Below are 72,089 nucleotides of genomic sequence, written 5' to 3'. Positions count from 1 at the left end.
GGAATGATGGTGTGATGACTTGGGAGCAGTTTAAGACCTATTTCTTTGCTCGGTTCTTTGGCCAGGCCCATCGCCACCGGTTGCAACAGGAATTTTTGAGCTTGAGTAAGGGTGACCAAGAGAGTGTGATAGAGTTTGAATTGAGGTTTACTACTATGGCCTATCATCTTCCCCACCTGTTTCAAGACGAGGCAAGCAAGATTGCGATGTTCATTGAGGGACTGGGGGAAGTTTATGCTGATAGGATGACCGGTAATGTGTATCTTACTTTTCTTCAGGCAGTGACTGCAGCTATGAATATTGAGACTAGGTTGGCTTCAGGTGGTAGACCTCGTGAGTATGGCGGTCCTAGCCAGGGTCCTTCTAAGAGGGCTACATCCTCATCAGGTTTAGGGTCCTCGGTGGGGAGTGGTGGTAGTTCTGGTTCCACAGCCCGACCCCGGGGGAGAGGTCAGAGGTGGTTGGTTAGTGGGCTATCAGGTAGATGCTCTTTTAGTCAGTCCCGGAACATTGCGGGAGGATATGGTGGAAATGGTGGATTGTCAGCCAGGCGATCTTTCAGCGACTCTCAGAATAGTGGGGGAGGATTTTTTGGTAATAGTGGGAGTCAGTCCTTCCAGTCAGGACAGTTTCAGTCCACCGGTTGCTATAAGTGTGGGCAGCAGGACCATTTCAAAAGGGATTTCCCGCAGTTGTCTCGAGGGATGACACCTCCTCAACAGTCTTTCTGTCAGATGTCAGGTGGTGCATCTAGCAGTGGTGCTCGAGCCAATTCTGCTACCAGGGGTGGCGCACAGCAGGGTCAGGGCCAGAGAGGGCGCCCTATGACTCATGCCAGACTACACGCTATGACTAAGCGTGACGGTCGCACTTCACCCGATGTCATCCTTGGTACGTTATTTATTTTTGGTCAGCCTGTTATTGCTTTAATTGACCCTGGTGCTACACATTCATTTATGTCTAGTAGATTTGCACTCCACGCTAATGTTCGTCCTCACCACTTCTGGGTGAATAGTATGTGGCTTTACCCTCTGGTGAGATGATGAAGATTCAGTGGGTGTTTAAGGGTTGTGGGGTGTGGATAAGTGAACATTGTATACTAGCGGATCTTATTCCATTAGAAATTATGGAGTTTGATGTAATCCTGGGGATGGATTTCTTGGAAGCCCATAGAGCGGTGGTAGATTGCTTTCGTAAGTTGGTGGTGTTCAATAGCCCTGGATTGTCTGAAATCTCCTTTCATGGGGAAATGAGTGATATCCCGCATTGTATAATCTCGGCAATTACAGCCAGAAAACTATTGGACAAGGGATGTCAGACATTTTTAGCACATGTTGTGAATACTGAGGTACAAACCCTGGAGATAGGGGATATTCCCGTAGTGAGCGAATTTGTTGATGTTTTCCCGGATGAGTTACCTGGTTTGCCTCCTGTAAGAGATATAGACTTCAGAATTGAGCTTCTTCCAGGAACGGCTCCTATTTCCCAAGCACCTTACAGGATGGCTCCTGTAGAATTAAGGGAATTAAAGACTCAACTACATGAATTAGTAGATAAGGGATTCATCCAACCAGGTTCGTCTCCATAGGGTGCCCCGGTGTTGTTTGTTAAGAAGAAGTATGGCACTTTGAGGCTATGTATTGATTATCGGAAGTTGAATCAAGTGACGGTAAAAAATAGGTATCCTTTGCCACGTATTGATGATATGTTAGACCAGTTGAGGGGAGCTACAATGTTCTCTAAAATAGACGTTTTGGAAATAAGTGTGAGAAATATATATAATGCCTTATTTGATTTATTTGGAAGTTGTGGATTTTTATCCGGGAACGGGATTCTCAGAAATTGTTGATTATATTTGAGATTTATATGTACTTTGGAGAACTGTACTCGTTCTATCTATTCTTAATCTGGTATCCTCTCCTTTGATTATTTAAAGGGGGCACGATCAACGGATAAGAATGATTTTCTATTTTATTCCGGTATCCTCTCCTTTAATATTATAAAAGGGGCACGATCAACGGAATCATATTCCATTCTTTCCGGTATCCTCTCCTTTAAGCATATAAAGGAGGTATGATCAACGGACAAGAATGTTGTCCATTTTCTGTGGTTTCGCTCATTTATTATCTTGTGATTAGCGGGGCTAGTTCACTTAGTTATTTTTCTGTGGCCATACTTTTGAGATGATTATGCTAGCATAAGAATTCACTCTTCCGCATGAGAGGCGATGCCGCCTGAGAGGCGATGCTGCCCGGGGAGGCGAGGTTATTTAGCCGGCACAGATATGACGACTCAATACCCTCTCCGTGAACGTGACGTGACGGTATTCAGAATTCGAGATTTGATAAATATATATATATATATATATATTATGGCCCGAGGGGCATATGGTATGGTATTCCTTATTTCATGTTGACTAGCGGGGCTAGTCTATTCCTTTATTTGTTTTGGCATCCTTTATTTGACTAGCAGTGTCTAGTCCAATTTTTATAAGAATATTTCTATTTATGAAAGCTTTTTAATTAAAATGTGCATGCATTGGATTTTCTTGGTATAAAAGGAAAATAGGGAAGTATAAAATATATCGTTATTTATTGATACTTGATTTTGTCCACTCACTCTAACATTAAATGCTTTCCTCTGGGCCCTTCGTTTTAAATGCCCAGTTCGCATGCTTACATACGTCCTATAGCTACCGAGAGGCAGCGTTCTCTTCCGCCGACTGCCAGACTGTAGGTTACCTGTTTAGCCTACAAGTCGTTTGATTTCCTTTATGTCGTTTAGTTGCTCTGATACTCTGAATTTATTTGGATGATTTTCTGATGTATAAGAGGTTGGATTTAAGTTGTGTAACTAAGTTTGAATTATTTGTTGTGGAAGTTGGATATGGTGGGATGTTGTTAGAAGTGCAATTTTTCTTGCAGGTTGGGTTGGCTACTCCCAAAGGAGGCTATGCTAATTTTTGGATAGGCCCCCATTTGTCAGTAGTCCCTGCACGACTTATCCTAGATTTAGGTTAATATTTGGGGTGGGTTGTGTCAGTCCATGGAACATAATGGAGTATGATAATTAGTTAAACCTGATCTTAAACAGAAACCTATAGGTTCTAAGTGGGTGTTTAAAACCAAAAGAGATGCACAAGGAAAAATAGAGACATAAAGCTAGATTGGTGGCAAAAGGGTTTACACAGAAGGATGGAATTGACTACACTGAGACATTCTCACTTGTTTCTACAAAGGATTCATTTAGGATCATCATGGCACTTGTTGCACAGTTTGACATGGAGCTGCAACAAATGGACGTGAAGACAACATTTTTGAATGGAGAACTAGATTAAGTTATCTACATGAAGCAACCAGAAGGTTTTGTTGAAGCTGGAAAAGAAGATTTAGTTTGCAAGTTGAAGAAGTCAATTTATGGTCTTAAACAAACTTCAAGGTAGTGGTATAAGAAATTTGATTATGTGGTCTCGTCTTTTGGATTCGCATAAAATTTAGTAGATGAATGTGTGTATCTCAAAACTGTTGGAAGTCAGTTTATTTTTCTAGTGTTATATGTTTATGACATTTTACTGGCTAGCAGTAACATATTTCCAGAGTGTTGAAGAGATTTAATATAGAGACTTGTGCTGGAGGAGAGGTTCCAATGTCAAAAGGTGACAAGCTCAAAAAGAGTCAGAGTCCAAAGAGTGAGAAAGTTGAAATGGAGGGTAAGCCTTATGCTAAGCTTGTTGGTAGTCTCATGTATGTTCAAGTTTGCACTAGGCCAGATTTATCTTTTGCAGTTGGCATTTTATCTATATATCAATCTAATCTAGGTCATGAAAATTGGGTAGCTGGCAAGAAAGTGCTTAGATATTTGCAGAGAACTAAAGGTCACATGTTAGTATATAAAGTCAAGGAATTGAAGCTTGTTGATTCAGATTTCGCAGGAAACTATCCAAGTTCTAAGACATCGACATTTGGATATGTTTTCATGCTTGCAGGTGGTGCATTTGCTTGGAAAACCATGAAGCAAGGCTTGATAACTACAATGCAGGCTGAATTTATAGCAGTTTATGAAGGAAAGTGTTAGGCCTTATGGATTAGAAATTTCTTGATGCAGACTGATATCTTGAGTTAAATAGTTTTAGATGCACTTGAGATTTTTTGGGATAATGAAGCAGTTGTGTTCTTTAGCAAGAACAGTAAGAGATCAAATAATTCAAAATATATTGATCTTAAGTACTATAGTGTGAGACAAAGGGTGAAACGTGGAGAGGTTAAAGTTTTAGGCATCAACACAGAATTGTAGCTTGCAGGCCCTTTTACCAAGGCATTAGCAGTAGCAGTAGCAATTTTTAGGTAGCATGCCAAGAACATGGGAATTTGGTCAAGTTTGAGTGCTTAAGTTCAGTGGGAGCCTATTTAATTAAAGAGCAAAATAAATTTTTAAGTCTGTGTTTTTCTGAATTCTTATGTTTTTGTTCATGTAGTTCTTAAAACTTCTATATTGTTATTAAACTAGAATTATTAATAAATTCCGAGATAATTCATTGAGATTGTTTTTGTTACCATATCTTGTATGTTTGTTTTATCTTGAAATCAGATGATCTTGTGAAATTACAGTTCAACATATTATTTCAGTTCAAGCATTAAAGATCATCAGTGTTTTTAGTTTTGCTTGATGTTTATTGGGAACATTCAGTTGGACCAATCTGTATATGATCTTCTTGTAATACACATTGTTCATATACTGAATTATTTGATTAAACAGTATATGTAGAATGCGTGGGCTTATGTTGTGGTATGGAAGTGCTGCATTTTATTTAATATGTATGTTTTTCTTGCTCTGTTGTATTTTGACCATGTTGAATGGATTTAAGATGTTTTTCTTTTCTGGTGGACACTTCAGTTAGTTGTAAATTGTTTACACAATTTTAGTGATGATTTTCCTTGATAACAAGTGATAGTCCAAGTGGGAGATTGTAAGACTAAAACTGGACAATCACATAGTAACTAGGAATCATCCAATGCCGAGTCAATTACAACATGGATCAGGAAAACTATATTCCTAGATATTCGATACAAAAGTGTATTTACTATTGAATTAGGAATCCATTGTTATAACAACAAGAATGTCCAAATTTATAATGTATTAGGAATATTTATTATAGTTCTAATTCTATAAGGAATAGACTTTATGGGAGGCATCCTTATAACTATAACTAATATAAATAGAGGTTTAGAGTCTCTGTTATCACCACGATTTACAAGCAATTTATTCTGCCCATTCAGAAGCTTAAGTTTGGTGATCAGCAGAAGACAACAACCTAGATTTATCCTCAACTACTCGCAGGAGCAATGGCAACTTCAATGGATGTCAATGATATGTTTCTGTAACTCTAATTATCTGTGTAAAGAGCATAACAAATGTATTTTTAGTCTACAAATAAAAACCAAATGGTTGTGATGTTGGAATCAGAACCTTGGTATAGTGATCCCCAGGATATCCAAACAAAAGGGTTTCGTGGAGATCTTCAACCATTTCACCTAATTACATACTCATTGGTCCAAATTGTACGTCAGTCATCAACCTCGTCTTCCATTTGATCTCCTCCTCCGTCCTCAACATCGAGTTTGTCGCCATCGCCTTCATGCAAATCTAACTGTGGCGGAGTTCAAAGCTCGCGTTGGTCTCTCCTTGAGCAAGGTAGGGGTGCCCATTGACGGGTCCAACTCGTTCCACCACGCGCTTGCTCGTCGATCAGTTCAAGTCGGACGTCGACTTGTTTGGCGGTGAGGTGGCGGTGTCGTCGCCGGCATTGAGTGAAAAATAAGAGAGAGAGAGAGAGAGAGAGAGAGATGAGATGAATGATAAGTGAGATTGTGAGATTGGCAAAGGAGATGAGAAGTTTATTAAATGATAAAATACTGGTCACTCCTCACAGTTTTACAAACTCGACAGTTACTCCTTCAACTTACAATTTCACTTGATCACTCCTTATACTTTTCAAATTCAAGCAATCTGGTCATTCCGTCATCTTTCCATCCAATATGGGTGTTAAGTCCATCCAATTTCTGTTTGCCCAAAAAATAACTTAACACTCAAATTAGATAGAAAGATGACGGAATGACTAGATTACTCGAATTTGGAAAGTATAAGAAGTGATCAGTCGAAATTGAAATTTGAATAAGTAAATTGTCGAGTTTATGATAGTTTGAGGAGTGACTAATATTTTGTTCTTAATTAAAATAAGGGCGTAATTGAATTTTTCCTCAATTTCATTGAAATAGGCATATAAATTTGAATTGGGCAAGTTTTAGGATTTTTTGTGCAAATGCTCAAAAGCCCTTCCTAATAATAAGTAAACGTATGTGTTTAGAATTTTGAATGAACCACCTTCCTTATGTTCCCTCTAGCCAGGAAATATTTCCTTTCCTCAAATACAGTGAGTAATTATGTATATATAATAATTTCTCCAAATGGAGGACTTTGGAACATTTTTTTTTCTTCTGATTATCACTTTCCGAAACTAGGTCGCATAAATAGAATTTCTCCATTTTGTCCAATTCTTTCCACCAAAACCATTTCCTCAAAAACTAAGTATCTATATCTATACTATTAATAAAGCAAACAAGTTTTGTCAACTAAAACGCATGTGAAAATACGTTATTACCCTAGACTATAGGTTAATTTAAATTAGTTTTAATATATGAAGGATGACAGTAATTAATAAAATAATAAATGTAAATAAAAATAGTGGGTAGGAGTTATCTGCAATAACTTCCATATCCCACACTTCATATCCTTACTACTTTCATACTTCTAATTAATAAAACGATGTGTGTAGGTGAGTCATGAGCGCTAGTAGTACTTAAGACAATGCAGTCTAGGCCCGGGACTTTAGACCCGAGAACCGTTTAGAACCATCGGAACCACATCGAAATGATCGATTTCATTCGATTCTAAAATAAATAAATTGTTAACTCTAGAGAAACCGCACCGAAACAAGCGGTTCGATTCGATTCCGGTTTTTTTTTAAATAATTTTGGAACCGAGTCTTCACAATTATATAAGAAAAAACCCTTAAAACCGTCTTTTATCGCCGCTCCCTCATCACTTTCTTTTTTCTATCTCTTAGACTCTCACTAATCACTATTTAAATAAAAACCCTATTTGTTTTGTCTTACACCCTCACTTCCTCACTTTCTCTACCTCACTTCCTCTATTATTATATTACTCCCTAAAATCCAAATTATCAGGTTCTCTCTCTCTCTATGTTCTTTTTTAAATAATTGAGTATGTTAATTGTTGATCATTGAGTAATTGTATTAGAGAGGTTGTTGACGTTCTATATTTACATTTTGAAGTTGGTTTATTATATGGTTATTGTTTATGGCTTGGAGTAAACAGATATTACAGTGAACTTTTAGAATTGTAAAAACCCGAAAACCGATCCGATATTTGTCGGTTCCAATTCCTTCCGAATCTAGAAAAAATGGTGCTAAATCCAAATCGCTTTTTCTTATCTGATTCCAGTTCTGGTTTCAGAAAAAAAAAATCATTATTTTAGAACCGATCTCAAGCCAATGAAGCATGTTCGGTTGGAGGTGGAAGACCAATTGTACATTGGGTGACCTAATGGTTGGTTAAAGCTATTGCTGAAATTCTCATACGCACAGCCGTGTTAGTACACAATATAATCCTAGCCATTTAAAATACTTTATACATAAAAAGAGGAGTGTAAATTTCAACTCCCTTTAAAATTGCAGTTTATCACTAAATTCGCCAGTTGGGGATAAACACACTCCAACCGGTGAGATTCTCACTCCAACCGATGAAATTCTCACTCCAACCGGTGAAATTCTACCCAGCATTTACCATGGGCTTTGGTGTGCCCTTCTAGGTCCTCTCAATGCTCTCATGCCTACACCGGATGTGAAGATATTCAAAGACCATGTGGGGTGTATTTGCCAAGAAAAAAAAAAGATCAGGTAGGTGTGGCCGGATAACCATTGGGTGATATCAAAATCTTTTTCACCGTGCCTGAACTTGTGATGGACACCATTTCAACTGCATCATCGACCAAATAGAATGATCAGAATTATGTTTACGAGACAAAATTCAACTGCATCATCTCCAAATCTGAATTCAAAGGTAGTTCAGCACAACTCAACTCAGAGAGAAATCAAATGAGTACCTAAACATATTGACCTAGCCCTACCCTTTGGTCTAGTGTCAAGCCAATATAGTTTGAGAGGATATATTCAGTTCTGCTTTTGTTTTATACAATGAACAAATCGACTTGGGGCAAATTTCTGTCTAGTCTTGTTAGATTACACGTACTGTTCGAGCAACTCTATCAGCCTAGGAACGTTTTCAAGAACCAGAGTCAAAACTGCGCCGAGTACAAAAATTAAAATGAAAGCTAACAGTATCTTTCCAATGTACATAAAATTGATTGCTTGATTTGGTACCCTCTTTTTAGCAAGCAAGTTGTCAGAGCTCTGCAAAAGAAAAAGACCTGATTTAATATTAAGCTGAAGACAACACATTATAATAGCTTGATCATTTAAACGGTCAAGCTACACCCATGAGGGCTACAGTAGATAATTAAATCATTGCAAGTCCATAGATAATGTTCAAAAAATTATGCATTGCAAGTTACTTTCTTTGTTTGAAAGTTTCGAAAAAGGATTAGACCATAAAATCAAGATTCAGCTCAGCATAAACTGTTTATGTTTGCCACCAAATAAACAAGACCATATTTACCACACACACACACACACACAAAATAACAATGCCACAAAAATTATTAAATAGTGTTGTCCAAAAAGGCCCTTAACAGCTACGCTTTCAGGCTATAGGGGAAAGCCTCTACAAGTCTACAGATGGTTTACCAACATGAGGATCCCAAATTCCACGAGCAATAGCTCTTACATGTAAATTATGTACCTATGCCCCAAAAAATTCCAATGAATCTGTGTGGCTTGGTTAGGTAAGATCACTTAAACACAAAAATTTGATTTTGAGCCCTCACAATATTACTATATTAGAACAAAATGTTGTAAATAATTGTGAACTATATAGCAAGCTATCAGAAGTATAACATTAAAGCAAGAGATAGAATGTATGACAAGTAGTTGAGATGTCAGGAATTTCTCACTCGAAGTGTCAGGTTCAAATTATCAATTCTCTATCTCTAAAGTCCAAACAAAGTTATACATCTTGTTATTTATATCTGAATGTATATTGAAAGCTGTACTGTTTTATAACAAAAAGTAGCTGCTACTAAATCTGGTTTTTATATTTTAGAAAACAAAATCTTATCAGGGTGATGTTATATTAGCCTCTTTCTTCCCGAACTTGTTTCCAGTCAATTATCAGGCGTCCTGAATTGTCGATATCAAGTCCACACAAAATTAACCAGCTGATTTATGCATAGTGCATACTGAAGCCTCTGTGTCACATGTCTTCGAGACTATGAGTAATTTAGTGAACCAAAACTTGAAAACATAATAAGTTCCTAGAAGTGCATGTGAATATGTTTTCCGATATACATCTTCAATTTAGTTTGGAGTTGTGTCTTTTAGTTTTCAGTATGATGGTATTTGTATGAAAAACTAAAACCGCAAATAAAACTCTTAATTAACCAATTAAAATTCTTCCTCTCCACTATAGAGAAGTCACAATGACTTAATATCAAAGTTCATCGACTCAAACAACCTTCAGTCATACTCAGAACTACCAAAACTTTAGCCAATCATCTTCTACTACGCCAGTCACCACTAGGACCAACTCCACTATTTATTGAAATACTTGTACTATAATCCTGTAGAATTCTTAAGCCTGATTAAGTGAGGTTGTTGTCATAATCAAACGGATATAAGTTGAACTGATACAAAATCTAAAGGAAAACACCCTACAAAAATTGCCCAAATAAACATGTCACATCCTACCAACAATTCCCCAAGCTTTGAAAAAGAAGATATCACAGATCTCTGTCTGACCTTAGGATGGATTGACAGTAACAGTCACTTAGGAATTTAGGATTTCGAACTTTGTAGTTTTAACACGAAGTTTATGCTCAGTGAATTGACACAAGTCCAAACCCTTAAACAGAAAGATATGGAACTGCATAAATGATCCATGTTCTTGTGGAGATGTTTGATGAGCTTATTCTAAATAAAGATAATTTCTGTAGTGGCCTTTGAGGATATCTAGAATTTAATGAATGGTTTAAGAGTACTGACAGCACTAGGAATAAGAACTCAGCCGTATGTTAAATATAAATATCTCTTGCTTAAAATCACATTACAGAAAAGCTACTGTACTACAATTTTCTAGATCATGCCTTAGCTAGGAAGGGATCTTTTAGACAGTGCACGAAGCTTCTTGATTTGGAAAGACTGTTCCTACTAAAATGCAAGTTTCTACTAGGTTGAGTTTCCTACTTGTGACGCAACAAAAATTATAGAACACACTGAAGACCTTCTAAGGGAAATAATATAGCTTTTAAAAAGTGGGGTGAATGGTATGGCAACAAGAAATAATGCGACATGCAACAAAAAATGATGCAGGGACACATAGGGGCATTGTTTCTGAACTTTGCCATTCTAAGACCTTCTAAAGAATTCTTCATGTGATGTCAAGTATGCAATATGGGTGATTCTTATATGTTGTTGGTTTAGAGGCCTGACTTTTTAGGAAAAGGGAGAATATATGGAATCACACCATATGCATACTTGACATGTCAAGAAATATTACTTGGAATGACACCAAGACATCTCACGAACAGACAAACCACTCGAGAGGAATCTGGTTATCACAAAACACAATTAATTTGATCTGTACAAATACCTTTGGCCCTCATATAGAACAGATACTAGAACAAACAACCATTTAATGACTCTCATTAAAGACTTTAGGACCTAAAAGTCTAAATATTTATGACTGACAGTTAATGCCTTAGGAACACTTACATGAGCTAAGAGAAAGAACACGCAATCTACACTATAATACTATATAAAGAAAGATGAAACACTATAAGTACAGCTAGAGGACTCCAGAAAATCCACAAAAGTTTCAATGGTTCCTTTTATCATTCTTATTATTGTCAACAGGTCCAGAGACCAAAAGTCCACCTCTGTTCCTTACTAGTAGGTCATGCTAATGTGAGAGATGCTGTAAGGTTCTCCTTTTATAATTAAATTGTTCTGAGGACGGAAAAAGCCATGAGTAAACGTGTGTTTGGTGTAGCAACAGGAAAGCGGAAGAAACTTGGAATTAAAGTCATCCAGCGGTCACATATTTCAAACTAATTCTTAATCCAACCAAGTTTTAGGTCAATTGTTACGACTTAATTTCCCATCATATATGGCAAGGAATCTTCCTTCAATGCACAGTTTGTTGTTCTCCGGATATAAAATACACGCTTATGAATAAGATGTTCCATGTTCCTAATGAAAGCATTCAGTTGTTGCTGTTTCACTGTCAAAATTTCACATGGAATTATATGAATTATTTACATTATATCATCTTGTACTGGCACTTGAGGTAAAACACAGAATCTCTGGTCAAATCTGATATTGTATGCTAGCGATTTCCAAACCAATATCCAGTTTGAACTCATCTAAACGAAATAGTTAAGGAGCAGAAAACACATACAAGATGATTAAGCACATACCATTACATGAGGAACTTGCTTTGGCTTAGGCCTAACAACACCTTCTTCACCTATAGTTGAACCAAATGAAAACATTAAACAAAACAAATCTGGACAAAACCAAACATAAGAAAACGATGAATAATTACCAGAAAATACGAGTTGGGTAACAGTGTGCAATGTCCAACCGTGGCCGTAGTCGACGAGAAGTGAGTTGGGTCCGAAAGTGATGGGCTCCTCACCATCCTTGACGGCTTCAATGTACACAGAGTCAACTGAACCCAATTTGTCGTTGATGACAGACACTGCGAAACCAGCTTCCGTGCCAATTGCGAAGCGCCTTCTCATACCTGAGATCTCGCACTTCACCTCCACATACGGAGGACGATCAGTCGGAGCTTCTGCTTCCTCCATCACCCCACACTCTATGCTGCCTCGATTATTCTCTACACTGTTTTCGAGTTTCCTTCAAAAAGTCAATTCCTTGCTTACTTTTTATTTTATTTTGTATAGTTATTTGAACAATTTGTTATATGATTTATAAAAATGGATAATTTAGTATTTTAAATTCTTATTTTTAAATTAATTTGTTACTTCTATCAATTTTAACCATTTCTTTTTAAAACGCAATAATATTGTCATTGATATAGAACTCAAGAATAAGATAAAGATACAACAACCTAATTCACCCCCTTGGGGGCATAAACTGGAATTCAGTAAAGAACCATAACAAGGAAAATCCTAACTAAGGAATTGAGTGCACCCAACCCTAGCATGAACCTCAAAACAATAAAAAAATGTTCACCAGTAACCAAAAATAATATGTTTGCGTGACCAGCTCACTTATTTGATGACCGCTAGTACCATCCTACGCAAAGGGGGTATCCCCATGATCGATGTTGATTAAGGCCAAAAAAGCCCACACTAGGCTTGAGATCAGTTCCAAAATAATGATTTTTTTTCTTAAACCGAAACCGGAATCGGAAAAGAAAAAGTGGTCCAGATTTAGCACCATTTTTTCTAAAACCGGAACTGACAAATATCGGATCGGTTTTTGGGTTTTTACAGTTCTAAAAATTCAGTGTAATATTTGTTTACCTCCAAGCTATAAATAATAATCATATAATAAACTAAATCAAAATGTAAATACAGAACCTCAACAACCTCTTTAATACAATGATCAACAATTAACATACTCAATTAATTCAAGAAGAACATAGAGAGAGAGAGAGAGAGAGAGAGAGAGAACATGACAATTTAGATTTTAGGAAGTAATATAATAATAGAGGAAGTGAGGTAGAGAAAGTGAAGAAGTGAGAGTGTAAGGCAAAACGAATAGGGTTTTTATTTAAATAGTGATTAGTGAGAGTCTAAAAGATAGAGAAAAGAAAGTGATGAGGGAGCGGCGACAAAAGACGATTTTTAAGGGTTTTTTCTTATATTGTTGTGAGGACTCAGTTCCAACGGTTCTAAACTTATTTTCAAAACTAGAAACTGGAATCGAATCGAACCGCTTGTTTCGGTGCGGTTTCTCTAGAGTTCGTAATTTATTTATTTTAGAACCGAATCTAATCAAATTGATCATTTCGGTTTGGTTTGTTGGATCATAATTCTCATATATTCTAAAGCCTTAAAACATGGAATTTACTTATTTTATGTGCTTAATTTAATTTAGACTAATCTATTTCCATGTTTTGTAGAATATCTTAACAAGAAGAGAAAAACGACAAGTCCCAGTAATTTTCCAAGTATCACCACTTTTAGAGGCACTATTATGGCGGAGCACCACCACTTTTAGTGGTGGTGTCATGTATTTTCCGGCTAATTTTATGGAGGAGCAACACATTGTTCTATCACAACTAGATCTCATCTTTTTAGTTAGAATTTAACTACACCACTTTTCTCTCTTTCTCATAAAAATCATGGCTCCCCATTGTCCAAAAATCCACACATATTACATGTAAAAAATCTGATTTAATTTTGGGTATAATCATCACTGGTCCATTATTACCTAGTCATCCACCTACTTCTTCCATAATCACCCACTTTCTTCCATGATCACCTACTTCTTCCATGTTCCTTCCTTTATCACCCACTTCCTCCATGATCACCCCACTTCCTTCCATGATCACCCACTTTTTTATCATCTACTTCCTTCCATGATCACTCACTTCCTTCTTTTATCACTCACTTCTTCCATGTTCCTTCCTTTATCACCACTTCCTCCATGATCACTCACTTCCTCCATGACCACCCCACTCACTACACCATTATCTCTCAATTTTCTCTACTTTTTCCACCACCATTCTCCTCTATAAAAACCTCTATCACCACCATCTCCAAACACACCATTTTCCACCACCAAAACCAAGAGAAAGAGAGTAAGAGAACATTTCCATCCACCCAAACACCACGTTTTCCTCACCTCATCATCCACTATTTTTCATACACCATCATCAAGCAAAGTGGAAGAAGAGGAGTCTAGCATCATTTGAGGATCTCCATCACCACCATGTCAAGATCTTCATGAGTTCATCCACATCATCCTCAACTTGAGATTCAATAGTCACCTCTCTATTCTCTCTTTACTTTGATGTTCATAAACATATTGAAGCTTGTGTATTTGGTTATGAGTGAGTAGTTAATTTGTTAGGGCTAGGGTGAAAGCCCTAGCCAATCTTGTATGACATTGATATAAATATTTTGTTTGATGCACTTTTCATTAGCACTCTAATATGATAGTTCAAAAGTTGAACATTCATGCTTAAACTTAATCAATTTGAGTATGATTGTTTGTCATGACATGATGAATGATTAAGGCTTGATTAACCTTAGTTGTTTGAAGCATGATAGCATATCATATGTGCATGTTAGAGTTGTGAACCACAATCACTTAGAGATAAGCATGGTTGGTTTGCATGATTTCTTCATCTCCAAACTTTATGCACTTAGGGTAATGCATTTGATACTTAACCGGATTCATATGCATGACTTGAGTAGTTAAGTACTACACCCGAGAGGGGTTGCTTGATACCAACAAAGGAGATTGTCCCTTGTCATACCCGAGAATGATACAATGAGAGAAATTGGCTAGTTAGATTGACATCATTCAATTTAGTAGCATCATTGTTCACAAGAAAAGCTAGAGGAGGAAACCTTAAGTCCTAACTCTCATCTATTTCATCACATCTAGTTTAGCATAGCCTAGTTTATATTTTAAGTGGTCATTTAGTTTTTAGAAGTAACTCCACATCCGAAATAAATTTAAATTACTACACCATCTTGCATATATCCACCATGAATTTGGGTTCACTTGTGAGCCTTGATTTGTGACTTGTACATTTGCATATTCTTCTAACATCCCTTAGGTTCTCCTAGCTAGAGAGGGTTTTCCAATCCCTTGGGTACGACATCCTCTACTCACAATCTCACTACACCATAACTTGGATACTTGAGGGTGACCTTTGAGTCGACACCTAACATGTGAATTGGCACCAAAATCTATTGATTTGCATATCAAAAACTCAATAACGATGAGTCCGTGACAACTGGAGTTCCAATTGCTCACAGTGCATTACCTGGGCTCACTAACACACGCCGACACTCATGTCTGTGTGAATACCCATCATACTGCCCATATCTACACATGCCAAGCAACCCAAAATAACCAATATTTGCAAAGACAAGTAAATATAGGCAACTTCATACATGCGTCTCAAGCAACTCGGCCAAAAACCACACAAAATATTTCTGCAAGCTCACTATTCACCAATTTAAAGAAATCAATGCTCTAACATTGAATTGATCAACAAGACTTCTAATAATTGACAAACGGTGGAGTCACCTACCTCACTAAATAAAAACGGAACTCCCTAGACGCAAGAACTAGGAAAATCAAAGGCTTTGTTGCCTAGCCGATTACTGCTTCAATTGCTACACCTGGGTAGGAACTGAGGCCGGAGACCCTTGTGCGGAGGACCGTGAGGAAGTGACTATAATGTCTGGGCCAATGTCATCACTGGAAGCATCAGATTCGACAAATCAAGCTTTGAATCGCCATTTCTCTTCTAAGCTTTGTTTCTCCCAAACTAGAAAAAATTGGTGCAAGCCACCACCATAGAGAGGCCTGCACAGAGGAGAGGGAAATAACTTAGCCGGTGCCAACGTCTGGAACCACCAGAAAAACCGGGTTGAATTGCGGGTCGCCACCACAAAGAGGGTGCGTCGAATCTCACAGACAAGCATGAAGTGGCGCAAACCACCACCACATAGAAGCTTAGCGGAAGGAGGCGAGTCGGTCTGGACTGGTCACGAGGCCAGGTTACGCCGGATGGCGTCGGAAAAGACGGGTCAGGTCAAAATAATTTTTTTTATTCTGACTGAGCGCGCGGTGCGATAAGTGAAGAGAGAAAAGAGGGTTTCGCACAAATGAAACCCTAAAGAGAAAATTTTCTATTTGTACTTAAAATTTCTGGAATCCGAAACTTCTATGGATTGTAACTTTTTCATAAAATCTCCAAATTATGCATGCCACATATCGACGAACTCGTATCGACGAGCTCTACGACTTTCATAAAGGAAGTTTTCTGAGATTCCCAACGAATAAAGAGTCAACTCTTACCCCTCACGATAACATTTTCGAGTAAAAATTCGCTCGAACACCTTCGATTTCACCCTCATACTATAAAATCGAACCAGCACTAATTTTCCAATATCTGAAATATACTTAGAAAATAATTATAAAATTCCGGGAATATTACAGTTAATATGTTGACTTTTTAAATCAAATTTGGTGGACGAGGTAAATGTGTGGGTAATGATAGGGTACAACATTAACGTGAGTCTCTTCAAACACAGTCTGTAAGTTTGCCATTTGGTTTATTTTCATGGCTATAATTAGCCCTAAACCCTAAACTATGTATACACATCATTATCATACATTAATTTTTGGATTTGTTTTTTCATTTACACTTGTGATTCAACATGTTCGGGCTCTCCCTAAGTAACTCTTTTTCAGTAATTTTTATTTACGTACAAATTCAAGGATATTTGAGGAGGAACGAAACGAGAATAATAACAATGTAATGGAACAGAACGTAACCGTTTATTGATTGATAATGTGGCATATATATAGGTATTACATAACCACAATCCTGTAGGATTTAGAGTCTTAATCTATTATAGAGATGCGAATCTATCTCTAACAAGAAACCTAATAAGGCTAAGACACACACAAGGGTTAAATATTAATTATCCCAGAACACTCCCTCTTGTGTCGCATGCCTAGGTTGCATGGTGCACACATCGTTGCCTCAGTAAAAACCTTGTCAAGCAAAATAAAAACCTCTTGGGTAAAAAGAAGAAGTTTAATCGAAGTGAAAAAGAGCACAACGTACTATCTACATTTGATAGCATCATGTGAGGTAGATTCCCTATGAAGTCTACAAAACAACTCCCCCTGATTAGTGTCATAATCAAGGAGTACAAAGAACATCGTATACAACGTTCATTACATGTTTCTCAAACAAAGTCTTGGGCTAATCATTAATCATTAATCTTGCCACATATCCTTAGATTATACATGCTATACATAGCCAAACTTAGATCTTAGGAAACAAGATTGCATACCAACTCAAAGCAAGAGTTTGCAATGAAAATCATATTCTCGGGTAGAATGATCTTCACTCACTTAAACGGCCATAACTTCTTCATCACAATAGATATAAGTGAACCGTAAAATGTTCTAGAAAGTAGACACCCGTGGCCTTCCAATGACATAAAGCTCACAGCCTAATTCGATTGGAGCAGTTCACAGTGCTCTGTCGAAGTTGACTGACTTACAAATTCCCGGACAAAATTGTCCTACTTTGCTAAAACGGCCATAACTCACTCAATACGATAGCTATGAACAAATGGTTGGTGTCTCTGGAAAGTAGACACATAGACCTTTAAAATGGTACAATTTCACCATATTTCATCAAGTGAGCTGTCATGTAGGTCTCGTTGAAGTTGACTTACGAAACTGGACAAATTCTGATTTGTCACATTCAATGTGTCTTTCACAAAGGAATAGGGGAATGGACCAATGAAGGACTGATTTTGGTTCGAGACGGAGCCATACACATCACTCTACGCTACCAGTGTTGACTGCTTACCAAGGCATATATTGATGTTGTTGGAGCTGTTGGCGGCGTTGGTGGGGATAGGATTTGTGTTGGTTCACCGAGTATAGAACGAAACCCATGTCAATGGAACAATTCAAGTCCAATGACGATGCATAGGCACATAGTTAATCACTTCATGATGAAAGCCATAGTGTCCCAACAACAGTTACATATATGAATCCATATCTTATTGAGTCTCTTCATCATCTTTACTTAGACGGAATAGAGTCCAAAATTGGCTTTTATATAAACACGCATGGGTATAAGTTCTTGCAACCGATTGTACTACGTTATCTGGAACGTCGCAATCTGATTACATAAACTCTTCGTGGTCTGGAGGCATTTAATCAAGTAATTAAGGTCCCTCGGGCACTTTCATATATGTGTCAAGATCCCTTTACATATATTTTATGACCACTATCATATGCTGCAAATTAGTTTTCATGGACACTACTACTGATTAAGTAGCGGAAAGCAATTATGTCCATTATGAGAGAATATAACTCATCATAGTCAATACTAGGATAATGAGACAATCATTGCGCTAAAAGTCTTGCATATCGCATGACTTCATCATTCTCATTACACTTACGAACAATGACTAATATAACAAATCTATTATTCTTTCCACTTCGGTCAAGTTGCTCATCGCTAATACTTTACAACGGAATAAGAGCATAAGCGAATACATCATCATTCATGGGAGATCAATCCATAAACACATGTGCGCGCTTATACGATCAATTGAGAGATTTCTATTATTCTCTCACATCAACAAAATGAGTCTGTAGCGTCCGACAGAAACTTAGTTGATACACATGTTTAGAGAATATCTCTTGATGATGGGCGAAATATTTGTGCCTACGCACCTCGCTTCTTTCTGGATTTTGATTCAAGAGAATAATAGTCTCCCTCTCATCTAGGTAGGAGCCAAGACTGAAGCTATGACCCTTACTAGTCCATCTTTGTGTTTGCCGCCCTTGTTTTGTGGTTCAATACCACGGTCGCCAACAACACCACAACATACAATGGTGTCATTGCCGGCTTCCTTCCCACTGTTAGGGTTGGTGCCAATGGTACTATGATAAGGTCATATGAAATTCTCCCATATTCTCAGAGTTCCAACTTTACCGGCACATCACAACATTTTATGTGCGATCTCGTCACTTTCGCAATATTAGTAAAGTCATTGAGCATCGAATCTTTGACTTTCTGGAGGTCGATAATGCGTTGCACTTATTGCTTACTTAAAGCAGTGAGAGATCTTAATGAGATATAGTGCCACACCACGTCAATTCTTGGCGTTAAAACCGAAATGGGAGCATTCCATATCTCCCCCTAACGACGGGAAATATGTCTCATCAAAGTGACCATCTGCTAAAATCGCAGGATAGAGATCCACGGTTGTAGATTGGAAATAGCGGACAAGTGTTGATGATTCATAAATCATAACCAACCAAAATACTTAATCATTTTATGTAGACCCATTCAGATTACTACAAGAGAGGCACATAAACAACTTAACCAAATATGCGTTAGTGAAAAGAACGTTGGGATCCTATCTAGTGACCATCTAGTACGCACTAAACGATGGGTGAGTTGTGGGTTTGAAATAAATAAGTGTCGATGCATGCAACATCATTACATATCCCCATCCAAAAACCGGTAGGTTAGTACCCATAACCAAGACCGAGCCTCTGTTAGATCGTGCAGTGAATGAACATGAGGAACAATATGTTCAATGACGATCCCAGTAGATATGCAAAACGAAATCATCAAAAGTCGTGGAGGTGAACTCTCCAATGGTATCCAATCAAATAGATTTGACAGGATGTGAAAGGTGGTGAGCCCTTAGGATGATGATCATAGCTAAAAACTTAGCAAATGCAGCGATCCTTGTGGAAAGCAAAGCGACGTGTGACCAATGCGTCGATGCTCTTAACCTATACCATAAAAATATTGAAAAAATGTCCGCATTCGGTTGGATAGGGTCCACTAATGTCACCTTAAATACTTTGTAAGAATGGAATGTTCTCGTTTGGAGCCTTATCAAATAAAGAACTTCCTTGAAATCTAGCAAGAGAACAATCTTTGCGAATTGAGCGATGGGCATCAGAGATTGCCATGGAGGCATTAGAAAACACGGGAGGCATCACAATCTCTTGTGAAGGAGGGGATACCGCCACCGACGGCCTAAATGCCATGGAGCCACCGAGAGGGCAGGCTCGGCCTCACTGTGCATGGCACAGATAGGCATGGCCTCACCGTGTGGAGCACAGGTTAGGTGATCCTCCAATCGCTTCGTGAACATGAAAAATAGATGATCATGTGAATTTCAAAGAACTCGAATCATCATACCTCGTTCAAAATGACAAAAATGATCATATCAAAACCGAGAAGACGGCAAAATTGAACCCATGATTCAACGAATCTTGAGTTACATAAAGCTACTGCTGCAGGCAAGCAAAGCTATGTCTGCATGCTTACAAAGCTACTATCAAAGCTTGAAAAAGCTAATATTAATGAAATATGACAGATTTATTCCTCTCCATTCTCAACACAAATATCAAGATGAAAACTCATCATTGACATGTATGGCCTTTTAAAACTTAGCAAGGCACGAAAATATAAATCACAATCTCCGCACGAGATCCGTAAAACAACTGCCTATCCCGTATAACAGTATGGGTAGTTACACAATCAGCAAGAAACTCGACTTCGCCGCGGGATATCATCAAAATAAATTAAAAGAGTCGACGACACGGGGAACAATTCCAAGCAATACCTCGTAGGACATTGTCAGAAAGAGGATTGAAAATATATAGTCAAATCCTATCGAATCTATGACATGGAAATATAACTACATTCTTCAACTTAAAAGTTGGAAAAACATGGTATTGGAGCAGTGAATACTAAACAATTAGGGTGGTAAAAAATCATCCAATTGCTGCGGGTGGTCACCAATAATAATAAAATAGTTTTCAGTTATAAAACGACTTGGAGAAAACCGGCAAACCATGTCAAAATAACTCAAAACCAGGTGAAATTTGGACTGGTAAAACATGGCAGCAATAATTGCGGGAAATATACTGGAAAAATGATGAGGAATGACGAAACAATCGTCAGAAAACTAGTCGGAAACCGGTAGCACCGATTTTCAGAAAACCAGACGGCAGCGGCCGGAGCTTGCATATCGGATCGGGCAGAGCCTTAGCCTGAGGCTCAAAAAATTTGCTTACTGGAGAATGGAAGAATGTTATGTTTCCATCTCCAAAGTTCCCTCAATATAAATAGATACAGGTGCCAAAAATGGCATGTGTTTCTCGGATGTGGAGCATGCATCAAGGTCAACTCTGGTAATATACAACGTCATAGACGTTTATTGAATCACTTTAAGTGTGTCCCATAGAATTTGCTATTTTTGGGATCTTTTGTCAGCAAACAGTGCTACTTCAGAGTAATAGATTTCAACTCAAATAAATGAGTACGTAGACCTTGGAATTATCGTTTATAGACATGAGTTTAAGAAAACTCAAACATTCAAATAATAGTCGCGATGGCGACACATCCATAAGAAACGAGGGTTGTATTGGTTTCGAATCGTCAAAACTATTCAAGTATGTAACCATGTATATGGTCACAACATAATCGATGCATATCAGCGATTCTCATGAGCGCACCCAAAACAGTGGTGCACCCAGGCGACCACACGAAATCGATTTCTTCCATTTAAATAATAACGTGACTCCCCCAGGACCGTCACATGAAAAGCGTCGACCAAGAGGGGAATCATATCTCTATTTGGTCTCATCGGCATTATAAGAAAGGCCGGAAAAGAAACATGAAGAAGGCTAATAGCGCCCGATAATTTTTATATATATGTTCAAAAGCAGCAAATTTAAGAAAAACATACTTGTTGGTCTGCCAAATAGACCGCATATAATTAAATTGCCCTGCAAATCGATCTTCGTGCAGAAAAGTTGCTTGATGAATTATTTTTCCTCGTTGATCTTTGTACTGGCGGCATAAAAAGCTCCTGAGTAATATCCATCTCAAGCATGCATGTCATCACAATGGTACGACGATTGATCATATTTCCTATACGAGCACAAGCATTTTAGTTAGAAAGATGTGCCGAAAAAACAATGAAATAAAGAAATAGGAAACGAAAAGGGAAAATAAAGCTTAGGGCCAATAGGCCATTAGGCTCGGAAGAGCTGAGGCCCAAATTGAATGGGCTGAAATCTTCGCGCATGGTCGGGCTCGAGTGGACCGGGTTGAGAGCTGGGAATCCGGGTCGAGCATGTCTAATGCGGATCAGATCGAAATGCAGGTCACGCCGGGCCAAAGGCTATCGTCAAAGGATGCGCGAGGTTGGGTCATGGCGGTGTTGGACGACGTCGGTCTGTGAGAGACGTCGGGGGACGTCGTCGACGTTGCACCAGTCAACGACAAAGAGGGCTTGGTTGGCGTTGACTTGAGGAGGGCGTCAGAATAGAACCGCTATGGTGACATCGACGAGTCTGGGTCAGGTAAATTAGGGCCTGAGGTGATGCTGGACGACAACTAGAAGCGGCGCACAGGGCTAGGACGACGGGGACGATGTCGACCGACTAGTTTGCGCGGAGGAGAATATGGGTGCCCAGAAAAATTTCCAAGGTGCCCATAGTAGATTCGATTTCTGATTGAATTTTTTTGCCGGAGCTATGGATGTCAGGGTTAGGATTTATTTTTCTGGGGGTAGCCTCGTCGCTCAGACACTTTAGAACAAAGTGCATGATAACGTGTTTGAGGAGAAATGAAATGAGAATAATAACAACGTAATGAAACAGAACGTAACCGTTTATTTATTGATAATGGGGCCTATGTATAGGCATTACATAACCACAATCTCGTAGGATTCGGAGTCCTAATCTATTACAGAGATGCGAATCTATCTCTAATAAGAAACCTAATAAGGCTAAGACACACACAAGGGTTGAATAGTAATTCTCCCGGAACAAAGGAAAATTATAGGAAATGGTGCTATTTTAGGGTGGAGAGTGAGCGACTGATCGGTGAAGCGTGGGGGAGTAAAATTGAGAGAGCGCGAACATTTTTTTTTTTACTTTTTCCAAGTTATTGTAAGGGTATAATTTTCTTCTTTGTATGGAAAATACTTACCATAACGACAAGTTATGTGTGTATAGATACCTACCCTTTGTGTTAAGTTTCACACAACACTCTAACTTTGATCAGCATTCCATAATCTCTTCTTCTCACAATGAAGTCTCTCTTCTAGTCTTCTTTATCATATTTCTCGTACTATGTCACAACACAATTGCCGATGATCTCTCCTTGAAAAAAAAATGCCAATGTTCTCATCCAACAAACTTGCAAGAAAGCGTCAAACACTGACAAAAGCTTGAACTTCAACTTTTGTGTCTCAACCCTTAAGGCCAGCCCAAAAAGGCAAGGGTGTAGACCTTATAGGACTAGTCAACATCGCACTTGACCTAGCCAGAATCAAGGTGACGAGCATCCGGTCTACCGTTTCAAAGCTTGTGAGCCATCCAAAAGTTGCCAAGGGTGAATTACAAGCTTGTGCATTAGCCTTCTCAATAGGCAGTGATGCCCTGGAAATGGCTACTAATGCTTTCAAGTCCAAAGATTATGATACAGCTGATTCATATCTCACTGCTAGCTTGAATGCACGTACTAATTGTGAAAATGGGTTCGAGGAGAGTAACACAATGTCTCTTTTGAGCAAAGATGTCAACGTCTCTGATTTCACTCAATTGAAGATCATGATCTCAAGGTTTCATCGGCCTATTGCGTGCGGCCTAATTAATATTAACTTTTACAATTAAAGTTTGAAATTTCATCTTCTTCAAACTACCTTGTTAAATAATAATAATAATAATAATAATAATGTGGTTTATGAAATTCACTCTGTGTGCCTTGGTCTATTCTACTTAGGAATAGGAACATCAAGTTCCATATAGTAATAGGCTTACTATTACGAGTAGAGATAGGTTTCCTAGTATGTATCATGTAATCCTCTATAAATAGAGGCTCTTATCAATGAATAAGATGCTCTCTGTATTCTCTCTTTATGTTTGTTATATTTTTTCTTAAACACGTTATCATGTACTTTAGATCTCAATAGCTTGAGTTATTTTAGGCCATCTAGGTTGTTTATGACAGGTTAATTTTGACGACTCGAAGATTTGAAGACTCAAAACTTGAAGATCCATGATTGACGTTGAAGACTTGGGTTTATTTTCGGGTTGGGGTTTTTCATCTTTTTATATCACCGTTTTTAGAAAGTGATATCTTTTGGGCAAACAAGTCGACCTAGTGTGGTTTGGAATCACGCTGTAAAGTTGCCGACATATAGTGTAGTTTAAAACTAGGAGCTTCTATTCATAGACCGTCAGCGCACTCATATTATTATTTCAGACAATAGAGCGACATGATGCGACTCTTTAATATCAATGCCAGACTAGTTGGAACAAAGAAGATTTATGAATCCTAGCTCAACACAGCAAGAGGTGGAAAACACCAAAATGGCAAAGGGAAAACGTATGCTGCACCACAAAAATGTGGGAATGGTTTCTAGCGGGATGGTAGCGGCAAGGGACATGGCTCATGCCAACTTGTGGATATACCAAGGGGCGTCGCCGGCAAAGGTAGCCGCACCACACATGGGATATATCCCTTAGTTAAACATAAACTTACAAATAATGCACATTGCTTTTGATATAGATCGACTGAACATTGAATCAGGGACTGCAGTGCAAGAAATATAGGTACAAAGATTTAATGTCTTTAAAGACTAATCTTTTGGATGAAGTTGAGATAGAAGCCTGTAATGCTAATATCACAATTGCAGATTTTATAGCAATGAGGCTAATGACATGGACGCTCTAAATTTTGATGTCATAGCGCAATAATTTCCTATTGTAAAGGCATGGTGTCTTCCCTTTTATTTTGACTGGGTCATTATAAATTAGGTCAATTATAAACCTTGATGCAATCTTGGCAGATTAATAAATTTTTGAAGTGTGTTTTTCATAAACCATTCAATTATTTATCCTTAGATGCAAATTTTGGTTCGAATTATTTCAGTGGTATCATAAAGTCTAGGACTATATATGATCTAGAAATATTTCTAGCACGAACTCGCCCATCTCCCAAGGGAGTGGATGGCGACAAAATCAGCCTCGGGGAGGCGCGGTGTCGTAACTGTCCCCAAGGGAGGCGCAGCGTTCCATGTTGACCTTCATATTGAAAGTGTGGCTTTGCTCTTCCTTTTCTACTTTCTAGAATTGGATTTTCATGTGTTTTCGCGAAATCTACCATAAATCGATTCACAACTAGGCTCACTAAAACCTCACAACTAACTGCGGAAGCTACAAAGATGACTATGCCGCGACCAAGTACCCTTGACCATCATGAACATTTCCTGCAAGCTGGGCATTTGAAATCGAAGAGTGCAGGGGAAAACATTTAAAACGAAACACGTTAGAGTGAGTGGACATAAAATAATCATCCAAACTTACGATTAAGGTAAAATTAAAACATTTAGTACTTCTCCAATTTGATAAATCTAAATAAACATGCATGCAATTAATGAATGGGATTCCACCTCATAAATTTAGAAATTCATTCTTCGAACTCAAATTCAAGTAAGAGAACTAACAAAGAATATCAATCACCAACTCACGTTCTCAAAACAGAAGCGGTCAAAATAGTAATATAGTAAAACTGAGATTTCACACATGTAACTGTCACACTACTCATAAGCACAAATACAAGACCGCAATAACACTCCCATGAGTTATCAGTATATCCCCTATCTCCCTGAATCTATATCAGTATACAAGACCGCAATAACACTCTTCCAATGACTTAGTAACATTTTATAACACTGCCAGTACATCCCCTCTCTTCTGGTATCATACTCTCAAATGACCACTAGTTCATTCCCTCTGTTCTAGTTCATATAATATGCCCCCAGGGAATCAGAAATGCTCTCATACTCCTAATACTGGGCTTTTGTGATACTTCTAAATGTATCACATCGCCTCCCAGGTGGAAAGGGATACCATAAGAATCTGCTAGCTCACATACTCCCATTACTGGACTTTCATGATATATCTGGGTATATCACATTGCCTCCTAGGCGGAAATGGATATCACATGATATTGTTTTCAACCGTATGAGGATAAATCGATAAATCTACTAGTTCATCCATTCTCTTCTAGTGTGTCAACATATCCCTTACCAACTCCATCAACAACTTTGTGACATCCTTGCAGTCGTTGTTGCGCCGTATTCCTTGCAGTCGGCGTTGACTTCTTGCCTATTCCTTGCAGTCGTTTTTGATTTTTTTAGCTTAGTTAGATGTGCCATATTGCGCGGCCATAACACACAATGATGTGTTCTTTGGTTAGTTTGATATATGAATAAGTATTTTATGTTGCATAGGAACTTCCAAACTATGTTCGCAAATGTTAATTACCTTGACATGTGATCTTTTTTACCGCTATATTTGCGGATTGTCACTTTGATGAGATAATATTCTCATCTTTAGGGGGAGATAAGAACAAAGGTGTTCATGTGATTTGACTTGGAATTGTCGTGGTTTGTCCACACTGTGTCTCATCATGATCTCCAAATCTCATAAGTAAAGTGACGAGATCATATAGCTGCAACCTACAAGGGTTAATGTCACATCAAGAGGACATGGCGCTATCCAGAATTGGGCAACCAAGAAAGAACTTGGCATTGCACCGTCGCCATAAACATGGCAACATGGCGTCATAGGTCGTGGCTCCTCAAGGAACGAAAGAGGCCACTGGTTTGGTTACTCGCTCAAAGGAGAAAGCGAGCACGGCACAACTTGATCCATTGATCAAAAGTACTTATCCGTCTCAAAAATTTCTTTATTATGATTATCATTATGGGACACCTTAATGACATAGCTAATCTATATAAAGATCTCTACAAAGAGAAATTACACTAGTGTACATGAGGACGTGGGATAATGAGTTAGACATCAAACTATACTTCGTTGAAAGTACCTATGTAATTGGTTTAGCCTAAATGGAAAGAAACAATCCAGTTTAAACAAAAGATAGGTCTTTACGTAGGTGAAGCCGACACTACAAGTGTAAAACCTTATCAATTTGTTAGAAAGCATAGTGAGAAAAAGAGTTTAGACTCACAGTGAGTTATCACTCACCTTATGGCACAACATCTCTCACAGAATGCCCCGGAATCGTCTACGATGAGATTTGCTCTCGTAATTGGATGTCATTGCACTCTATTGCCTTGTCAGTTAGGCACTTTCCGAAAAACTGAGCAAGTAGCTTTGGAATGTGGTCATTACACATCTCTATGGAGATCAAAATCAAGAGATATACATGCAGGTCTTAAATCAGACTTCATTCCCCCAAATCAAGTTGCTCTGGACCATAGAGCGCATTTGCAAAAGGGTTTTGAAACGCTCACTAAGTGACATCTTGATTGGGAAGGGATATGGTGAATTATGCCCCTTGCGTGTTTATTCCGGATTAACATAGACATGTCACTATGTATCGAAAATCCGAGGTTAAGAATGAAAAATGTATGGGAAAGACACGGTCTCGGAAATGTAATTGAGGACTGTAGTGATGGTGATTATTCATCATTCTGCTTAGGCACTCTAAAGGTATACTTGAGGCCAACATATACTCCCATGATTAGTCAAAGTCTTTACTCTAAAGAGAGAGAACCGTTTTGTCAAAGGAATGATGACGAAGTGTTGGGATTAGAAACTCCCTATATAAGTACACTATAGCATTGTGGTACTTATCAAGATACAAGACATGACTTCTCGGCGCCCACACAATGCCTATGGAATGGCATAAAGACATCATATCCTTTCAATACCTAAGGGTATGTGCTTGTTCAATTCCTACATTGAGAAGAAAGACACATTAAGGAAAATTTGCCCAGATTTGTAGGTCAACTTCAACGTGGCCTACAAGACATTCTACTCAATGTAAAATCAAGAAATCGGTACTAATGGAAATATCTATGTGTCTACTTTCCAAGAAGACTGACCACTCGATCATATCTATTATATTGAGTGAGTTATAGCTAGTTTGGCAAATTCGGACGGTTCTGTCTAGGAACTTGCATGTCAGTCAAATTTAATAGAGCTTTGTGATCAACTCCTAACGAACTAGATTATGAATCATATGTCATTGGAAATGCACTGATGTCTACTTTCCAGATCATTCAATGGTTTGTTCATACCTATTTCCTAAAGGAAGATATGATTGCTTAAGCGATAAAAGTTCATGCTGCACGAGAATCTATTTTTCAGCACAAACTTAAGTTTTAAGTTCCCAAGTAGCTCCATCGACCCTTGGGTTCTGTTCAGATATTAATACTTCTATAATAGCTCTCTTGTTGGACTCTTATCATTTGTGTTTTAGAGAAATTGAAGCATTTGGGGTGTTTCACGTACTTATTTTATCGTTATTGTTTTTAATGTTAGCATTGAACATGTGTTCACATATGAGAATGAGGTTTTAATAAGTGTAAAGATACAAGGTGAGAACATAATATAAAGAAGAAAAAAACAATTATGGGATCATAAGAATAAACATGTTAGGTTGTAGGAAAAAGAATCGGTAAAGAAAAGACAAAAAGAAAATAAAGAAAAATAGTGGAGAATGAACATATTTGGTCTAGAGGCTAGACAATTTTTGGATTGTGGTGTGTATAACTAACACTACAAAATCTATGAAATTCCATAAATTTATAATTCTATAAGTATGAATGATATTTTGAATACTCACAAAATTCTATTTATTTTAAAAAGTCCGGATTGAATATCACAGACTTTCATAAATTCCATAAATAACTTTTGAAAATCTTAATTGAATACACTTAAACGTATATGAATAATTAAAATTTTGATTGAATACGTCTATACTTTTCAATTTTATAAATTTATTTAAAATTCCTACTGATTTCATATATATATATATATAATACACCGGCGGGCTTAGACAGCAAAAAGGGAAAAAGAAAAAGAAAAAAAAAAAAAGAAGGATATAAGCGGATAAAGTTTTGGGAGCGTCTGTGTTTCCCTCTCATCACCGGAGAGTAGTGAGGAGAGAGAGAGAGAGAGAGAGAGAAGAGAGATGTTGGCAAACCCTAGCAGTGGCAGACTGCACTGCACCACTAACCCCTTCCATTTCCACCCAAATTCACATTCCAATTCAAACCCAACATCAAGCAGACCCAAATGTTTCGTGTGCCCACGCAGCACCAGGTCCAAATATTGCACTCTGTCCCTTCTCCTGCCCAGAAAGAATCGCAAGCCCTTTGGCATCAGAGCTCTCACTGACGCCTCCTCCGGAGCCGGAGTTGCTCAGCCGTACTCTGTCAAAATTCCAGTCGGTGATAGACACGTGAGTTTTATGCTGCTTTTAGTTATCTATGAACTTATGTTTAGTGATGAATTTGGAATGCTGCTTAGTGATGAAGTGTGTGTTTTGTACAGATTTTGATCGAGACAGGTCATATTGGGAGACAAGCCAGTGCTTCTGTTACTGTCACAGATGGAGAAACTGTGAGTCTTTTGCTTTCTGTTTCATTGCTTTTTTGAGAAATGGACATGAGTATAATTTGAGGAAAATGGACGTTTCACTTGTTGTAGATTGTATACACTTCTGTTTGTTTGGCTGATACTCCGAGTGAACCTTCCGACTTTTTCCCCCTTTCTGTTCATTATCAAGAGCGCTTTTCGGCAGCAGGTCGCACTAGGTATGTGTACGTTTCACATTATTTTGATGTTTCTTAGAGTGTTACTTGTGATTGTAATTGTTCAATTGCATGTATCTGTCATAATTACAGTGGAGGCTTTTTCAAACGAGAAGGAAGGGCCAAAGATCACGAGGTACATGCACTGTTTTTTTTAATTTGGTATTAAGAACCTATCTCTGGTTTTCTATTTCTCAGTTTTAGGAATTAAGTTTCAAGTTTTTGTTTCATGCATTACCATTGGAATTCTTTTTTTTTTCCACGTGTTTATTTTCCATGCTAAAAAGGCATGCTATATATGCTGTACTCTTGTTTGTTTTCTGTTTTGTATATATAAAAAGAAATGATGCATGTATGAATTCAAAATATATATAATTATATTCATATTTATAATTTTTTTTTTCTGTTTTTCTCCCCTCTGTTTTTTTAGGTGAAAGCCCTTGTTTTAAAAAAAAACTATGCCCCTTTGTGTTGTTTACTAGAACAGTGCTGATAGTTGCTGCAAAAATAAATTATTTTCTTAAGGTTCTACTTTCTCTCCTGTGCTAGTGTGTTCGAAGGAATTGTACCTACCACATATCTGGCCTTCAGATCTATCAATTCATCACACATATCTTTATCCTTCTGAATTGATTTGTACTTGGATTTTGATATTTATTTCAATCCTTTATGGCTTTGCACTCTTGCAGGTTCTCATTTGCAGATTGATTGATAGGCCTTTGCGTCCAACTATGTTGAATGGCTTCTACCATGAAACTCAAGTACTTTCTTGGGTATGAATAGATTTTCTTTCTGCACATATACTCTCATTAATATTTTATAGTAGTTTTCTTGAAGAACTTCTGGTATATATGCCATTTTTACTGCTTTGAGTGCTTTTCTGTATCTTTCACCCTGGCCCCACCTAAGCTCAATCCCTTTGTTCGTTCTAAAAAGCCAGTACACAGAATCATGCTGAACAGAATTATTCTTCTGAGGCTTTTTTCTTCTTTATAAAAATTATGTTTTTCTCTGTTGTGAGTTTGTGACACATCTCAGAAATTTTGTTGGATACCTGTCACTCATGTGCTGCTGCTACCTTTCAATTGTTCGGAGGTTTTGCTCAATAAGGTTCCCATGACTGAGCGTTAGTGAATGCAACCTTGACTAGTGTTGTACCATAACATTTAATTTATTTTAGCCAGCATTTCAACATTCAGAGCTTTTAGCTCATTTCCAGGGTACAATATATGTTGTCATAATTCTTAAACATCTCCTGTGTCAAATGTAAACACAATTAGAGTCCTATCACAGATTTTTTTTTTTATCTTTACTAATCAACAAGGAAATCTAATTCTAACAAATCATATGCCAATTAAGCTCTTACAAGAGCTGTGGTATCATGATTTTCAATATTGCATGTTTTTTACTTCTATGAACTTCTTTTATCAACTTATTCTTGCAGGTGCTGAGTTATGACGGTTTGCACTCTCCTGATTCTTTGGCAGTCACAGCAGCTGGAATAGCTGTGTAAGTCTGAACGTGTTGAATTCCTTGAATGCTTTTGAATTAATATTATTAATACTATTGTCTGTATGAAAATTATACTTTCTTATGATCACTTATCAAAAATCTACAGCGCTCTTTCCGAGGTTCCAAATTCAAAAACTATTGCAGGAGTACGTATCGGTCTTGTTGGGGACAAATTTATTGTAAATCCAACAACTAAGGAGATGGAAGACTCTGAGTTGGACTTGCTGCTAGCTGGTACGGATAGTGCAATATTGATGATAGAGGTAAACTCTTTATGAAAGTGTTTACATAATGTTTATATGCTGTTCCTTAGAATCCTCATCAACCTCAGTCTTCAGATGGACTACATTTTAAACATTAAAGCTGACTAAAAACAAAGCAGACTAAAGTTCGACCCTTCTAGCAGCTTTATTGATACAGTAGGTGTAAGTACATTTTCTGCTAACCTTTAGAAAGTGTAAATAATACTATGTTATGCCTCTGCAATGTTTCATGGTAGGATTGGACCAACAGAAGTTGGAGGTAGATTTATTTAATTTTTATCTTTGAGTAAAGAAACAGAATTTCATTTTTGTAAATAAATATGTAGATGAGTATTATATATACCTCTTGATATTGTGCTGATATGTTTTGCACTAGTCCAAAGGCTAATAGTCTGTAGAGACAGATTTTTGGATGTAGTGATTTTGCGAAAGTTTACTATATTTCCTTGTTTTTGTACAATTCATATCTTAACTTTGTATGCCATACTGGCAGGGCTATTGTGATTTTCTGCCTGAGGAAAAGCTGCTGCAAGCAATAGAAGTTGGGCAGGTTGGTTACTTAATAAGTGTCTTGCCTATTTGTTGTCACAAGTTATAATTTGTGCTGTATTCCAATCATCTTGGTCTATTTTGCGTGCATTGTGCTTGAATATGCAGCTCCTTTTTCTAGATGATACTCATCCTTAGCCTTTTTCATTTAGTCATTATATATATAGTGCCTACTCTTCGATTACCCATGGATCTTTTGTCACATTGTGGTTGAATCCATTATGCTCTAAAGGTTATGTACTTGTGTAGTGCTTAGTAACAAGTATTGAAGCTGTCAATTTATTCTAGATGGGCAGCTGACTTAACACCGAGTAACAACGGATGTCAAATGAATCTATTATTTAAGCATTAGATATTCAATCAAAGGAAAAGAAAAACAAAGAAGGATTAGAAGACATGAAGTAAATGGACAAAGCCAAATATAGCTATAGCACCCTGGCCTTTTGGGTATGTAGTTATGTGATTATTTGTTCACTTTCTTCAGTATCAAGTCTTCTCAATTACTGAGAAACCCTTGATCTCACGTAATTGTAAAACTATGTATATGACCTTTGTTTAGATGCTTACCAACACTGGAGAGTTGGTGTTCTTTTGGCCTGTCGTACACACCAACATTCAAATGCATTATTCAGGTGATTTGGTGGCACATAAAACATACATGTTTACTCAAACTTGATCTACGCAATCTTTACTGGAGATTTTAACTCTATGTAGGGTCATAGTTCACGATCAGTTATTTCTTTGATTGTTCATTAGTAGGATTCCACAACAAATAGAAATCCATATAGATGCATTAATTTTTCTTATACACCATTATCAGGATGCTGTACGAGCAATCTGCAATGAGGTGGAGGCTTTGGTTAAGAAGTGTGGGAAACCGAAAATGTTCGATGCAATCAAATTACCTCCCCCTGAGCTATATAATCACGTTGAGGTATGCTGATAACCTTTTGCATTAACTCCCCCCCCCCCTCTCTCTCTCTCTCTCTCCCTTCCTCCCTCTCTCTCACATGATACCCGGCTGTATAATAAAATAATTCTGAAGTGCATTTATAAATTAATACCTAATTTGAATGTGTACAATATCAATAATTTCAGGAAGATTTAGTTTTTATATTGTGTTTGGATTTGGGCAGATGATGGTCTGAATTGGTATGTGTAGAAAGGCAATTAATTATGGGGGTTCGAGGACACTATAGATTAGGACTCACAGCTTAAAGGTGGTTTGAAATTTTGGAATCACGTTTTTATTATTAAATTTGTTAACGGTTGTATAGTGTTGTTATAAACTCTGTATTTGTATTTTTATTCGATACAATAAGTCATACTCTGTAATCTGTCTGCACAGAAATGTTTCAACAGAAAGTTTCTCCAAAAAAAAAAAATATATTGTTGCCACCGTTTTGGCATGCAGCCATTTGGTATAATTTTCTGCTCACAAATTTGATATAGACTTTGGCTGGTGTATTGGCCACGTCAACGGAAATAAACAGAAATCTTTGAGGATTAATTTTTTTTTTGAAAGGATCTTTGAGGATTAATAAATGTATGAAGAAATATAGGTTAGATTTTTTTTGTGTTGTCATCTTCTTGAGCATATATTAATGGGTAGGATAGAGGCAGTTTTGGGTTATGCGGATGATTAAATTTTCATGGACTCCATGGACTTCTTGGTCATCTTGTTTCTTCAATACCTTTCTTCCAGGAATTTTTTTTTTTGTATCCATAACTAATTCAGATTTTGTTGTGTAATATTGAGTGTTCTACCATGCACAGGAAATCGCTGGTGATGAGTTGGTAAGAGCTCTGCAGATTACGCACAAGACTCCTAGAAGAAAAGCCCTGTTATCATTAGAAGGAGAAGTATTAACTTTACTTACTGAAAAGGGATATGTTAGTAAGGATACGGCTCTTGCAGGCAGCGGAACAGTACCAGATATATTTGAAGATGAAGATGAGGATGAGGAAGTGATTGTGGATGGTGAAGTAGATGAAGGTGATGTCCATATAAAGCCTACCTTGCGTAAATCGATCCCCTTGGTATACTTCAATTCTATCTATATTTTGTGTTTTATGATTTCATGAATCACAATTTTTGATGCAGTCTATATGCTGTAGTTTATTTGTGTTCATTTTTTTGTTCCTTTCGCATTTTTTTATTTTCTGAAGAGTTATCTGAGATGTTGTTGAGATATTTAGAGATCCATAATTATTAATCGACTTACTTGATGTTGCTATGTTCCTAGAGCTAGGTGTTTCAACACCAGCAATGCTGGTTAGCGGCTCTCTGTAGTGTTTTTCTGGGCTTTTGCCCATTTTAGATACAAGAAAAAAACTTTTATGTTATTATTTTCTTAAGTATGACTCTGGAAAAGATGCCAATCGATTTGGCAGCTATATGTTCATGTCTATGAGACTATGACTCTGCATCTAAAAATAGTGTCAAACAGTAATTATTAACATTAAAAAATAACCATGATAGCAGCTTTCCAAACAGAAAAACTAGAATGTAATGATTTATATTCTGAGTTAACAGATGCCAATAGAGATGCCTAAAACCAGACTTCTCCAACAATAGGTCCCAGCTCATTGCTTCTTCATTCTTCGAACTTCTATTATTTATTGCCATTAAAGTTAGTCAGAATACAGCTCTAACAATGCATCCTTTTAGAAAATACCTTTATTTTGTCTTCCAAAAGACATATGGATCTTTGCGTTAAAGGCCACACATTTCACTGATTGTTCCCTACTCACTTCAAACTCCCTAAAACTAAAGAAAGGGCTCACTTGAGATGGGTATTGCCCAAAAAGAAGAGGGAAGATAAAAGTATTGCGATTGGGACTAAATTAGGGTATCATGGTTTTATACTGTCTTGGAATTTGATCATAAACATGGCCCCGTCTAATGTAAAATTCTAGCTAACCTGTGGAATGATTTAAACCAAATTGGACTATATTGAAAACACGGACAGTCAAGTCAATGCACGTTTGCCAAAACCACAACCAAAAAGCTGGGGGCCTGATGAGAAAATTTTTCATGATTCAGGCACACTGTAAGTTTGTTATCTTGCAATTCATTGTTGCTACATTGTTAACCTTTTATGCATTTTTGGTCTAGTAGTGTTGGAGAGTTCTGGTTGTAGGGAGTTTTGCGTTTAAACCCCCAATCCCCAATTTCAACTCTGTATCTTTGAAGGTACCGCAAGGTGCTGAATGAGCTGCACAATGATTTCTGGTCTATCTGCATTTGTCTGCCTCTCCATGTGGAGGATGAGGCTACACAAGTGTGTTTGAATGCACTGTTGGTCAGTTTACCAGCAACACATGTTTGAGGAATCCAGTGGTTGTTTACCATGTTAGGCTTGTGAAAAGCTTTTAGAAAAATAGGAAATGTTGATTGCAGGTATGCTTAAGAATTGTTACATTTAAGAAATGTGACCTACCGACTGCAGGCATTCATGTTTGCGATGTACTAATATCCTTGAACTTGATAGAACATCTGCCTTGTGTTTTGGAAATTTTTGCATCCTCTAAAATCTTCATTAGTTTTTTTTTTATCCAAGAGTTTGTATATGTTTGTAGTTTGACTGAATATTACAGTTCTAATTGTGCTGAATTCATTTTCTTTTCTCTAAATTATGCAATTGTTTTATTTTATTATTCGTTGATTGTTGTTATTACAGAAAGAAATAAAGTACTTCCATTTTTTTCCTAGTTTTTCTCCGAAGTAGATGTGAAGCTGGTATTCAAAGAAGTAACATCTAAATTTTTGCGAAGGCGCATTGTGGAGGTATGAGTTGTTTTTGATATTTTATTTTCTTTCTGAATATGTTTTTTTTTCAGCAGTTCTGAATATGTTATTGTTGCATATAAAGCTTTCATATTTGGGTGGAATTGATCTGATAAATATATATTGGTTGCGTTTATATTTAATCATAAGAAACCTGTGTTGGGATCTAGGATTTGTGATGTAGATTAGATAGGGAGAAGACTAATATGCCTGCAATAGAAGGAGCCGCAACAGAACTTGGGGTGGTTGGCTTATGAGATAGATCTGTTGTAGCCTAGGAATCTCTCCCAAACTTCAAATAAGGCCATATACCCAGCTGGCGGTTTCTGTGCTGTACACTAGGCTCTTTGCTCAAGCTTTTAAGTCCAACCATTCACAAAGTTGGTCAAGTGGTAGACTTGGTCCAAATAAATTTGGTTGCTTTCGATAGAGCATCAACTCACCCCAATATTGTTGGGCCTGGAGAGTAAAATGATAAGAGCCATGTGTTGACGAAGGAAAGTGGCAGTGGTGGGCTTAAGAGGGATTGGTTAGCGGTGGTTTGGAGACGATGATGCAGCACACTAGCTGCTGGGATACCAGGATCACAAACTCTAAGATTTAGAGGATGAACACTGATTTTTAGGAAATAGGATTCACTCCCAGGCTTCGTACCCTTGTTTAGGCTTCACATTATAGTCTAGGCTTCACACCCAGAACACATTGATTTAGGAATCACTCCCAGGTCTCTCACCTTTATGTAGGCTTCTCACCAATCCCATCACAGGCAACTCAGAAATACTCTGATAATTCTTATTCAACAACACATGCCTCAGCCATTCTGCTCTTACATATATTTATACTATAACCGACATTTACTTGCATTAAAGACTCTGTAGGACTCTTAAATTTCTAAAACTGAAACACAAAAGGACCTAATAAAGGTAAACTTTAAACTCATAAACTGAAACAGCAATTTGAAAGGACACAACACAGAGACTTGAAAGAACACAAAGGTTAGAGACTTTTAGAATCTAGCTCAGGTTTCCCTCCAAAGAAACTAGTCAGGCCCTATAGAAGGGGAAAGATTAGGTGCTATCTCTTTCGCTTATCATCCTTAATATGTTGGCTGTTATGTCCCCATCATTCTCTCCGGCTGAGAAGAGCTCGCCTCCGGCGATATAAAGTCGTAGTATCTTTCCAAGATATTGGGATCAATGTGTGCTCTTCCTTATCCAGGTGTTGTTAGAGTCTGTTTGCCCTTCCATTTTATTAGATATTCTTGGTAACAACACTGTTTCGTCAAGACCGCCTGCACATCACAGCAAATGGCATCCTTGTATGAGGAAAATTGAATTGGTACCTGACACCGCTTTTCTACGGAAATAGAAGACTCTTTATCCTATGCCGCATAATAAGGTTGAGGATGATAACAGGGGTCAAACCGAGGTTATAGATGGTTTGAGGGGAAACAATATCGATGCAGCTTCCATTTGTTAATCATGACCCTATAATTTTCATCCCCACTTTTAACACAAGTATGAAAATTATTTGTTCTCGGCCAATCCTCAGTATCCTTGTGTTGAGTCAGAGTACAACTGACCACAGTCGTTCTTGGTTGAGATTGATCACCCTCCAAATCATCATCATCCAACTAAAATTTCAGGGACATAAACTTCTTCCTCCAATTCTTTCTGAGCATCAGCCTTATCTTCTTTACTTGCTGCAAACAGACCTTTGGATTGTTCTTTGGTGGGACATTGACCAGCATAGTGACCATAGCCTTGACATATATAGCACCTTAGAGATACCTCTCCTCAAATATCAGGTTGTACTCCCTTTCCTTTATCAGCTTTCACCAAGGAATTGGCAGTACTAGAGCCATTGGAAAAAGGATATGGTATTGTTCCGGATGAGCTGGGAGGACATCCAGGATTTTGCTGCTCAAATCGCCTATGCTCAGTGGTTGTGGGGGTCTTTAAGTAGCGATCAAGTTCCAGCACTATCTGATAGGCTCTCTCTAATGAATATACTTCCTGAAGAATCAGCTCCCTTTGAATTTCTCGGCGAAGACCGGTTCAAAACGAGCAAGAGTTACAGATGGATCTCAAACTAGTCAATATATTAGCAGCCGTCATGTTCCCTTGTTGAAGAGATTGCCATTGGTCCAGCAAGCGCTCTCGGTAAGCCAAAGGAACATACTTCTCCGTGAGCTTTTCTTTATCTCCTCCTAATGAGCAATGGGTTCCTCACCTGCTCTTGCAAGTCTTCTTTCCATACCAGTCCACCATTCTCTCCCTTTTCCCGCCAACTTCACTTTGGCAAAGCGCACATTTCGAGTTTCAGACATTTCATACCAATAAAAGTAGTGGTCCATGTCCGATATCCAATCCAAACACAGTTTTGCTTTCAGTTGGCCATCAAAGCTTGGTTCATGCATTTTCTGCAGGATCTTGCCCATTGATGTTTCGAACAGGCTGCCTGCGAGCAGACCTTCTTGGCTGCATCCTTGGCCCTCCACCTACACTCTCTTCTTCATTGAAAATGGAAGCTTCAATATCTGTGAAACGCCGGTCAGAAGCAGCTGCGTGATGTTGAATTCTGGTCCCAAGTTGACCAAGAGCGAGCACGGCTTCCAAAACTTCGGCCACAGCATCCATGGCTGAATGTGTTTCTTTAAGCTGGAGCTTGGAGTAGTAGAGCTTGTCCAGTACTCCTATATTAACTCAGTTTATATAAGAGTATAATACCATACTATTTTTAGGTAAGGAATTTAAATTCACAGCTAATGAGTAAATAGCTAAAGTTGCTCTTACATAACTATGAACATATATAAATTACAGTAAATAAAAACATACATTGTTGGCTAAGAAATAAAAGGCTAATTTACATGGATTGAGTTTCTCCAGCATTTTTCAACCTGGAAAAATAAGTTGTACCATTACTTGCTATTGATAATTGTCGAATTGTGTTTTAGAGGCTTTCTTTTTTCGGTTCAGGGTGGAAGAAGAAGTGATGGGCGAACCCCTCAAGAGATACGTCCAATTAACTCAAGGTGTGGACTACTTCCAAGGGCACATGGAAGTGCTCTTTTCACCCGTGGGGAAACACAGGTTTGGCATTCTTATGCCTGGAACCCAATCCAATAATGCTATTTTGTGCTATAGCTGCTTCATGGTTCATCTATTTGTACATGCTCGCTTAGATGATGCTTTTGTTTGATTTCAGTATCCTTTGCGTTTAAAATTTGTGGAATGCCAAATTTGGTTTATAAAACTACCCTGAAACCCTGTTTTATTAATAAATTCTGAAAGATTAAAATAAAAAACAACATTGATGCTAACCTGAATTGGCTAAATAAGTACACATTTGCTCCTTTGTGTGTCACGAGTGTTTCAAATATAGTCTAGCCACCAGTTAGCCTGTGTATTTGACTATTTGTTTAGTTATGCTAACCCATCTATGGAGCTACATGAACTTTACATGGGCTGCTGGCGAGTTTGATAGTTTGAATTCTTATCAAATTTAAGGTTAATCTTCATTCTGTGACCATGCACTCCAACTGTTTGAAACTAGCTATATCTTATCTTGTAGTAAGATCAGTTTATGGTAATAAAGCAGAAGTTATGTATCATTGACTCTTTAGTTACAGCCAAATTCTTTAGAGGGTTGCTATGTACAGTCCAATTGATGCAGGACAAATAACGAGAACTGTAGGCTAAGGATTGATTAAAAATTCTTAGGCTAAGAAGGAATTAAAGGTGGGAATTCAAGACCAGAACAAGACTACTGGAATCACACCAGTAGAACTCTAGGCATCACACCCAGAAATTAGGCTGCGTCACACAGGCCTGGAAGGAAGCAAAAGCTTTCAATTTTTTATAAACTCAATTCTGCCTGCAAAAGGCTACAAAGGCTTCTATATATAGAGAAGCTAAAACCCTATAACCACTAGGATAAAGTAACACATAAATTACCTAATAATAAAACAAAACCTAATAAGAAAGAAATCATAAAACTTCCTAAAACTCAAAAAATCCTTGCTGAAACCAAATTAAGCAAGTTCCCATGTAGACAGACCCTCGCCTATAAAATGCCAGATCAAGGCCTGAGCTTTGGAACCTTCTTTACCACGTCTCTTATAAAACTTTAATGGTTTCTGCCATGTAGATCCTCTATCACCAATAATGTCAACCTAGGCTCTACTTGGAAATGCAACAAATATTATTAAGGATTGTTGAAAACTTCCATTTTCAAGAGAATGTCAATCGATTGCGCTTACTGAGGGTGCCCGCAGCCCGCTTAGAGGATCTCATCAGCTAATCATTTAGCAAATGTTTGCACATGTTTAGTCTCAATGGATATAATTAAACTGTCAACTTGTCCAAGTTATGTGATTAACAGAACCTTTTCCTAATCTGTCTGTTTTGCAGTCATTAGCTGTGGTTACACTTGGTGATAAGCAGATGGCTCAGAGGATAGACAACCTAATGGGTGTAGATGAATTGAAAAGGTTCTATCTTCAGGTCTCTCTCTCTCTCTCTCTCTCTCTCTCTCTCTCTTTTATCTGCATGTATATCTTTACAGAGGGATATCAAGATTTCACAATATGGGTCTGGCAGACAGTTATCATGTGTGTGTAAAAATTATAGTACACATTTCGTCCACTCTATCATACAGCTTGTTAATAAATTCGCATTTACATCAGTTCACTAGCTTATAAATCCAGCCTAATAGTTTCCCAAATTCAACCATTATTACCGACCATAAAACTGACTCAAGTCTCAGTTGACTTAAATGTTCTTTGTAATCTGTTATGTGTTGTGAGATTATGAACTTTGTTCAAGCCCTTTCTACCCATTGCTGATTGATTTTGGGTTGAATGCTTTAAGATTGATATCAGATTTCAGATCAGTCTGTGTTGATTGATTGCCTCCATACTCTTTGTGAAACACCCCACCCCCAAATTACCCAAAGGTAATTCAAGCATAGGGTGAATTCAAGTGGAATCACACGCCGGCCGGAGAAGCAACGGTGGTGGGACTGGGTTTTGGAGATGGTCTGATGTAGTTCAGCTCCCCTCCCCTTTCCCTTCCTGTTTTCTTCTATGAGAAAGCTCTGTGATTCGTATGTGATCATTATCTAACAAAACAATGATCACAGTCACTCAGAACCTTAAACTCCAACAGAATCACAAGCACAGAGTAACATATAAACCCGCTAGAATTCGACACTATTTAACCGAGAAACTAACTACAAGCACTAAGACAAACAGAACACGATCTTAATCAAGGATCAAAATTCAGACAAGTTGAAGAGACCCGCACTGTTGCCAACCACGATGGCCAGTGTCTGATCACATTCAAGTTTCTCTAAATCTCAACCAAACAATAAAACACATACCTGAAAAACTACCCAACTTCCAAATGAACCCAGAAATCTCTTTCAATGATCACCGAGTTTCCGTTGTTGCAAACAAGCCCCTGGCTTCTTCTCTCTTTAGATTTCAGTAACCAATTGGTCGCAGGACAATTGCTCTGATACCAAATGGTATCAAAGTGGCTAGCAAAGACCATTATGGTAAACAAACTGGGTGTTATCTATCCAAAATAACATCCAACATAGCAGCTCAATAAGGTTTAGATTTGTTTCCCTTTTCCCAAGCTCCAGACCAGAGTACTTTGTAGCTGAAAATATAATGTTGGGGTGCTCCAACTGGCATTGATATTGCTAAACTGCTTCCAACCGCGGTCACACATGATAGTGGACATGAAGAAAAAACATGATTGTCGCTCTCCTCCCTTCCTTCACATTAATTGGATCAATGGGGAAGAAAAAAAACAATTAGAAAGCCTTCATCACAAGGGTGGCCCTCCAAACAGCCCCTAACCACACCATTTCTTTAACTTTTCTGTTCCATACCTAAGGTTAACAAAGAAAGAGGGAATTGCTGCTGCATGAGAAATTATACTGCAGATATGTTTATTATTTTCATAAGTATATAATGTGCTAGATTTTACCTGATGTTAGTAGCTTAAATAATTTTCAGAATGCCTTGATTCCTTTAATTAACTGTCTTATAACTCATATTTATGAAGTGTAATTCTATGAAAATATATAATTCTATAATTGGTTTTGTTCTCATTGATGGTGTTATAGACAAAATATCTGCTCGATTCCATTGTGATCATGTGCGACTACTCGATGTACTTAAACAATTTATCTTTTTTTTTTCCATATTTTTTTCTTTGAAGTTCTGTAACCTGTTCAATATTTTGAACCTGCTTATATTTCAGTACACATTTCCCCCTTCATGTGTTGGGGAAGTTGGACGGAATGGAGCACCTAGCAGAAGAGAAATTGGTCATGGGATGCTGGCTGAGAGAGCCCTTGAACCAATATTGCCTTCTGATGATGATTTTCCTTACACCGTACGTGTTGAGAGCACGATTACCGAAAGCAATGGCTCTTCAAGGTTGACCTTGTCAATATGTTGTGTTACTCATTATCACATATTTTTGAACAATCTATAACAGTCAATTTTCTTCATGAATGCTTTTCGTGTTGTTTTAAGGTGAACTATGTATATGCATACACCTTTTAGGGTGCTTCCACAAAGGGATCCCTTGTGGAGCCCCTTTTTTTCGTTCAATTATTGGCAAATTGACCATTAGACTCTTAGGTCTGCATAAGTATTTCATTTCTGCAAATGTTCCAAATATCATAAAGGCTTTCATAATCGTGATGATAAATTTGGATTTTGAATTTGTTGGATTTAATTTGGTACATTCACAATGTAACAATATGGCTGAAAATTTGCTAGTATTAACTATTCGAAAAGAACAACAATTTTGCTAGAAATAACTACTCATGAGGACCGACAAACAAAAAAGTATAGATGCCTGATATTTGATAAAAAAAATTTTTAAAGTAGCTGCCTTGAGCAATCACACCAGGAAAAGGGACCTCTCACTATAAAGACACACACACACACACACACACACATAATTACTAAGACCGACCTCTTTGACATCTTTTTTGGTGATGCAGTATGGCTTCTGTGTGCGGGGGATGCTTAGCACTTCAGGATGCTGGAGTTCCAATCAAGTGTCCTATAGTTGGAATAGCAATGGGTCTGGTTCTAGACACAGAGGAATTTGGTGGGGATGGTTTACCACTTATTCTCTCGGACATAACTGGATCTGAAGATGCATCAGGAGATATGGATTTTAAGGTCTCGTTCTTATTTCTTTTTAGGTTGCTATTACATTTTAAAATCTAACAGAGATAATTATTTAATAGCATAATTCGTTAATTGAAAAATTCAGTGATTTCAGGTTGCTGGAAATGAACATGGTGTAACAGCATTTCAGATGGATATAAAGGTCAGCAAATATATTCTCATAGTTGTTTGAAGCTAAATTTAAGTGGTTGTGGGCTTCAGTGTGTGTATTATGTGTTTTCTCTGTTTGTCCCAAGTATAAACTGAAGCTTTATTACCTTAGGTGAGCGGAATTACTTTACCAGTTATGAGAAAGGCACTCCTGCAAGCAAAAGATGGCCGAAGGCATATTATTGGTAAGTTGTACTAGCTAATACTATGATGTAACAAATTTCTTAAACCATCTATCGTACAGTGACTTTTTCTCATGATTGTATCTTAGATGATGCCTTCTGTCTCCAGTAAATTCGGTCAATGCTGTAATTTATCAGTGATGGGCAATATTTATTGTTTGCCTGTGGAATCATATATTGTATGATGCCCCATGTTCATTTTTTCATGTGGGCAAAATAAAGAATGATAAATAACAACAGTTGCTTATTCTCTCTTCTCATCTTCTCCTATGCTTCCGTATGATACCACTGTCAATTGTGAAGAATATGTTGTTTACATATTCTTGCCTTTGACAGAGTGACAATTAAATTTTTATGGAAGAAATTAAATGCTTAATCTACCTTGGCAACCACATCCTTTGTGATGGTCTAACACAGCCCTTGCGTTATTAGTTCAAAATGATTTTCACACTCTGTCCTTACTTCAGTGAGCTCTGTCTGTCATGTATAGTGGATTTTCTATCTTGAGCTATTTGTGGTTGATCTGATTGTAAGTAATCTTAGATGGTTTTAGACTCTAAGCAATCACTAAAAAGAGTGAGTCACTTTCTTTCTTTTTTTTGTTTGTATCTTATAATGTAGTTATTTTTTGCTGTTGTTGGAAGGAAAAGTAATTTTTGTTTTTTAAATTGAAATCAGCGGAACTGTTGAATTGCTCCCCTCCGCCTTCAGGAAGGCTTTCCAAGTATGCACCACTGATTCACATAATGAAGGTTAGTTCCACATTCTCTGCCAGTTGAAGCTGATGGTCTGATATGTACTATGCCTCCTGCTTATGACCTCATTATTATCATAGGTCAAACCTGAAAAAGTAAACCTAATTATTGGTTCCGGTGGGAAGAAGGTCAAAAGTATTATAGAAGAGACTGGAGTAGATGCCATTGACACACAAGAGGACGGAATAGTAAGACTGAACAGGACTAAATCTCTGGTCTCATCTTCCTTGTAATCAGATGTAACTTCTTTTCTGGCTATTGCAGGTGAAAATTACTGCCAGGGACTTATCGAGTTTAGAAAAGTCTAAACTAATCATTGCTAATTTGACAATGGTTCCAAGTGTTGGTGACATCTACAGGTGATGTTTCCTTCATCTAGAAAAATCAGAAGGGTCTTTTTTAATGTATTCTATTATGACAATTCTAATTTTTATTCTGTATTGCCACATTGATGATGTCTGCAAAACTTTATGCTTTACTGCACATCATGATAAAAGAGCTGTTAATGCCCTTCCATTATAAATTATTTAAATCATTTAGCTAAATGAATAAAAAAATAAAATTGAAGTTCGGGATAAGTCATCATAAATGTAACAAATTTTATTTATTGAAAGTTTGCTTTCCATTTTTGGGTACATATAATTTTATCTGAAGCATTCCTCAAGCTCTATTACATATGTCAAAAACTAGATTTATTATAAAAAAAATCATATTCTTTATGAATAATGCATCTCTGTCCTAATATGCATGACACAAAACATGAATTATTGCAGCAGGATGGTGATTAAATAGTAACATTATCCTGATGGGAAAAAGCGAACTATGTTTCGAATATCCGTCTCACATGAATATAACCATGTGATTATCGTGATCAGTTGATAACAATATGATTCTGCCACCTTTGATGCATCAGGAATTGCGAAATCAAAACAATAGCTCCATATGGAGTATTTGTGGAAATAGCACCTGGGCGAGAGGTATAAATCATTGTCTCCTTAATAAACAGTGCATTAAGTCATTATATAAAAAATCGTAATCCCCAATCTTTCACAGGGACTTTGCCATATTAGTGAGTTAAGTTCAGATTGGCTGGCAAAGGCAGAAGATGTAAGCCCTAATTCTAAATTCATTCTTACAATTTTGTAAAATCATATGCAAGGATTATGAGGAACTGATTTATTTTTTCACAGGCTTTTAAGGTGGGAGATCATATTGATGTTAAACTTATTGAGGTATGGATCTATTCTTTCTTACAAATTTATTCGAGGAGACGGATTTTATTCTGGACTGTGTGGTGATACAGTCATACCGATGAATAGTAGTATCACCCTCTAGGTTTCATTGGGGCATTAATGTTTCCATCTCCTATAAAATCAGAATTATAGTAATTAATTATGAGATAAACACATTGAAAAAATATTAGGCCACATTTCCAAATGTGGAGGTTCTCTTTCTCAGAACTTATCAGAGACGTGAAATATTCACCAACTCGTTGGCTCAGAAATCTGACAATCTTTGCCTCCGAAATCTGACAGTCCCTTAAACAATGGCCAGTGGATATCGAGCATGCAATCCAAAACCACTCGGAAATGGGTGGAGAGGCTTGAGATTTCAACTTCTTATGAACCTCACATGTCTCTTAAGTTTGTTTTGTTGAGGGTGGTCTGATAAGGTTTTAATCCTGGCATAGTTCCAAGGAGATGCATTTTTTAGTGACGTAAATCATATGGATTGGCACAAAATTTTTGGCCACTCATAGTAAAAGTTGGACTGTGTTAATGTTTTGGAACTCCATAGTGACTGCAATTGAAACTTGGGAAAAAAAGAAGAACAGGAACTTGATTTTTGCAAATAAAACAGCTTCAGAATCTAGTCTTTAAAAAGAAATGCAGATTGCATGCCGGTAGCAGTAGGTCCTGTTAGTTACTTTAGGTTCATTTTTCTTCATCCTAAGACGTTGTCCAAAGCTTGGTCTTCCCCTAGGTTTGGTTATTTTTCTTTGCCAGCTTTTGTTAACCTTGATTCTTTGAACTTACTATGGCTTGCTTTCTTGCCATCAAGTCATCCGGGGCTTAAGTTACTTTACCAACAAGAATCTCATATTACATCCATCTAATATCAGGTAAATGAGAAGGGGCAACTTCGCCTTAGCCGCCGAGCATTACTTCCAGATACAGATCCTGATAATGCCGATGTAAGGCAGCCTACAGGTGACTCCAAAGATGTACCTTCTCAAGGAATATCCGACAAGAACAAAGTCAAAGCTACAAGCTCTTCTAACTCTAATTCTTCAGAAAGTACTCTGCTCCCACAAAAGAAGTTCATACGAAGATCAATCAATCCTGCCAAAGATAGACCAAATATTAGTAATGATGCATCCAAGAAGAGCAGCAGCAGAGTAGTGGGAAATTCCAGCAAGGAAGATAATACTTTAGTAAATGGAGGTGCTAACATTGGATAGCGTGCATCTTACTGATGAGGGTTTTCTGTTGTCCCCATTTGTCATGGTGAAAAGGACAATGTGATATGTTGCTCACCAGACCTGATAGAAACAAAGGGTACGTCGTGCTAATTACCATTGTACTTCTATTAAAGTCAATAGATGCATGCATGGTACATGCATCTGGTGTATATCAGCTACATGTCGCCCTAAGTAATTATAAAATCTTTTATTCATGATCTTTTATTTAAATTAACATTTTTTATAGGATTCCAGTTCAAATGTCTTCATGCCCCTATGATTCTTGTCCACTGTCATTATTTACAGTACTTGATTTCCATTCATAAGGTGTTTTATTATTTAATAAGTTTTCCCCAGGGTGAAGCTTTTTCATGAATTATAAAAGTTATTTACATAATAAAAACGTATAGTACAGGGTTTATGTACTCAAGGATCATTATTTTGCCACAGTTCTCAGGCTGTTAACTTGTTAGAAGTGGTGGATCATGTGTCCGAGGTCAGCAAACCTGCAAAAATGTTACATCATTTGCATCCTTGTGATTAATTGAAGGAAGTTACAGGGATATATTGCATATATTCCTGAAGTGAGAAGTCTCAGGAGCGTGGAAATTTTGCCGGACCAATATATTCTTATATTTCCATTTGCAAGATGTATTGTGCCTTTTCTTTCTTTAGAACCTCATCTCTTGCAAATATGTAATCATTTGCTGCAGTATAATATTGTTTATCCTCCCCTGTAAAGTGCAGTATATTGATAATTCGTTTTTTCTTCTGCAAGGTGCCATTGCATCTCATGACACTAGATACTTAAACCAGAAAAAAAAATAACTATAATGGAAAGCCAGGAAGACAATCCGTGGCCAGTTCTTAGATGTAACACCGGAAATAAAGAGGAGAGAAACTAATTGCATGCCAAATGCATGGTAACTTTTATCAACCAAGGGCAGCTAAATTTTCAATAGGAATAAAATTAGCACATGATGCATGCAGGAAGGCTAGTCGTACATAAAATAAACTCGGGGAATATCCACAAACTCAATTACCACATTTCTAACTGAAAAAAAAAATCAATTACCACATTACCCAAATTCAAATCACCAATACATGCATGAACAAACGACAGACTTCAATAAACAGTTTGCGGGTGTCAGAGAGTGTTATCATCTTTCTTCCTTTGTACAAAAGCTGAAAATGAATTGCTTGGGTTCAAACCATACAAAGAAGCAACTAAGTATTCTACTCATTGAAACAATCATCTAACTGTCGAAGCTGGTTTTCTATAATGTTATAAAATAACTCAAAGCGATAGTGATGCTCAAAAGTAGGGCTGGGAGTTGGTACCGGAAAAATGGTACCGAAACCGTTCGTCACTTACCAAATCCTGACGGGACGGGATGAATCGGTAAAAATTTTCGATACCGATACCGAAAGCATATAATCGGTACGGGTCAGTTCTATTAGATCAGATACCGAATATACCAAATCGTACCGAAACTATAAAAGCTCATATTTTTTGGAGGGTTTTAGGGTTCACAAAAGCCAATATACCCTAACCCATTCCATCGAAAACTCATTGCCTCCATTCACTTCGCGACTTCATTCTTTCATTTCGTGTCTTCTCCTTTCACTCTCAATCACTGACTTCGCCATTCACTCTCATTATCAAGTCTCAATCACAGCCTCTCGGAATCTCGATGGGAAAACTGAAGGTAAGCCTTGATTCAATCTTGAATTCTTAATTGAAACTCTGAAAGTATGAATCATATATGCAGTTTGAGTTTTGGGTTTTACTTTATTTGAGTTATGGTTTGACTTTGTGTTCGTTTCAAATCGAAAGAGTTTGGGTTTTGTGTTTACTTTTTTTGTGGAGAAATATGAATTTTTATAGTGTAAAACTCTCAATTTGTGTAGAAGTATATGCAGTTGTAGGAACTGCTCTCAATTTGTATATTTTAGCTTTGTGAAATTATAAAGTGTGTTAATTGTATCTTTTATGTGAATTATGTTCATAATTGATCCTAGTTAGTGTAATGAATGATGCATATGTAGGTCTTGTGAAATTTTCCAATTTGGTACCAAAAAAGTACCGAACCGTACTGAAACCGAACGGTATCGGTTCAGTTCGGTATTGAGATTGAAAATAGCAGTACCGAATCGATACCGAAATATAAATTAGTATGGTATCGGTATAAGCACAATCATGAACCGTCTCGTACCGAGCCCATCGCTACTCAAAAGGACGAGTATGAGGCAACTATGGAAACAATGACCTAAAACTAGGCTGGACACACCACCACTAGCGAGTAGCAACTGCAAGTCAGACCCACGCGGACCGCTCGTTAACCCTTAAAATTGAGTATGAGTGTATGACATCAATCTTTTCTTCTCAATGTGTACAACAACTTTCACAACTAGCACAAGATCAAAACGAAACCTAACTTAAGCTTCAGTTACAATATTAGAATTTTGCAACAAGGAGGACATAGCCACATAGGGTCTTGACCTCGTGCAAAATAAGTAGCATTACATTAATCTTCTAAGAGAACATACTTGAGAAAGATCAAATTATATATACCTTGTAAGTTTAAGTATTGTCGTAGGCTTGTAGCACATAAAAATTTGGGCAAATTAGAAAAAAGTATCATCTCCCATTATAAATTAGAATAACATCACCACTAATGTTCTAATTATAAAAGGGTCAACTATTTTATATTAAATTATAAAATAGTTAACAAAATTTGGGAAAATTATAGAATAGTCAATTTTTTCATATTTATGACCGTTGTACTCTTCTCTCTCACTATCAGTGTAACCGAATTTCATATACGAGAAAAACACCGAAGCTTCCTATTCTGAATTCAGAAAACCTCCCACGCCTTTGATCCTCTCGTCCGCCGACTGTACCAGCTTAGCCTCCCCGCTGTTGTTGCCGTCGCCACCGTCATTTCACTCTTTCATTCTGATAGTTCTAGCTTCCTCAAAGTTCAGTTACTCTCCTGCAAGCTTCGCTCTCACCGTCGTCACTCTCTTTCATTTTGACATTTTCTAGCTTCCTCCACGTTCGGTTGCTCTCCTGCAAGCTTCGCCATCGTCGCCGCCGTCAATTCAAGTTAGTTTCGGCGCAATTCGATTGGATTTTAGAGAACTAATTTGATTCAACTCAATTCTAATTCGTGTTGTTACTTATGCTTACTTCGTTTCATTTTCGCGTTCTGATCATGTATCTTGTTTTTGTATTTCAATTCCAATTCGAGCTTGCTACTGGATTTTGGTTATGATTTTTCTTGCTTGCAAATTGATTTCATTTTTGTTGTTGTTGTTACTCGTTTTGGTTTTGTTGATCTTTTCCTCATGAATGCTTCAATGTACTGGTTTAGGTTGATCTATGACTTTCATCTTCAATATTTTTTGAGTTATATCATGAGGTTTTTGTGATTTTGAATTGTGCATTTTGATTGTATGTATGTTTGTCACACCTGCTGTCATACCTCCTGTGACACGTCTTGTCACACATCCTGTCACACCACCTGTCACACTTCTTGTCTCACCTCTTGTCACATACCTGTTTTACTTTTTTTACAGGTCACATTGTAGTCTGTTTATACATGAAAGCTTTCATATTGTGGCAAAGGAGCAGCGATTTCATTTTTCAAATAATAACAGCTTTTTCGATATTTGTGAGTGAGTGAGAGGTAGATTTCCAAATCTCAAGAGAATGAACTTAAAGCTGCATTTTAGAGTTCATCCTGATATTATTGAATATCAGTTGCAAAATGATATTGATATGAAGATGATGTTTCGAATGATGGCACGTCATACTTTAGAGATTTTGTAGATATTGATATTCTTTCTGTTGATATGGGTGTTTCCGGGTCAGAAAGTATCGTAAGTGATAATATTAGTGACGATAGTAGTGTTTTCTTCGTAGAGAACCAGTTTATGGGTTGCTATAAGCGGGAGGATCTGAAGACATATCGGACTCAAGAATGGGGTACACTTATTCGTTATGTTGATCAGGTTCTTAAGGGTGGGGTGGATGATTTTCGATTAAAACTTTGCATGTATGCGGTGGAGTTGGGGTTTGAAATTAATTGGGTGAGGAACAATAAGCAAACTGTTGTAGCTTGTTGTAGCAAGAAGTTGTCAGATGGTTGTGACTGGCTTGTGAAGGCATCCTTGTGCAGGTACTACTGTTACTGATTTTTATTACTATTTGTGCATTTTCATTCAATGTGATAGTCACACTACCTATCACATTGTCACACCCCATGACACACATTTTGTATCACCTATTGTCACACATGTTGTCAAACTACTTATCACACCTCATGTCACATATGTTGTCTCACTTTTATGTTACTCCAGTATTCACACTATTCGTCACACCTTCTGTCACACCTCCTGTCACACATCTTCGTACATTTTTGTCACACCTACTGTCACACTTGCTTTCACACCTCCCGTCACACTTTTGTCACACCTACTATCACACTATCAATTTTTTTCTTTATATTTATGCAGGCACAACAATTATTTTTGTATTACGAAGTTGGTCAACGAGCACAAGTGTCGTGGTGTTGTACGTCTTCAGAAGAGTAGCATGATGGGATCAAAGATTATAAAATCACTTATGCTTGACAAGCTTCGTGCCGATCCTAATAAATCAGTTGTTGATATATCCAAGGAGTTGAAGACTGATTATGGATTGGATGTGTCGTATCATAAAGCTTGGTACGACAAAGAACTTGCTAGGGATGCTATGATGGGTAATGAAGCCGAATCTTATGCTCAACTAAACTGGTTTTGTCAACAGACTGTTACTGTCAACCCGGAATATGAAATCAATGTAGAGATTTACAGCGAATCAAAAAGGTTTCAGCGTATGTTTGTTTCGTATTCAGCTTGGATGAAGGGTTTTCAAGCTTGCCGACCTCTTCTATTCATTGATGCGACATTCATCACCAACAAATACCAATGTCAACTTCTTGCTGCAACTTCCAAGGATGGAAATAGTGGTACTTTCTCTATCTTTTATTTTTCTTCGACTGTTACTGGTAGTGTGACAGGCATTGTGACTGATAGTGTGATTGGTAGTGTGAGAGACGTTGTGACCGTGGATAGTAGTGTGATATGTAGTGTGATTGGGACTGTGATAGGTTGTGTGACATGTAGTGTGATTGTTTTCGACCATTTTTTTTCAGGTATGTATCTGGTAGCTTATGCCATTGTTGATGCAGAATCTGAGAGTAACTGGAGATTTTTCCTCGAGTTTTTGTCTCTTCAGCTATCGAAATACTCCTCATGTAAGGTCACATTTATTTCAGATCGAAATACCGGCCATCTTGGTGCATATCCAAAAGTCTTTCCTCAAAATCCTTTTTGATTCTGTTTCAAGCACAATTGCTAATTTGGAAGGCCGTTATACCGACAATGCCTACCTCAAGCATAGGATCTCTAATTTGTTTATGCAATGTGCTTATTCTCGCATAGTTGATACATATGAAAAAAATATGGAAGCGTTGCTCGCAGAAGGTGGCACACTAATTGAGGACGTTTTGGAAGATCTTCCAAAAGAGAGTTGGTGTGCAGCTTTTTTCAAGGGTCAAAGGTATATTTTCTACAACTTTTTTGCTGGTGTCCAATGTTTTTGTTTGTTATATATGTTTCTGGTGGTGTGATTAGTTTTTGTTGATGGTTTTGGGACTGGTTATGTGGTTATAGTGCGACTTAATGGTGTGACAGGTGTTGTGACAACAAGTGTGACAGGTGTTGTGACAAGTGGTGTGACAGGGGTTGTGACAGTGAGTGTGACGGGTGCTGTGACAGGGGGTGTGACAGAAAGTGTGACAGGGAGTGTGGCTGGCGCTCTGACATTTTTTAGACCGATATTTTTTTTTTCCAAGTATGGTGAGATGACAAATAATATGGTAGAGTGTTTTAACAACTGGGTGTTGCCTATGAACAGTCTTCCAATTGTTGAGATGAATGAGGTTATTCGTGTGAAGTCAATGGAATATATTGAGACTCGGAAAGACGAGGTAAAGGATTGGGTCTCGATTTTGTGTCCAAAGATGGAACTGTAACTGAAAACCAACTTGGGTGATGGTAGACATTGGAATATTAGCAAATCAGATTCTTATGTTTATGAAGTTCATTGCCTAAAGTATAGATATGGTGAATTTGTCAATATCTTATTGTTCATGGGGTGAATGGAGTACTAAGGGTTTCCCCTGTTCACATGCTCTCTACGCTATTCAAGCACATGGTGCCTCTCCTTATGACTATGTCGTGTCTTTCTTCAATGTATTTTCTTTTCGTTGGTTCTCTTTTCCAGTGTGTATTCTTTCTCATTTTTGCACAATATTCTGTTTTTAACTCATCTTTACCGTCATTGTCATGATCATCATCATGATCATCATCATTGTCATTGTCATTGTCACTCCCACTATTGTTGTCTTCGTTTTCCTCTTCACTATTGGAATTGTCATCATGACTATCCTCACTGTCATTCTCAGTGTCATCTGCACTTGTTTCATTGTCTGTTTGTGTTTCATCGTCACTCTCTTCGGACTCTTCCATCCTTCTCTTCCGTTTTACTTCCTTCTTGCTGATTTTCCGCCTTTTGAGAGTTGTGTTTTTCTTGCTTGGTGGGGCTTTACATTTTGAATCTGCATAGAATCAATCATAGTGAAAAATTGAGTAACATTTACCACTAACAAATGCAGCTAGAACTACTGTCACACCTACTGTCACAACGTCTATCACACATACTGTCAAAAAATATGTCACACATACTGTCACAACATCTGTCACACTTCCTGTCACAACATCTGTCACACCTGCTGTCACACCTGCTGTCACACCTACTGTCACAACTACTGTCAAAAATCCTGTCACAACTACAGTCACACTTTTTGAAATGCATTTTGGCATTAAGATTTCCTATGGTTTAGCTTAAGCTGTCACACATCCTATGACATCTACTGTCATAATTTTTTTTTTGAAATGCATTATGACTTAAGATTTCAAAGGTTTAGCCAAGGCTTATCTACTGTCAGACCTACAACTTGAAATTCAGGGATTAATACCTTGCTGGCAGTTGTGCTTCTGCTTGGTCCTCCATTCGTTAAAGTCTTGATCATCATCATTATGAAATTTGGACTTGTTTCTTCCTCCTTTTGCCATTTTTGTCCTGAATAACAAATAAATCAAGAAATTCAAATCGAGTTCAACAACAACCAAATCAAACCCATCGAACGATAGAGAAAGACAGAGAGAGCGAGAGAGAGAAAGAGAGAGAGAGAAATCCTGAGACTCACATTTAGTCGTTGAGAACTATTGGGTCGGCGTGTCGAATTCAGATTCCTAGTAACTTCGATGTCGTCGTCAACGTTTTCTCCGTTGTCATCGTCAACGCTGTCGTAGTCGTGTTCAGGAGAGAGAATCGTTGAAGAAAGAGAATGAGTTTTGAAGAGAGGTTTGAATTTGAGTTTTTGAGAGAGAATAAGATAGAGAGCGTTTCGCGGTTATAGATTGCGGTTTATTCGAGTGGCATTGTCCGTAATTTTTCTAAAAATTTGGGGCTACGGTTTAAGCTATTTTTTTTTCTTCTAATTTTCAAAACTTATTTAACTATTTTATAATTTCATGCATCAAAAATGACTTTTTTTTATAAGACCCCCTAAAAATTTCTCGCACACCCTAACTCAATTATAATGTCAGAAAAAAAGCCCAGCCAGTTCAGGCCCAATAGAGGAGTTGAAAAGAAAGGTTTTCCTACTAAACCGAGTGGTGTGAGAATTGGAAGGGGAAGGTTCTAAACCCGCCCAGGCTCGTACGATTTCCCGCCACATTTGCAGAGTCTCTGACTGAGGAGGATCGAACAAGATGCTGTGGGTAGACAAGTACAGACCCAAAACCCTCGACCAGGCAACGGTCCACCACGACATCGCTCAAAACCTCAAGAAACTTGTACAGTTTCCACCATGCTTTTCAATTCCCAAAATTTCTAGGGTTTCTTTTTTTGGTTTCTTCTGTTGAATTAGCACTTGTCATTTTGCATGTGCAGGTTGCGGAGCAGGATTTGCCCCATCTTCTTTTTTACGGGCCTTCCGGCTCCGGCAAGAAAACCCTAATTATCGCCCTTATTCGTCAGATTTTCGGACCCAGCGCCGACAAGGTCTAAGGGTTTCTCTCTATTTCCAGTTATCCGGGCTCTTTTTTGTTCTTATTGTTCAATCTCATCTGTTCTTATTGGTTTTTTTTAAAAAAAAAAAAGAAGAAGAAGAAATTTTGTACATTGTGGTGCTTTTGAGTTACTGATTTGATTTTGGTTGGCAGGTGGCGGTGTCGAACAAGACATGGAAAGTTGATGTGAGTGTCACCCTCTTTTCTAATTTGTGTCGTGTTTTAGATATCACTCGATAGATGTCTGAAATGTATTTTAACACGATTCGTGTAATATATTTTCTTGATTTGTTTCATACTTTCAGTAAAAGATCTGTGATTTTCGTGATATCGTCCCTGTTCTCAAAGACACTTATTGCATTTTTTGGGTACAAGGGTACATCATGCAGTTGCTTATTCTTAGATTCACATTTAATTGGATTGTTTCTCTGGATTTCGTAGGCTGGGAGTAGAACAATTGACATAGAGCTGACTACATTATCAAGCAACAATCACATGGAACTGAGCCCCAGTGATGCAGGCTTTCAGGACAGATACATTGTTCAAGAGATAATCAAGGACCTGGCTAAAGAAAGAACCACTGACCCAAAAGGGAAAAAAGGATATAGAAGTAAGTTTGAATCCTGTTACTTGTTTTGTATGAAGATACACTAATCTGATGTATACTAGAGGACTGGTTTGTATGTCCTTCAACACGCACCTGGGTTTCGGTTTTTTTTCTTGTTGAATCAATGGCTTCTGTTGTTTTCTCAGCCTGTTCAAACTTCTTTGAATTGGGTTTCTTTTATCCACCACCAAAGATTGAAAAGGAACTGTATCAGCAAGTTGTTCATGTATTATTGTTTATCTTGTATACTGATACCATATCCCATTTTGAATTTTTAAATGCCAGTCTTGGTGTTGAATGAAGTTGACAAACTTTCCCGAGAAGCACAGCATTCTCTTCGAAGAACTATGGAGAAATATACAGCTTCATGCCGCCTAATACTATGTTGTAACAGTTCTTCAAAGGTTACTGAAGCAATCCGGTCACGGTGTCTAAATGTGCGAATAAATGCACCAACAGACGAACAGGTTTGAGCTGCTGGCTTCCAATTTGTAGAGTTGGTTGTGTAAAAGAAAAGGATAACCTAGATGTTGATTTCTATGATTAATTCTTACCTTGGTTTACTGATTTATTGTGAAATTTTCTGGGTCAGATTGTTAAGGCATTGGAGTTCATTGGAAAGAAAGAAGCGCTTCAACTTCCTTCTGGTTTCGCTGCTCATATAGCTGAAAAGTCAAACAGGAGCTTAAGGAGAGCTATATTGTCTCTAGAAAGTTGCCATGTTCAACAGTTGAGTGCCTTTTATTCATCATGCAGTTTTTACACACACACACCCCCCCCCTTTTTTTTTTTTTCTCTCATGCTCATCATGTAGACATGGCATGGCTCTCATAGGTTTTTGCGTTCTCTGTGCTATTGATGTGGTTGTAGGTATCCATTTACAAGCAACCAAATAATTCCTTCCATGGATTGGGAGGAATATGTTACAGAAATTGCATCTGATATAATGAAGGAGCAGAGTCCGAAAAGGTTTTCTACATCTTACCATAATTTGTCTATATTTGAGCATGTCATATTAGTTTGAATTATATCTCTTTCTAGTTCTATGGCCAAATTCAACTCAGAAAACTGACCAAGTTATGGTATCCCACCATCTGCCTAGTGTGGAACAAACCATAACTGCTTTGCCAAAGCCCTTCCACTTCCAGTCGCTCATAATCCTAAATAATTCCTATATCATATTCCATCCATAAAACTCAAATTCCAGGAGCAAGGAGTCCTATAGGGTTTTTAGGTTTCTTTCCTTTTCAGAACCTTTAAACAGGAATTCAACAGCTTTATGTCTTAAACTCAAGGAAGTTGGGTGATATAGAGCTCTCAGATTATTAAACCCTGTTTTATGAGCATTAACATTTCCATGTGATCATTGTATAAATGATCTCCATGTCTTTGCTTTAGGCTTTATGCGGTGCGACAAAAGTTGTATGAACTTCTTGTTAATTGTATCCCTCCAGAGATCATTCTCAAGGTACATATACTTTACTATTGTTTTCTACAATTTCTCATTTTGCCTCGTTGGATCTGGCATTATCATGTTTTGCTAAAGTTTTATGAGCTACTTTGTTGTATTCATGTAGACATTGTCAAGAAGGTTAGAGAATTGGTTTTTTATTTTTCTCTACACATTTTTAGAACTTATTTTGAACTCATTTTGCTGTTGAATCAGAGGCTGCTTTATGAGTTATTGAAGAAGTTGGATGCAGAATTGAAGCATGAGGTCAGCCATTGGGCAGCATATTATGTAAGTTACTAATCATCTATTTCACTAGCAAAATAGCTTTTCAGTAATTAGTTTGTGTTATTTGTTGGCAATCATCCATTATACTGTCTAGCCAAGGCTACTAGTTTCTCATCAATTAGATTATCCTATTAGGAATAGTTAGTCCTTCCGTAATGGGACAAATTTTGGTTTCCTAGTAATCTTCCATCAATAGGCATTGAATATTTGAATTCATAATGAGATTTGTGGTCTTCTAAGGATAATAAATATGTAATGCCTTGGGAAATAAATCATTGGCTGGTTCACTAGCCTGCAAATCTGGGTAAGCGGTGCACATGATGTAATTTGTAACATGCATGAGTAGGAAAAATGATTATCAGCATGCTGACCTAATTCATGAGGTCGCAAGTCAAACAAATTGCACTTGCCTATTCACTTCATAGTATTTTTATACTCGCCTTTGTTCATTCTGTCACTCACTCACTCACTCACTCTCTAATGGTAGATGATGAGTAGCGGATTAAGTTGAGCTATGATTGATTTGTTCATTCAATTCTAGGTCGAATTAATCTGATCATCAATCCTGATGTAATATGGTACTAGGTTTAGGTCTGTTGTTATAAGCGCCTTTAGATCTTAATAGTTATTTGCGATATAAGCAAAGAAGAGTAAACAGAAACACACCAAAGTTATAGTGGTTCAGCTGAAGCCTACCTCCACTGTGATCTCTCTTGAGAGATTTACTAGTACTGAAGAATTTAGGTACAAGTACTTATTGTAGACCTTAACCCCTCCCTGTCTAGCTCCTATCTCTCTATCACCCTTAGCTCTCCCTTTAGGATTTCTGTCTCTGTCTCTAAAACCCTCCCTGCAGCCCTATTTATATCAATAGGGGCTGCTTAATACAATATGGACTAGGATTACTAAACCTAACACAAATCCTAATAGAATATTGGAAGATATACTCTCCTAAAACATATAGAAAAGCTGTGCTAACTTATTTCCTTTCTAAACCTGGATTTGATTACTGAATCCTAACTCCAACATGCATCAACGAGCCAAAAACACAACAATCTCCACCTTGGTGAGTTGATACCAAATGATTGTTGCAACCTTCAGGATGTCTTGTATCTTTTGAAAGTAACCCTGAACAAACCTCCAAGATCATTCACCTTGGCAATACTCCTCTTGCCTCATCACACCTCAAGTGAGGAGGTGCTCCACCACAACTCAGCATGTTGTGACACTAAGCAAGTTCAAGCACTGCTTGAACTTCTCCACAGAAACTGGTTTGGTTAGACAATCTGCTGCATTGTCATTTGTGTGAACTTTCTCCACAATAATATATCCAGCTTCTATCCAATCTCTGATCCTGTGATAGCGAACATCAATGTGCTTTGTCCTTGCATGAAACACTTGATTCTTCGCCAAATGTATGGCACTTTGGCTGTCACACTTCACTACCACACCTTCCTGGTGAATACCAAACTGTCCTGCCAGTCCATTCAACCAAATAGCTTCCTTAGAAGCTTCTGTCAACGCCATATACTCTGCCTCAGTAGTAGATAGAGCAGTAACCTCTTGAAGATTTGCTTTCCAGCTCACAGGCCCTCCACCACAAGTGAAAACATAACCTGTTGTAGACCTTCTTCTATCTAAGTCTCCTGCAAAATCAGAGTCAACAAAACCAGCCACACAAGCTTCTTCTTGTTTTCTTTCAAACTTGATTCCAAACTGCCTAGTTCTCTTTAAGTACCTCAGAATCCACTTCACTGCTTCCCAATGACGCTTTCCCGGATTTGACATATACTTAGAGACAACACTCAATGCTTGAGCTAAATCTGGTCTTGTGCATATCATTGCATACATGAGACACCCTACTGCATTAGCATATGGAACATTCTTCATCGCATCAATCTCCTTTTGATTTGATGGCTTATGCTCTGCACTCAGCCGAAAGTGTGCAGCTAATGGGGTAGAAACAACCTTAGCTTCATCCATGTTGAATCGTTCAAGTACCTTCATAATGTACTTCTCTTGTGACAGCCATATTTCACTTGTGTTTCTATCCCTTCTTATTTCAATTCCAAGGATCTTCTGTGCAGCTCCTAGATCCTTCATGTCGAATTCAGCCCCCAACTTTTCCTTAAGTTTCTGACTTTTCAACATATCTTTGCATGCAATCAGCATGTCATCTACATACAAAAGTAGTAGAATTACCTCCCCATCTTTGAATACATGGTAGTAAACGCAGCAGTCATATTGACACCTTGTGTAGCCTATCTTCAGCATGTATGTGTCGAAACGCTTGTACCACTGCCTTGGTGATTGCTTGAGTCCATATAGAGACTTCTTTAGTCGACAAACCAGATTCTCTTTCCCTGTTTCGACAAAACCCTCCGGCTGCGACATGTAAATGTCTTCTTCGAGGTCCCCATGAAGAAACGCAGTTTTAACATCCATCTGTTCAATCTCCATATCATACTGAGCTGCTATAGACAACAACAACCGTATTGAAGTGTGTTTGACGACCGGAGAGAAAATCTCGTCATAGTCCACTCCCTCTTTCTGCGAATACCCTTTTGCCACCAAACGTGCTTTATACTTTATGGCATTATCATCATGTATTCCTTCTTTCTTCCTAAACACCCACTTGCAGCCAACAAGTTTTCTTTCTTTGGGTTTAGGAACCAGCTCCCACACGGAATTCTTATGCAGAGATTCCATCTCTTCTGTCATAGCACCAATCCAACCTTCCCTTTCTTCGCTTTCTATAGCTTCTTGATAAGTAGTTGGATCACCTTGACTTATGGTCAGAGCATGACTCACATCTTCTTCGGTTTCAAATCCATACCGTTGTACCTTCTTTAAATTCCTCTTTGGTTTGTCAAGTGCTATGACTCGCCTCATTGGCTCAGGTTCTTGTGGGATGAGAGGATTTTGACCCCTACGTGGGGACTGCTCCACCTGAGCCCTAACTGGTGACTGTTGTTGCTGCTCTGGTTCCTCAATGGCTACTTGATCATTCCCTACTTGCTCCACCTGAGCTTGAGAATCTTCAACTGATCGTTTAGCTAATGATATCTCGATTGCTTCTTCATCTTTTTCAGCAACAGTCATCTTCTCCTCCTTACTATTAGCTTCTATATTTAACGGCATAGTCTTCTCATCAAAAACAACGTCCCTGCTGAGCACTCTTTTCTCATTGATTATATCCCACAACTTATAACCTTTTACTCCTCTCTGAAAACCAATAAACACACATTCAAGTGACTTTGGTTCCAGCTTGGTTCTTTCATCCTTGGGAATATGCGCAAAGGCACTGCATCCAAACACTCTTAAGTTGGAATAATCAACTGGTTTTCCAGACCATACCTCCTCTGCACACTTGAAGTTAATAGCCTTTGAAGGTGATCGATTAATCAAGTAACAAGCATGATTAAGCGATTCTGCCCAAAACTCTTCAGGTAACCCTGCATGAAGCCTCATGCTTCTTTCTCTCTCCAAGAGAGTTCTGTTCATCCTCTCTGCAACACCGTTTTGCTGGGGAGTTTTCTTAACAGTAAAGTGTCTTGTAATGCCTTCATCCTTGCAGAATTGTAAGAACTGATTACTTATATATTCACCTCCATTGTCACTTCTCAACACTTTGATTTTCCTGCCCGTTTGGTTCTGGATTTCAGCCTTCCACTCCTTGAACTTTGGAAAGACCTCATCTTTTGACTTCATAAAGTAAACCCAAACCTTCCTTGAAAAATCATCTATGAAAGAGACAAAGTATCTGGCCTTACCCAACGATTTTGTTGATGCAGGCCCCCAAACATCTGTGTGAATATAGTCTAATACTCCTTTGGATTTGTTCTCACTGCTGCTCACTTTGAATGATACCTTGGTCTGCTTACCGAGTGTGCAATACTTGCAGAAGTCAAGGCTGCAACTCGTTATGCCTTCTATCTTATCTTGCTTATGTAATTCTTGCAGCCCCCTTTGACTCATGTGCCCTAGCCGTCTATGCCAGAGCTCAGTCTTGTCTTCTTCCGTACAAACTGATGCTCCACCTAGTATTGTAGAACCTGTGAGTTTATACATATTATCAGGCTGCAACACACCTTTCATGTAGACCAATTGACATTTTCCGACTTTGAGCACTCCATTGTTACCTTTATGCCACAATCCTTCCCTATCCAAAAGACTTAGAGAAATCAGATTTCTGCTCAAATGTGGAATGTGTCTGACGTTTCCCAATGTTCTGACAATGCCATCATACATTGAGATCTTTACTGTGCCGATTCCCATGATTCTACTTGGTGAATCATTCCCCATCAAAACTGATCCGGTGTCCCTCTCTTCATGTGTCAAACCAATCTCTGTGTGCACACATGTGAAATGTGCAGGCTGTGTCCAAGGTCCAATGTCTAGGCGCGCCGGAGCTGGCTGAGATTGCAAGGAGTTCTCCATCATCGCTATCATTCCCAATAACGACATTGGCTGACTGGGAGCTTCCTCCAAGCATCTGCGCCTTCTTCTCCTTCCATTGTTTGCAATTTCTTTTCCAGTGGTCGGGTGAACCACATACGAAGCAACCATCCTTCTTCTTTTCTTTGCCTTTTCCCTTGGATTTAGACCTGCCCTTGTCTTCAAATCCACCACCTTTACTCTTAGACCTTCCTCTCTCCTTCCCTCTGACACTCAGTCCTCGTGCTTGGGAATTATCGTCTTCCCTCTGCATCCTGACATATTGTTCCAGGTTCTCACACACTCTTGCAAGTGTGATGGTCTCTTTGTTGAATATCATGGTGGTCTTGAAGTGTTTGAATGATGATGGCAAAGACTGTAGTAACATCATAGCCGAGTCCTCATCTCCCATCTTTGCCCCAACCTTCTCCAAGTTAATTATGCAGTTCTGAAACTTGGATATATGATCAGTAAGATCATCCCCTTCCTCCATCTTGAGGCCAAAGAGTTGTTCCTTCAAAAGTAGCTTGTTGCTGATGGTTGTACCCATATAAACGCTTTGCAGCTTGTCCCATGCCTGCTTTGCAGTCAGCTCCTCTCCGATCTGAAGCACAACATTATCAGCAAGATGCAACTCAATGCAACTCTTTGCTATCTTACACTTTTCTGCCCAATCTGCATCAGACATTGATGTAGGCTTTGATGCTTCAAGAGCTACATCAACCTTATGCTGGATCAGAACGTTCCTCATCTTCCTCTGCCATAGCGTGAAGTTGTCCTTGCCATTGAATAGCTTTATGGACGCTCTCACCTCTCCTGCCTCAGCCATTCCTTTGCCAATCGACATCGCAAAATAAACCAGCTCTTGATACCACGTGTTGTTATAAGCGCCTTTAGATCTTAATAGTTATTTGCGATATAAGCAAAGAAGAGTAAACAGAAACACACAAAAGTTATAGTGGTTCAGCTGAAGCCTACCTCCACTGTGATCTCTCTTGAGAGATTTACTAGTACTGAAGAATTTAGGTACAAGTACTTATTGTAGACCTTAACCCCTCCCTGTCTAGCTCCTATCTCTCTATCACCCTTAGCTCTCCCTTTAGGATTTCTGTCTCTGTCTCTAAAACCCTCCCTGCAGCCCTATTTATATCAATAGGGGCTGCTTAATACAATATGGACTAGGATTACTAAACCTAACACAAATCCTAATAGAATATTGGAAGATATACTCTCCTAAAACATATAGAAAAGCTGTGCTAACTTATTTCCTTTCTAAATCTGGATTTGATTACTGAATCCTAACTCCAACATGTATCAACGAGCCAAAAACACAACAAGGTCATGGTTGGGAATGGGCTATAATTGCTAGTTTTGTCAAGGCGCAAAAGGAAAACAAGGGATAAGGAAAAAGAAGAAACTATAGCAACAATTTTCAATTCTTTGCTAGTATTTGTTACAGGTGTAAAGAGAATAAGGTTGGTAAGTTTTAGACTATTGGCTTATAGCATAAATGGTGCTCGTGGCTAATTCATTTATTTGTTTGATGAATGAGATGAGTGCATTAACTTGGGAAGTAGACTCACACTTTCGTTGTCTAGAGTAGGGTAGTTTAAAACAGCTTGGGAATAGAGTAGTTATGATTTAGTTCATCCAGTAGGAAAATGCTTTTCTATTGTCATTTGCTCTTTTTATAATTTTTCTTTTCGATTACAGGAACATAGGATGCGTCTTGGGCAGAAAGCCATATTTCACCTCGAAGGTACTTTACACTTGTTGATGATGTGTGAGATGATGATGATTAGTGAAGCAGTCAGTATTTCTGTGGAAAGTCTAAAAGTTAGATTAAATGTGTTTTCTTACTTCTAAAAAAGTATCATAGAGTCCAGCTATATTAAATGTGTTTTCTTGACTTGTGTTAGTCATTATTTTCTTGTGTTTTGTGTGTTTAGCTGGAAGGGTCAGTAGTTAGTAGCATTTATTGTGAGTAGTTGAATATAGGTTATTTAAGGAGTTGTAGCTTATGTTGGTTTCGCAAGTTTTGAAGTTCAATAGAATCCGTTTATTCAAATCTTTTAGCTCAAGGGTTTTAGTTTCTTTCCCTTTTAGCTATTTTCTACCCAACCCCAGTTTAGATCCTATTAGGGCCTGCATCAGCTGGTATCAGAGCTCATGGCTGGGCGAAGGCGAGGTAGGTAGCCAACTTTTGAAGTTGAGCAACTCAGAAGACAAGTGGAGTTTCTAACTCAAAGAATAACTGAGTTGGAAGCTGCGAGATCTGTTGAGCACAGTGATGGCTCAGATGCAAGTTCTGAGAACCCGTTTCATGGGCGCGCTCCGCATTGGGAGCCATCTATTCGGGATGATCAAAGGTGGGAGATGAACATCAAGCTTGAGATACCAGAATTTTATGGTAGCTTACAAGCTGAAGAGTTTATTGATTGGTTGAATACTGTTTAGAGGATATTCGACCTCAAGGAAGTTCCGGATGACAAGAAGGTGAAATTAGTAGCAGTCAAATTAATGGGATGAGCATCTGCCTGGTGGGAGCAGCTGAAGATGAAGCGAGAAAGACGTGGAAAATAGAGAATTATGAACTGAGAAGATGAAGAAAAAGCTCAGGGAGAATTTCCTCCATTTAATTATGTTCGTACCCTTTATCAACGTTTACAAAACCTTAGACAAGGTGATTGACTGGTGGATGAATACACTGAAGAGTTTTATATGTTGATGGCCAGAAACGACCTAAATGAGGATGAAGAACATCTGGTTGCAAGGTATATTGGCGGTTTGAGGGAAGATTTGCAGAATGCTTTTAATCTTCATACTTGGACCTGTAAAAGATGGTAAATTTGGGGCTCAAAGTTCACCCGCAGCAGCTGGAAATCGTACTAATCCCTCAGGACCAGTCAAGCAGGGGCAGAACAATGCATCCAAGCTTCGTTGTTCAAGTGTGGAGAGCCAAATCACAAGTCCTCCGACTGCAGGCGAGCTTTCAACAGCCGTTTGGACAAGAATAAGCAGCTCATGATTGAAGGAGAGGTTAATGAAAATATTGAAAATCATTGGGATTCAAATGGGAAGGTATGTCATTTGTTTCCTTTTGAGTTAGAAATTGAGCATGAAGATAATGTTAAAGTTGATTGGAATTCTCCACTCATCTACGATGAATATCTTGAAGTGAAGTTTTTGACGTAACCAATAAAATTGTTGGTGATGCTCTTCATGACAATAATTTCGATGATTCATGCCAAAATGGAAAGCAAGAGTTCGGATTTTCAAAAGTTTTTTATTCCCCGAGATGTCTACACCAAGTGATTTGGGTGTGAAAGTTTTGCCTAATGAACATGGTATGAATCATAATGCATGTTTGGTTTATGGAAGTAAAATCGGATTTTCACAAGCATTACCATGATCTGTTATGTTTGAATTTCAATATCATGATCCATTTAGGGATGATTTTGTACAAGCTTCAATCAATAACAAGCCAAGTGCAAAGAAGAGATTATCTGACATTTTGGAGCTTGATTTATTCTCGAAAGATATAAGTGCATCACAAAAGTTTCATGAAAGGTTTGAGTTATGTGCCTCTTATAGCAAGATGTTATTTGTCAACATGACAAAGGAAACAAAGAGAAGGAAGAAGTTAGGATGGCGACATTACGAGCTTTTAGATGAATCCGATTTCAATCATGTGAACTCGAAGACGAGTTTTCTGCAACCTGGGGAGAATGAGGCAGTCAGTATTTCTTTGGAAAGTCTAAAAGTTAGATTAAATGTGTTTTCTTGACTTCTAAAAAGTATCAGAGTCCAATTACATTAAATGTGTTTTCTTAACTTGTGTTAGTCATTATTTTCTTGTGTTTTGTGTGTGTTTAGCTGTAAGGGTCAGTAGTTAGTAGCATTTATTGTGAGTAGTTGAATTTATATTATTTAAGGAGTTGTAGCTTATGTTAGTTTCGCAATTTTTGAAGTTCAATAGAATCAGTTTATTCAATTTTTTTAGCTCAATGGTTTTAGTTTCTTTCCCTTTTAGCGATTTTCTACCCAATCTCAGTTCATATCCTATTAGAGCCTGCATCAAGTAGAAATGAGGAAACAACAGAAATTGTTATGTTACTTTGTTTTTTTCGACAATATTATGTTATGTTACTTTGTTGGATACTAGAGGTGATTCATCTTACTTCTTAAGTGCTTTTAGTTAATATCTTGTTCAATTTCTATCCGCAACAAAAATAATTCAAAAAGTTGGCAAACGGAATTATTATCTGTACGGACCCAGAGCTTAGTCATTCAGATAGACGTAATCTGCAAGAGTGACCCACTGAATTATTCTTCCAATTTAATTTTTTATATTCTTTGTAGTATTTGTTTTACCATCATTCAATGGGATTAGATAATCACTGCATCCTCTTAGCATATGCTAATCAAACACTTATAGTGGCATTAGTGTTGGTCTTTAATAGTATTGTGGATCATTTTTCTTTTCAGCGTTCGTGGCCAAGTTCATGAGTATTTACAAGGCTTTCCTCATCGCAGCGTTTGGCTAAACATCAGAATAGCATGAATTTCTTTTATCTGAAAGGTGAGTTTTCTGTTCACCCTGGTGGGAAGGTGGGAAGGAATTGTGCACTCAGTTTCATGTTTATTCATTTCAGTAGTCTGTGTCATGGATAGATGTGATCTCTTAGAGCGATGAAACTGTGTATAACTGTATCATGGTTGTTTTCTTCTCTGCACTTTCCTTTTTTGGCTTAATTTGTAGCTGTGTTCCCTTTCAAAATTAGGTGACTTCAACAGCAGAAAAAAAAAACGTTTAGATGCAAGGGGTTGAATGGTATCATTTTTTTTTTTGGATGGTAGCATACTTGTTCACTACATAGCTTTTGCACCAATTATCTAGTGGTAACTAGGTGCCTCTCTAGTGGTAGCTTTTGCACCAAGAATGTTGGATATTTTTAGATGCAAGGGGTTGGATGGTAGATTCAGTTTTTGTTTGTGTATCATGAGAATGGCCGCTGCGCAGCTTAGTTTCCGAATTGCCCTTGGGGTTCCAGCCAACCACCACTGTATTTTCCTTTACTCTCGATTAACAGATGATTACCAATCGAAGCACAAGGAATTATGTGGAGACTGAATCTTCTTTGTAGCAGAGGGATTTTATGTAAAAAAAAATTACCTTGGTTTGATTTTCTTTTATAGCTTTGCATGCACTACAAGTCTACAACGATGAGGCTGTGAGGTTTCCTGTGTTCGGCTTTTCCCAACTAGGAATTATTGTATTTTAATCCAAGATGCGTCAAGAGGCTGATGTTGCTCCCCTTGTTGCTACTTGCTCACGGTGTTTGCTTCTTGTCTTTTACTTCTCTTCAGTCTAAAAGACAGTCAATGCGTAACTCAGAAACCGAGACTAACAATCGAAGCAGAAGTTCAATTATCATGAGTTCATGACAGATAGACCTAGGTCACACCAGTGACTTAGATCATACCCCATAATAACCCACCGCGTGACTTTGCCTGCAGGCTAATCTAGTATCATAAACTCCCAATTTAGGTCTACTTTTCTTAGCAATTATATAAATATAACTAGCATGTGTAATGTGTTGGAAATGGGGTAAAAGAACTTGGGACCGTCGATCTCCTCTTTAAAGATTGGGATGAGTCTATGTCGGTCGATGGTGTGAAAACACTTTCTGATGTCCAATTCCAAAAACCAGCGAGAGGTTCCCCACTCTTCTGATCCTTTCAGACAAGACTAAATAAAACCGAAAGCGTCGTTGCACCTTCCTCAACCGTTGAGGAAGATCACAATTTTTATATTTGTATTTTCGGCAGAAAAAAACATTTAGCTATTTCTAAATTTCTTAATATGGAAATGAAAAATACAGAGAAAAAAAAACGTGTGATTGAGAACAAGGTTGTATAGTCGATTCGTAGGGGCCATCACCGTGTAGTTTTCTCAAGTGGTCCATCAATTAATTGCATTATGCGTTTTCTGATATTTAGGATGAAAATTAGAATCGAAATGTTCTCAATTCTTTAAATTCCACTTCTTGAGGACTTCAGCGATGAGGGTCACCTAGATGAAATCTGGTCCCTTATCCAATCTTTTCCTCCTTGGTCATTGAAACAATGTTGCTCGTACATTTGCCAAAGCTGCTTTGGCTTCTTATCCTTCAGTTTTATTATTTTTTCCAAAGTTCTAGGCCAAGTCATGGCTTGTGTCGATCATGACTGCTTTTCTGAGTCTAGTAGTTCAGGGCCTGTTTGCTTATCTCCTTCCTTGGGAGTTTTAGCTCTATCCCTACGCTAAAAACCGCTGTCATCCTTCTTTATGAATCAAGAGGATAGAAAATTAGAAAGCGCACCCCCAAAAAAAGAAAAAAGAAAAGAAAAAAGAGGATAGAAAAGCTCACGAGGATAGCCATACACCATCAGGTCCATCATGCTGAAACTGGAGAAAGAAGAAAAAACCACGGCTCTGAGCCATATGATTATAAAATGACAATGTGAAGCGGACAATTCATAAATCCATGAGTGGAGACACCCATAGTTCCACCAACGATTGTAGTTTTTCGACAAGATTCTAGTTGGCGTGCAACGCATGTACCACAATTCCTACTTCATAGTTAATAGTGATTCCAGATTATATTTGAACATTGCTCAACGAAAATTAACAACTATTGCTCGAGCATATTATATCTGAGCTTAGTATGAACTCAGAGTACGTTTAAATTGAATTCGAAGTGTTTGTCTGAGCTGCATGAGCCTTGCTTCATGCCCTGCTCGCACTATGATACACAGGTAAGTAAAGGTTGCATTGTACTGACAAAAAAGTATGACCCAAGCATGAAGCATGCTGCTGGAGTCAAGATAGGAAGTATTTTAAATATGAAATATCCATCTGCGCATACGTGGGACATATGGTTAATTTACAAGTAATCGACAAACTATAATGAAACTATAAATGCAATCGTTGGTGATACAGCATAGGAAAACAAATAAAAGAATTTAACATCGCATATTCGCATGCATTCTATCCATACAATTTGGAGTACTACTATATGTGGCCAAAACCCTATCTAGTCCTAATTTCTCTCTCCATATTCCAGCCCTATATGAACCAAAATAGTACATTGCATTTATTAGATCATGGAAATAAAAATGGAAGGATCCCATGACCTTTTTTTCGGATAATTTTTAGTCATGCAATCTCTTGATTGCGAATTTTTTATTTTATTTCCAGTTCCAATATATTTTTTAGGCAAAAATGCCGATTTGCACTCTAAACTTGGATAAAATTGTCAATTTGCACCCCGAACTTATATTTGAGTCAATTTACCTCCTAAACTTGGTAAAAATTGCCGATTTACACCCTGAACTTGTATTTGAGTCAATTTACCTCCTAAACTTGGTAAAAATTGCTGATTTGCACCACATCCGTTAAATTTAACTGTTTCTATCTAATTTTGCGTCACATGTCATGCACATGAGGGGTAATGTTGTCATTTTTTATATATTTTTTTCTTAAAAACAAATAAAAATATTCTTTAAAATGAGGATTATTTTGTTAATCAAATTATTTATTTACATCTTTTTTCTACATACTTAACCCTACTTTGAATTATATATTCAACATATCCACCCATTCAAATATAGTGTGTTGGGTATAAATATATTTTTATATGTACACATTGTTGTAGGAGGAACAAAACGAGAATAATAACGACGTAATAAAACAGAACGTAACCGTTTATTGATTGATAATGAGGCCAATATATAGGCATTACATAACCACAATCCCGTAGGATTCGGAGTCCTAATCTATTACAGAGATGCGAATCTATCTCTAACAGGAAACCTAATAAGACTAAGACACACACAATGGTAGAATAGTAATTCTCTCGGAACACACATTTATTTTTAATTTTCAATGTATTTATTTATTTATATTTTTCTAACATCTTTTAACATACCATATCACATAAAATAATAAATATATAAATCAATAACATGTTTCGAAAAAACAAACATTGTAGCAAGTGTTCATCTTAAGTAATTTTATTAATTTATTTCATTATTAAATATGAATAAATATATAATGACAATACTGTCCCTTAAATGCATGACATGCGACTTAAAATTAGATTGAAAACATTAAATTTAACGGATAGGGTGCAAATCAGCAATTTTTACCAAGTTTAGGTGGTAAATTGACTCAAATGTAAGTTCGGGGTGTAAATCGGCAATTTTTACCAAGTTTAGGAGGTAAATTGACTCAAATACAAGTTCGGGGTGCAAATTGACAATTTTATCCAAGTTTAGAGTGCAAATCGGCATTTTTGCCTATTTTCTATATATGGCCTAAATGACGTACTCTTGATTGCAAATATTGTTTCAAGCAAGTCATCATGTATTTGTATAGTCTATTTGACAGCTTCAATATTAAAAACTTCCTTAAGATGGTAAATATTATGAGAGTTTCTATTCATACCTCCCAAAATGGTACTGAGACCTTTTTTCTACTTAGTTTTAACTTAATCAATGCATATGAAATTATCAAAAAATAATTCTTAACTTATCTATTCTAAATTACAAATGTAGATAATTATCTTTTATATTTATTGCTAGAAAATCCCAAAATGGGATATCAAATTGCATAAAATGATTTAATTGATTACTTTTTTTTATAAACACCATAAGTCAAAAATTAAATGTAGATGATTAACATCAAATTGAATGTAGACGATTTAATGTATACAATATATGACTATCTATAAATTTTCTCATAAACTTTGATTTGAGTCAAAGAACGAAATTCATTCATTAGAGGTTATAATATTTCATATACGTTGATGTTAATTCTTGGTTAGTTGCATACATATATTTATGTATTAGTGAATGAAAAAATTAGTCTATAAATTTTATTATGAATTTAGAAAATAAGTGGAAGAGTGAATTAATTCGAGAAGATAGTTTATGTGATTATTATATATTTTTCAAGTTGTATATAATAAATAAATTTGAAATAGAGTATGAAAGAAATTAATTGATAGTAGTCTGATTTAATATACCAAATTAAATATTGGGCATTTTAGGAAAACTGTGGAGATCTAAATAATATTTTAGGTATCAATAAAAGCAAAATGGAAGTCAACTGAGTAAGGAGGTCTACATACAATTTTTAAATGTATAAATAGAAGCTCCCAAATATTATTTTTGTACCACAATAGCGTGTTGAGGTGATAAATAAAGAAGAATATAAACATAGAATTTGAACCAAAAGCCAAGAATAGGTAAGGAATTAAATCCATTTTGTAATCAAATGTGATACAATTTTCAATTTAATTGGGAATAAAGTACAACAGTAAGGTCAGGTGCAGCTAGTATACACCCTTATGGTCATGGACTATCTTACAGACTGATCAAGAAATGTGAATCTTTTACAATCGTACATATGATGGTTTACACTTTAAACACATATATTACTTATTCAGAAGTCTATCATATACCAAATCACTCAAGTGTACCTATAGGCGATTGGAAAAATGGTTAATAAACTATTTAAAACTAAATTATAATTGATTAATTTAATTAAGTTTAACTTATAATTAATCAAAGATGAACATAGATTTGAGTTCTCCATAATGAGGGCTACAAGATCATATGTTTGTTTGTGTAATTTGGTTTGTGGGTGAATAAGAAATTGTCACTCAAAGATAGCTACTTAGAATGAGGGGAAAGTGTTTGTCTCACATTGGAAAAGAGAAGTGTTGAAAAGACTTTATATAGAATCCATTGTGTATGGATTGTAAAGTGTGTAAGCCCCCTTATACCCTCTCGCGCACGCGCAGGGGGGGTGCAAATCTCAGGTCACAAGGGAAACTCGTGTATGCCCGTGCGACCTGCGGACATGAATGCAACACTGAATTGAGGGTCGGAACGCAGATGATTCTTTTTGCATTTCCGAAAATTCGGTTTTGACTTTTCAAATTCTCTTAACTGTTCAAATTCTTCTTTTGTAACAACTGTGTTATTGTGTGTTATGGAGAATTATAACAGAATTGAAATCAGTGCTTGTAACATATGTAACTCATATATGTTACGATCTTTTGATTTCTATAACAGTCATCTTATTCATTGCTGATTGTAAATCCTCACTGTATAAATAGCCAACATCCTTTTATTGTAAAATAATCTATTCGAAACACAATCTGTTCTCCTACTCTCAAAGTTCTTAGTTGTTCTATGGTGATAGAAAGAGGTACTTTTCGAGTTCGTTGAAGATTCTAGTTAGTAGTGCAACTTCCTAGAATTGTTTAGTCGTTATATCCTGGGAGACAAGCACCGAACATCCTTGCACCGGTAGAGGAGGCGTAAACGTCTTAAGGACAGTGTGGTATCACACACGTCTCGACTAGTTCTTCCATCACCAATCGTTCGGTATTTTGGTTGAATTTTTTTTCGTATTCTTCATTTAGAGTTGCATATTTAACTTCTTATTGATAATTATTTATAATTTAAATTATTAAATTATATATGCATAATATCACTGTTTCTCTAATATAGGCTAATCAACTACTAAATCACTCGTGTTTGTACCTATTTTTGGGGATCGGCTC

The 72,089-nt window shown here is 37.5% G+C and overlaps 4 protein-coding genes across 6 annotated transcripts; 3 read left to right on the top strand and 1 right to left on the bottom strand.

The window, feature by feature from the left end:
• Window positions 1-8,004: 8,004 nt before the first annotated feature.
• On the bottom strand, window positions 8,005-12,119 carry LOC126788963 (uncharacterized). Of its 3 annotated transcripts, none has more exons than XM_050515007.1 (4): window positions 11,797-12,119; window positions 11,669-11,718; window positions 8,460-8,489; window positions 8,005-8,055 (listed from the first exon to the last, which is right to left on the bottom strand). In XM_050515007.1, exons 1-4 carry the CDS (start codon window positions 12,059-12,061, stop codon window positions 8,020-8,022), a joined length of 381 nt encoding a protein of 126 aa, XP_050370964.1. In that variant the 5' UTR covers window positions 12,062-12,119; the 3' UTR covers window positions 8,005-8,019. The 3 variants fall into 3 exon arrangements, with proteins under 3 accessions (XP_050370964.1, XP_050370971.1, XP_050370958.1); XM_050515014.1 differs by lacking the exon at window positions 8,005-8,055 and adding an exon at window positions 8,106-8,380; XM_050515001.1 differs by lacking the exon at window positions 8,005-8,055 and having other exon boundaries at window positions 8,106-8,489.
• Window positions 12,120-28,956: 16,837 nt separating this feature from the next.
• On the top strand, window positions 28,957-47,273 carry LOC126788381 (probable polyribonucleotide nucleotidyltransferase 1, chloroplastic). Its single transcript, XM_050514373.1, has 25 exons — window positions 28,957-29,265; window positions 29,358-29,426; window positions 29,514-29,620; window positions 29,711-29,753; window positions 30,307-30,390; window positions 31,062-31,126; window positions 31,236-31,392; window positions 31,886-31,942; window positions 32,762-32,875; window positions 33,718-33,981; window positions 35,657-35,731; window positions 38,710-38,823; window positions 40,144-40,236; window positions 42,007-42,185; window positions 42,761-42,944; window positions 43,048-43,095; window positions 43,216-43,288; window positions 43,964-44,037; window positions 44,121-44,228; window positions 44,305-44,399; window positions 44,954-45,017; window positions 45,094-45,147; window positions 45,231-45,272; window positions 46,163-46,598; window positions 46,952-47,273. Exons 1-24 carry the CDS (start codon window positions 28,996-28,998, stop codon window positions 46,499-46,501), a joined length of 2,772 nt encoding a protein of 923 aa, XP_050370330.1. The 5' UTR covers window positions 28,957-28,995; the 3' UTR covers window positions 46,502-46,598; window positions 46,952-47,273.
• A 3,086-nt stretch (window positions 47,274-50,359) lies between these two features.
• On the top strand, window positions 50,360-52,584 carry LOC126804346 (uncharacterized). Its single transcript, XM_050531962.1, has 5 exons — window positions 50,360-50,685; window positions 51,023-51,591; window positions 51,703-51,804; window positions 51,917-52,078; window positions 52,184-52,584. Exons 1-5 carry the CDS (start codon window positions 50,360-50,362, stop codon window positions 52,582-52,584), a joined length of 1,560 nt encoding a protein of 519 aa, XP_050387919.1.
• A 1,731-nt stretch (window positions 52,585-54,315) lies between these two features.
• Window positions 54,316-66,303, top strand: LOC126788643 (replication factor C subunit 3). Its single transcript, XM_050514655.1, has 11 exons — window positions 54,316-54,472; window positions 54,570-54,680; window positions 54,842-54,874; window positions 55,130-55,298; window positions 55,581-55,762; window positions 55,888-56,024; window positions 56,166-56,264; window positions 56,694-56,763; window positions 56,962-57,036; window positions 63,184-63,229; window positions 65,959-66,303. Exons 1-11 carry the CDS (start codon window positions 54,389-54,391, stop codon window positions 66,015-66,017), a joined length of 1,065 nt encoding a protein of 354 aa, XP_050370612.1. The 5' UTR covers window positions 54,316-54,388; the 3' UTR covers window positions 66,018-66,303.
• The last annotated feature ends 5,786 nt before the right edge of the window (window positions 66,304-72,089 follow it).

The sequence above is a fragment of the Argentina anserina genome, chromosome 1 (assembly GCF_933775445.1).
Source record: "Argentina anserina chromosome 1, drPotAnse1.1, whole genome shotgun sequence".
Classification (NCBI taxonomy): Eukaryota; Viridiplantae; Streptophyta; class Magnoliopsida; order Rosales; family Rosaceae; genus Argentina; species Argentina anserina.
This window is presented reverse-complemented; position numbering and strand designations above follow the sequence as displayed.

Coding starts and splice junctions, on each gene's coding strand:
- LOC126788643 (XM_050514655.1), top strand. CDS start 54,389: ATGCTGTGGGTAGACAAGTACAGACCCAAAACCCTCGACCAGGCAACG. Junction 54,681..54,841: donor TCGGACCCAGCGCCGACAAG/GTCTAAGGGTTT, acceptor TTTGGTTGGCAG/GTGGCGGTGTCGAACAAGAC. Junction 55,299..55,580: donor AGGGAAAAAAGGATATAGAA/GTAAGTTTGAAT, acceptor TTTAAATGCCAG/TCTTGGTGTTGAATGAAGTT.
- LOC126788381 (XM_050514373.1), top strand. CDS start 28,996: ATGTTGGCAAACCCTAGCAGTGGCAGACTGCACTGCACCACTAACCCC. Junction 29,621..29,710: donor TCGGCAGCAGGTCGCACTAG/GTATGTGTACGT, acceptor TCATAATTACAG/TGGAGGCTTTTTCAAACGAG. Junction 31,393..31,885: donor GTGCAATATTGATGATAGAG/GTAAACTCTTTA, acceptor CCATACTGGCAG/GGCTATTGTGATTTTCTGCC.
- LOC126804346 (XM_050531962.1), top strand. CDS start 50,360: ATGGGTGTTTCCGGGTCAGAAAGTATCGTAAGTGATAATATTAGTGAC. Junction 51,805..51,916: donor GCTATCGAAATACTCCTCAT/GTAAGGTCACAT, acceptor CTAATTTGGAAG/GCCGTTATACCGACAATGCC. Junction 52,079..52,183: donor GGAAGATCTTCCAAAAGAGA/GTTGGTGTGCAG, acceptor TGGTGTGATTAG/TTTTTGTTGATGGTTTTGGG.
- LOC126788963 (XM_050515001.1), bottom strand. CDS start 12,061: ATGGAGGAAGCAGAAGCTCCGACTGATCGTCCTCCGTATGTGGAGGTG. Junction 11,719..11,796: donor TACCCAACTCGTATTTTCTG/GTAATTATTCAT, acceptor GTTCAACTATAG/GTGAAGAAGGTGTTGTTAGG. Junction 8,490..11,668: donor AGCAAGTTCCTCATGTAATG/GTATGTGCTTAA, acceptor TTTCTTTTGCAG/AGCTCTGACAACTTGCTTGC.